At 35.3% G+C, this 58,695-nt stretch overlaps 4 protein-coding genes and 2 pseudogenes across 5 annotated transcripts; 5 read left to right on the top strand and 1 right to left on the bottom strand.

Annotated features, from left to right (window-relative positions):
• Positions 1-745: 745 nt before the first annotated feature.
• LOC116007522 (G patch domain-containing protein 8) lies at positions 746-5,323 on the top strand. 2 transcript variants are annotated; one of them, XM_031248231.1, is made up of 8 exons: positions 746-875; positions 1,412-1,505; positions 1,914-2,109; positions 3,104-3,258; positions 3,501-3,644; positions 3,753-3,856; positions 3,984-4,143; positions 5,001-5,323. In XM_031248231.1, the coding sequence occupies exons 2-8, from the start codon at positions 1,440-1,442 to the stop codon at positions 5,076-5,078; spliced, it is 903 nt and encodes a 300-aa protein (XP_031104091.1). In that variant the 5' UTR covers positions 746-875; positions 1,412-1,439; the 3' UTR covers positions 5,079-5,323. The 2 variants fall into 2 exon arrangements, with proteins under 2 accessions (XP_031104091.1, XP_031104090.1); XM_031248230.1 differs by having other exon boundaries at positions 753-875; positions 1,417-1,505.
• Positions 5,324-18,059: 12,736 nt separating this feature from the next.
• Positions 18,060-18,942, top strand: LOC116005728 (annotated as a pseudogene).
• A 1,634-nt stretch (positions 18,943-20,576) lies between these two features.
• Positions 20,577-21,459, top strand: LOC116005727 (annotated as a pseudogene).
• A 660-nt stretch (positions 21,460-22,119) lies between these two features.
• Positions 22,120-28,595, bottom strand: LOC116007011 (cyprosin-like). Its single transcript, XM_031247565.1, has 14 exons — positions 28,474-28,595; positions 27,182-27,542; positions 27,038-27,098; positions 26,686-26,780; positions 26,483-26,595; positions 26,216-26,384; positions 26,037-26,076; positions 25,286-25,350; positions 25,066-25,179; positions 24,904-24,968; positions 24,072-24,222; positions 23,879-23,998; positions 22,785-22,873; positions 22,120-22,371 (listed from the first exon to the last, which is right to left on the bottom strand). Exons 2-14 carry the CDS (start codon positions 27,527-27,529, stop codon positions 22,287-22,289), a joined length of 1,515 nt encoding a protein of 504 aa, XP_031103425.1. The 5' UTR covers positions 27,530-27,542; positions 28,474-28,595; the 3' UTR covers positions 22,120-22,286.
• Positions 28,596-35,529: 6,934 nt separating this feature from the next.
• On the top strand, positions 35,530-40,381 carry LOC116006361. The gene is made up of 3 exons (XM_031246699.1): positions 35,530-35,743; positions 37,027-37,205; positions 39,621-40,381. Exons 2-3 carry the CDS (start codon positions 37,058-37,060, stop codon positions 39,761-39,763), a joined length of 291 nt encoding a protein of 96 aa, XP_031102559.1. The 5' UTR covers positions 35,530-35,743; positions 37,027-37,057; the 3' UTR covers positions 39,764-40,381.
• Positions 40,382-46,729: 6,348 nt separating this feature from the next.
• LOC116005725 (protein FAR1-RELATED SEQUENCE 5-like) lies at positions 46,730-48,338 on the top strand. Its single transcript, XM_031245967.1, has 2 exons — positions 46,730-46,764; positions 46,898-48,338. Exons 1-2 carry the CDS (start codon positions 46,730-46,732, stop codon positions 48,336-48,338), a joined length of 1,476 nt encoding a protein of 491 aa, XP_031101827.1.
• The last annotated feature ends 10,357 nt before the right edge of the window (positions 48,339-58,695 follow it).

Here is a 58,695-nt window from a genome sequence, read left to right as displayed (position 1 = left end):
GGAGGCGGGGGTGGGGGTGGGGTAGTGAGTGGGTGGGATGGGGGTGGTGGTGGTGGTGGTGGCGGTGGCGGGTGATTGGTTGCTCTATTGCTGCAAAAGGAAAATGACTACCTAAAGAAAATGAGAAGTCATTTTCCAAAAAATCCCTCTATTTTCTATTGACCACACCCATATTTTCCATTGACTTCTATTTTCTCCATCTAGCTAAACACTGATGGATGTAAATTCAGCCAATTGCACCCTAAATTGAAAATTTTAAGGAAACAAACAAACGACGAAATACTTCCAAAAAGGAAAATGATGGATGTAAATTCAGCCAATTGTTATACCATGTACTAGGATTCATATTACATTGTAAACCCTGATATAAAAATTCTGTACCTTCCGTTACCACATTTTATACCTACAGTTAACAGTTTCTGTATATGTAAACAAATAACTTGATAATTACTGACACATAATATGATAACTACAGGTACAGAAACTGTCAACTGCTGGTACATAATCTGTCAACTACAGATACAAATTTAAAGATTAGTTTTGGATCATGTTCTACAATGCAACTATGCAAGGTAGACCCTGATTTATGGTATCATTTGCCAAATTCAGCTCTTGAGCCCGGGAAAACTTGACCCGAACCAAAATTGAAATTTAAGCCAAGCCCATACAAACATGGTCCAAAGTCCAAACCCACTATTTTTAGGTGAAATAAACTTGTGTACACCCAGGTAATATTATCATAACCTCCGTATTATTGAATCAATCAAAGATTTCCAGTCCCTTTCGCTTCTATCAGACCAACGCTGTGGCTTCGAGCTTCGGAGACCATTGTTGCCTGCTAATTTTCCTCAAAGCTCCATACTTTCTTCATCCTGGTAATTTCATCGCCATTCCTTTGCTTATAATAAGCATATTTTTGTATTTAAAACTTCTCTTTTGTTGTTGGCTTAAAAAAAAAATTCAATCCGCAATTGTTTAAACAGAAACCCTAATTGGAATCGTCTTTTCAACAGTTAGTTTGCTCGAAATAGCGTTTTCATTGTAGCTTCTGTGTCTCGATGTATATTTGGATTCTACAGAATCCGCGGAATACATGTCAACTGCTTCGTCCAAAATCTACCTCAAAAAATTGTCTACTTTATAACTGGATTTGATATAGCAACCTGCACCTGGGTGCACATTCAGGAATGAAGTGAAGATTTATGGAATTTCAAAAAAAAAAAAAAGAAAAAAAAAAAGAGAAAACCACTGCGAAATGATAAAAGAGATTTGGCTTGATGCGTGTGTATTTGACTGTTCAAAGGAAAATGTTTGGAGAAAATTAAATTTTGATCTGGGCTTTGTTTTACTTCCTTTTTTATTCCTTCTATCCGCAGGTTCCTTAATTGTTTGTTTTGCTCTTGGTTACTAGTTTAGGTGTTCTTTAGGTCAATAAGCAAATGGAAAATAGATGGTCTAATGGTCAACTAGGGATGCATCCTGACAACCAGCAGCATGACAATGAGGTAACTGTACACATTTCTCTTGGTTTCTCAAACTGTTTTTATTGATTTGGCTTCTTATTTTGAGAGATAACACTGTATTTCTGTTTGTTTTTCTGTATTTAACAAAATACTAGATAAATACGGAGTATAAAATTATTGTCTGTATGTTTTTTGGTGCTGGTGACAGTGACACTGTCTGCACTCTAAAGTGTGTCATGCTTGAACTCAACAGATATATTATGGTTCCTTTCAAAAAATATTATGGTTAGGCAACCTCATATATTAAACCTGTGCAGTGATCTGTGTATGTTTACGTTGCCTATACTGAGATCTGTTCTAGTTTTGACTTTACATTGCTCTACTCTTTGGCAATTTCCTCAAATATTGCCATTTTTTTCATGACATCAAACTCTACTTGTCTTCTCATAGGCAGATGAGGCTTCTATCCTTGAGGATCTCACAGAGGACTTTCGCCTACCAATTGGTCACAGACCAACAGAAAATGTCGATCTAGAAAATGTTGAGCAAGCATCATTAGACAAACAGTTAACATCATCCAATGTCGGATTCAGGCTTCTCCAGAAAATGGGGTGGAAAGGAAAGGGCCTTGGAAAAGATGAGCAAGGTATAATTGTTCACAGGATGATCTGGAAAGCATTAATATCTTTAAGCACCTATTTGATTCCCTCCTCTATCCTGGTATACCTTCTGTGTACCATTTAAGTGTTTCCTTTATTAGATGGCTTGGCCTGATCTGTTTTTGAGTACTCCATATTTCTTATTTTCATTTTCTGTCGAGTGTTTTTAGTACATGAAAACACTGTATACAAGAGCTCACAAATGCACACTCCCTCCCAACATGACATTGTTTCTGCAAGAATGAACTGTTTGCACTGAATTCTATCAATTCTGGAATGCTAACCATGCAATCTTTCCTCAGTGCAAGCTGAAAAATATGAAATTCAATTTTCTGCTAACTATTGGATCTATAATTGTTTTCCCCTCTTTCCTGACTTCTAGTTGTTTGTCAAAAATTGAAATATTGTTCCAACTTGAGATTTTGGAGTGAGATGCAGAAATTCCATTGAAAATTTGAAATAATTCCTACTGAATTCACACAAAACTTGTGTGTATTGATCTTCTTCTTCTTTTCTTTTTTTATTTTATTTTATTTTTTTATTTTTTTATTTTTTTTATTTTTGGTGGTCTCATTTTGGTATATCAGTGGGTATGGGATTTGACCTGGGCCGACTTCTTCTTCTTCTTCTTCTTTGTTTTTTTTTTTTTTTTTTTTTTTTTTTTTTTTTTTGTGGTCTCATTTTGGTATATCAGTGGGTATGGGATTTGACCTGGGCCGAATGTCTAGAAAAGGAAGTTTTGCCAACAATGTTAAAACTCAAAGCTCTGTTTTTGGATGCTATTGTTAATAACCTAACAATTAAACAAACTTTTACCAGAGGATAATATTTGTTTACAACTTAGCATTAGTTTCAAATTTCAAAATGCCGTTTGTGCATGGTTTTCTTGATTTCTTATCCACTTTGCATCTAGATGAGGAGAACCATATTTTGTAATGCTTTTGTCTCTTTCTTAATTCTTTACAATATGTTTGTTTCAAGGCATCATCGAGCCAATAAAGTCCGGGATACGAGATGCAAAATTAGGGCTTGGAAAGCAAGAGGAAGATGATTATTTTACATCAGAAGAAAACATCCAGCGAAAAAGGCTTGATATTGAGGTTGAGGAGACTGAAGAACTTGCAAAGAAACGGGAGGTATGGCTTTACATCTTTAAGGGTAATTATGTTGCATGGTAGAAAATCTGAGTTTGATACTTTACTTTTTCTGAAACATACATCTAATAACAGAAGGCAGCACATAGCATATATGTGTGTCTTTTGACGGGAATGGTATATCAAATATCGAACAACAAGTTTGGAAGGTCTTGAGAATTTCGTGCAGTTTTTATTACCTGGTGGCTTCTACTGCCTGCTTCGTGCACATTATGAAAATCCAGGTTTTAGCTGAACGAGAGCAGAAAATTCAAACTGAGGTGAAGGAAATACGGAAGGTTTTCTTTTGTGACCTATGCAACAAGCAATATAAATTGGCAATGGAATTTGAAGCTCACCTAAGCTCATATGATCATAACCACAGAAAGGTAGTTTTTTCATCTTATTCATGCTGCATAGATCTGGTTTACTGGATCAGCTTCTTGTGTGCCTTCCTCCTGTATAAAATCTAAATACAATTCATGTTTTATACACAGCGCTTCAAGGAAATGAGAGAAATGCACGGAAGTAGCAGTCGTGATGATAGACAAAAAAGAGAGCAACAACGTCAGGAGAGAGAGATGGCAAAGTTTGCACAAATGTACTCACTTTCCCACTTCTATTTTTAAATTTGCAGTGGTTTTAAAATTACTCTCATAACCTTTTTGGATAGCAAGTACCTTTAGTTATTTGTCTAGTGATGCTCGTTTCTGTGTGTCTTTAACTAGTGCTGGTGCCCATAAGAAGCAGCAGGAGCAGCAGAAGCAAGAAGAGTCTGGAACCATTCAGGCCTCCTCCCCTGCGGTAAGAACTGCAACCGCACTTGCTGATCAAGATCAGAGGAAGACATTGAAGTTTGGATTTTCAGCAAAAGGCGGGCAATCAAAGGTATTTAGTTTCTGGAATTCAGTATTGGAATCAAGTTATTGTTTTACTATTTCCTTTTGAGTTTACTTCTATTCTTATAGTAAAAATCTTCCTCTGGGATAAGTATAAAATATGTAAACATGATAAAGGGGAGTAGTGACAATGAAGAGGTGTGGGAGAGGAACAAGTGTTACAAGTAATAAATTATGGCTTGTGAAGTGTTATAATCTAAGATTGGGCCAAGGTCCCTCAATTGCCCTATAATTCACATGGGTCAAGCCACACTAAAACACTGAATCCAATCAATTAGGTAGTCTAACCCATGGCTTTATAAGCATGTATTCTCTTTTATTTTGTCAATGTGAGACTCTTTAACATTTTCCCTCACTTGAAATTGGATTGACAACCGGGTGAACACAAAATGGACCGAACTGGCTCTGATACCATGTTATAATCTAACATTGGGCCAAGGTCACACAACTAGGCTATAATATACGAGTCATACCACACTAAAAGACTGAATGGACCAAACAGGCTACCACACTAAAACACTAAACCACACAACTGGGTGAACACAAAATGGACCGAATAGACTTTGATACCATGTTATAATCTAAGATTGGGCCAAGGTCACTCAACTGGTTATAATACACGAGCCAAATCACACTAAAAGACTGAATCCAATTAATTAGCTAATCTAACCTATGGCCTTATAGATCCATATATTGTCTCTTATTTTATCAATGTGAGACTCTTAACATGAAGATAATCTGCAGTATTTCGAAGAATGATTGGAGAAATTAGTCCCTGATTTTTTTATGATTCATTGATAAAAAAAATCTCTGATTCCATAATCTTTTGCTTTTGATTTGGAGCAGAACATATTTGGCAACACAGTGAAGAAACCGAAAGTAGCTGTTGCATCAGCCTTCAGCAATGAAAGTGATGAGGAATAGGGATGTTGGTTGTGCCTCCATGAAAGTGAAGCATGAAATTTAGCAGTCGGTGAATTTTGCTGTACCATGGAGTGGCAAGGCACTGTGTCATTTGTAATCCAACCATATCAATCTAGTTTGATGACTCTAGTAGATATGTTAACCATTTCAATTGAGTGAAAATGTTTGTAGTTGTACTCATAATATGAAATTATACTTATAAAACTCTGCCTTTCTAATATTTTCCATTTTAATTCAAGGAAAAATGCTTTTTCGAGCTGAATAATATAATAAATTATTAGAAATTATAAATTGCTTAATAATAATAATAATGTATTGGTATAATAATAATAATAATTAGTTAAAATGAAGAAGGGTAATTTAGTATTCATAATCTAACTTTTCTTTCCACATTCCATAGAATTGTAAATCCTAAGGGGTTTTTGGGAGTTGTAATTCTTCCAAATGGAGGAATTCTGATACCATGACAAAATAATTTCATCCCATTAAATTAGGGGATTTTTCACTTCATGGAGTGGGTGAGGTGGGAAGGAATTGCAATTCCCTCTACCAAACATCCCATAAAAATTCAAGCCTGTATATATGGATAATCCGCATGTGATTTCAGTCATACACACAAACACACATCATGAGAAACGTCCTTATATAGAGGATAGTCGAACTTGAACTTCAAAGTTTTTGGAATCTATATAAGGTTACTTCATTATTGTCTTAGCTATACTACATTATTGTCATGTAACAGCTTTTATTTTGTCATTATTTTTATCATCAATAGTTTTTATCTTGTCATTTCTTTATATTTGGTCATATTTGTCTCAAGCTTTTAATCACTCCACATGCTTGTTGGAGAGGATATGATAGGTCCTTCTCCTTTACATGATGGACAATACTGTCAAAGCAGGCCGGCCCGTCCCATTAGGCCCATCCCACTGCGGGCCTAATTCTTGACGGACTTTTGCGGGCCAGCCCGTTAGGCCCGTGGGCTAGGATTCATATAACCCTAACCCGCCCCGCGCGGGTTGGCGGGCCCCACGGACTTTTTTTTAATACTTTCATGTTAAATCATGTAAAAAACTATACCGATGACAAGAATGACATATTATATATATATATAGATTTTGGTTCAAATGCAGCCGTGCTCTCCCGTGCGGCCGTGCGGTTACACACCACTCAATGTTACGAAATACACCACTCAATGTTAAGAAACACACCACAATGAAACACACCACAATGTTAAGAAACACACCACAGTGCATATTTGTGTGGTGTGTTTCTTAACATTGAGTGGTGTATTTCGTAACATTGAGTGGTGTGAACCGTACGGCCGCACCTGAACCTGACCCTATATATATAGGGTCATGTTCAGGTGTGGCCGTGTATATAGGGTCAGGTTCAGGTGCGGCCGTGCGGTTCACACCACTCAATGTTACGAAATACACCACTCAATGTTAAGAAACACACCACACAAATATGCACTGTGGTGTGTTTCTTAACATTGTGGTGTGTTTCATTGTGGTGTGTTTCTTAACGTTGAGTGGTGTATTTCATAACTGATAATCTGATATGGTAAGATACTGACACAAAGCTTTAACCGGAAAATACGATCTATTATTGCCTCAAGGATCCAAACCCGGTTACAAGTCAAGTACGGGCACAAAGGGCTCAACAGGTCGGCAGTGGGCTTCCCTACTATTCGAGCTCACTTCAAGTCTTAGTCAAGAATTGGCCAAAAGATCCTCTCTCTCCTCATAAATGCGCTATTTATAAGGGGGGAATGCGTGGTTGCCGAGCCTCCGACATGGCGGGAACGTGGCGCGCATGCGCCCGCCTCATCTCGCGCCCAAGCGGGAAGGAGTACGTGGCAGCCGTTGGCACGCCACGTTGTGGATGGGTTGAGGGTACTGTTCGGCCCGTGACGCCCGACCTCACCACGATCCTCCTGACCAGCCGGCCTCCCGACCAAGAGTCCACCGACCGGGTCTGGAATGTATCCGACTGGCCATATATATATATATATATATATATATATATATATAATTTCATATAATTATATAAATATTAAATAATTAAATAATCCCTAATTAACAACCCTAAACCTATCACAGTACTAAAAAGTAAAAACCTAAACCTATCACAATACTAAACTACTAATGATAATAACTGTATGAATCGTAATATATACTTATATAGTGTATTAAATTATATATTAGTACTGTGAGTGTGTGATATCTTTAGGGTTGTTAATTTCAGAGTATTTAATTATATATATATATATATATATATATATATATATATATATATATATATATAATTAATGAGTACTTGGTTCGCAGGTCGGCTCGCGGCCCCGTTAGGCCCGCATTTTTGCGGGTCTATTTTTTCATGACCCTAACCCGCCCCACCGCGGGGCGGGTGCAGGTCGGCCCGCGGGCTTTGGCCCACTTTGACAGTACTAGTGGACATATATCTTCTATGTAATTTTTAAGTTGGCAAAATTTTCTTTAGGCGGCCAAGTTCATTCTTATCTTCCATTGTAGGTTGCCTAAGCGGTATTCTTGTCAAGATTTATCATTAAGAACAAAAACGGACTACTCTAATCTAGGAAATTAGATTTTTGTCAAAAAAGACAACAAAACAACTAGTGGATTTGCGGTCATCAGGACAACCCTCTCAATCGGAGTATGAGAGTGCATGAATATTGTCTGATTATGACTTCATAAGACAACGACCATAATCTAGAGTAGCTTTGGCATACCTTAGGATACGTTTTAGGGCAATCCAGTGATCATTGGTTGGAGACTGCATAAATTGACAAAGCTTGTTGACAGCAAAAGAGAGATATGGACGAGTGATGGTAACATATTGGAATGCCCCAACTATGCTGCGATACTGTGTTGGATTATCATAGAGTAGAGAGGAGTCTGGTGCACTTAATTAGCTTGTTGTTGACTGGAATCAGTGTGGAAATTAGTTTGCAGTGTTCCATCCTGAATCTTTTGAGCATCTCTACCATATACTTCTGTTATGATAGAAGAAGCGCCCCCTTGCTATGTACTGTCTCAATCCCTAAAAAGAAGTTCGGTGGTCCCATATCACAAATTTTGAAAGTGTCAGCTAGTTTGCTCGTTACACAAGCCAAGAGAGTGTTGCTGCTGCTCATAATTAATATGTCATCAACATAGACAAGGAGATAGATGTGAGCATTAGCAGTAGAATAAATAAATAAAGATGCATCAGTCTTTGATGTTTTGAAACCAATTGAGAGCAGGCAATCCTAAAGACGTTTGAACCATGCACGTGGTGCCTGTTTCAAACCATAAAGAGACACATGCAGCTTGTAGACATGAGTGGGAAAGTTGTTGTCAATGTACCATTGTGGTTGCTTCATGTAGACGTTGTCAATCAGAGAACCATTGAGAAAAGCATTGTGAACATCATGTTGTCTGACAAACCAATCATTTGTTATAGCAAGAGATTAGAGAAGCCTTATAGTAGTTGGTTTGACAATTGGACTAAAAGTGTCAAATAATCTTCTCCTTCAACCTGATTGAATTCTTTTGCAACAAGTCTGGCTTTGTATCGTTCAATGGTACCATCAACTTTTATTTTGATTCGATAAATCGATTTGTATCCAATCACATTCATATCTCGTTCATGTGGAACCAGCTTTCAAGCGTTGTTGTGCAGTAATGCATTAAATTCTTCATCCATCACGTTCCTCCATTCAGGGTTTTTTCACAGCTTGGGAATGACACGCAGTTTCTGAGTCATTAACACAAGTGAAGTTTTGCATATGTAGTAACTCAATACAAATGTAAGTGCTAAGAACCAAACTGTAAAGACGCGTGATAAACTTATTTGACACAGTCGATGAACTAGCTCAAACCGTTGTGCAAAGGGATTTTAACACGCAAAAAATAAAATCAAGAAAAAGGTAAAGCATGCACAAGAACACAACAAGTTTGGAAACCTAGTTCAGAATAACCATTACTACATTTGGGGGGGGGGGGGACACCACAATACGGTTAGCCCAACTCTCCATTCATTAATCAATTAAGCGATATTACCAAACAATCAATAAGGAGCGAACACTTCAAACTTCTGGTGCTGATCCTCAGCCTTCGTACAATATTGAAGTTTCTTGAAGAGATGGTGCAAGATTTCCCAATCTTACAAGTCGAGGCTCCCCCTCAACTACTGCTCTCCTAAGTTACTATTGTGGTTGAAGGCCCGAATTCATCAAGCATCAATCAACTTGAGTTGAATCAGATTCATCAAGTTGCTTCGTTTAATCTCAAAGATGTGCCCTTGTAAGAGTACTAGATATGCAGAGTAATATCTTGGAAATCATCAATCTCATTTGCATGTAGACGGAGGGCATTTATAAGAATCCTTCCGGATTATGCTCTAACTGTATAACTATCTTCAACTTCATCTTGAACTAGTCTACTGATCTGGTTCATAGCTAGTCTTCAATCTTTGTCTTCAGGTACTGAACTCTATTCTATAGTACATACTCAATCTAACACAAATACAACTTTTAAAGGGTGACCTTCTGAACTAGATCTTGAACTACTGAATTGTTCCATAGTGCTGCACTTGAACCCATAGTCATTCAACATCTGTTTACTCCACAAAAATTGTGTGCAGCAACTTCCAGTTGCGATATATGAAAGAACAGTTTTTAGGGTGAGGTAAAATGAATGTGGTGGTAATGGTAAAACGAGGAAAAGTCCCCGAGTGTCGGTCTCGAAGGAGGAAAATTGGAAGATTGTTATGCTTTTAATCAAAGGAATGCGTAATGAGACATGTGAGGTTGTTGAAGAGTGTGAATGGCATTTAGGAAGTGTAAGTGTGAAAGGGATAACTAAAAGCAAAGTAACAAATAATAGGAAATAAGGGAATGAATTGTGCTATCTGCCTATCTATATTGCCTCATTTTGTGTCTCAAGTAGTGGTCTAGTGATTCAATTGTGTTGGCTATTCAAAAATGTGTTCTCTTAGTCCTCTTCCACCTTTGTGTATTAGGACTTCTTAGGCTTAGGAATACCATTTGGCAACCAAAAGCCCTAAAAGACATTTTAACAAACACCTAGGCTTCACACTTTCCTACTATTCCCAATCATGGAATTCAATAGGATCTAAGATTGCAAAAAGCTATAACCTAGCTCAAATCAATATCACGATAGAGTCAAGGTCTCAAACTCTCAATAGATTGGCCAAATCTACACAAGATCTAATCAAACCAACAATCAACACTACAAAAAAACGCGTTTTTAACGACGGAATCATTCCGTTGCTAATTTAACGACGGGATAGCGACAGATTTACTTATTTTTAAAAAACTGAAATTTAGCGACGGATTAGTGACGGAATTTTGCGACCGAAAAATTTTGTCGTTAATCCGTAGCTAATTTTAGCGGTAAAATTTTGCGCATAAACTTGCGACGGATTGGCGACGGCATAGCTACGGATTTTTATCAAAAAATTTGCGCTTATTTTTTAGACGCAAAATAAACCCGGGAATAGTAAGCGCGAATTTGTTTGACAAAATCTAGCGACGGAAATTTGAATCCGTAGCTAATTTAGTGACGGGTTTAAAATTCCGTCGCTAGATAATTAATGGAACGGGCAAATTTTTTTAAAAATAAAACTCTAGGATTCAAAATCCGTCGCTAGATAATTCAAGAGCAATTTTTGAAAAATCAAATATAGCGACGGAAATTTAAATCCGTCGCTAGATTTAGCGACGGATTAAAAATTCCTTCGCTAGCGTATTAAAAGATGAATCTAGAAAATTTTTTAATATAAATCTAGCGACGAATTCAAATTCACATTAAGAAATATGAACTCACACTAAGATTCACACAACTCAATCTCTAGATATAATTAGCTAAGCACAATCATAGATTCAAGATCATAAACCAATTCAATCTAAGAATAAGAAATAGAAATAAGATTCAAAATAAAAATCACCTAGTAAATGAAATTGTAATCTTCAATCCAAGCTTTTGATCTTCACTTCTTCATCCACAATGGAAATGTAAAACTAAATCTAAGAATGGAAATTTAGGAACCTCTAAACCTAAAAATTGGAAAGCTAAGAAAATCAAAACTCCCTAAAAAAACCTATCAAGCTTCCTTAAATAGTCTCCCCAAAATTGCCCTAAAATAATTTCCTACTCACTGTCTCGTCCACGAGCTCATCCACGCGTGGATGGCCTCGTGGATGGATACTGGAATTCATCCACATGGCCTTCACGCGTGGATGGAACTTCCTAGGCCCCCTGGGACTTCTTTTCTGCTCAGTTTTCTCGTTGCGCTCATCTCTCATGCCGAATGGCTCCCGGGACCTGTAAAACATCTTAAAAATACACCAAAGGTAGCTTTGCACGTAGTTATCTAATTAAAGAACAAAATATCGTAAATTAGTCACATAAGAATACTAAATTGCTACTAAACTACCCCGAAATAGACTTAAATAATCCGGCATCTTGGGAGCTTATCAAGTTTCCACACTTTACATCTTGCTTGCCCTCAAGCAAGACAATTCAACTCTAAGCATATAAGTTTCCAAGATACTAGCTCACTCAAGTTGGACTCCCGGTCAATCAAAAACGAATGTTAGGGCTATCGAAGGGGGAGAAATCTTTTGTGTTATCTACAAAGAATGTTGGCCAGATGCCATATATATATATATATATATATATATATATATATATATATATATATATATATATATATATATATATATATATATATATATATATATATATANTATATATATATATATATATATATATATATATATATATATATATATCGCACTCAGGTGCGAACAGTCGCCCAGGAAGGAGCTGAGAACGCTTCGCAGCCGTCCACGTGTCCAGATCAACAAATCAGATATAATTTTAAAAAAAAGACGCGGTGACATTTTTGTTAATAACTCGAACTTTGGTGCAAGTTATTGTGTTATAAGTGCACATAGTTTCACTTAAAAGTGCACATAGTTTCACTTACAAGTGCACCTATTTTTCACTTACAAGTGCACCTATTTTCACTTACAAGTGCGAATAATTTAAATTGTTAACGTTCATACACCTAAGTGCAACCTAAGTGTACCTAGTTATAACATTAAGTGCACTTAGTATTGATGTTCGGTGTATAATTTAATTGCATCTGTAATACATTTTACTTGCACTTATTTTCACTTACAAGTACAAGTAATTAACTTGTTAACATTCATGCACTTAGGTGCACCTAATTATAACGTTAGGTGCAACTACATCCGGGACAAATGGCGCGCTGAGAAGCGTTCTCAGTTCTCTCCTGGACGGGTGGTTCTCACCCCTAACCCACAACCTCTCCTGGTATTACCCAAAAAGCCTTACGCACTTAGGCCATCTCTAAAGGGGTCGGGCAAATCGCCAAATCACCAAAACAAATGGCGTAAAACTTCTCCAAGGGGCGCGGCATCGCGGCAAAAGTTTGGCGGAGGATGAACAGTACATCACCAAATTTGGTGATGTACTGTTCATCTTCCGCCATAGTTGGCTTGAAAGTTTTTTTCCATTTTGCCCTCTAACTTTGTTTTTAATTCCTTTTATATCCTTAGTTAGTTTTAATATATTTTTATATTTTGTTAAATTATTAAATATAAATTTTATATTATTAAAAATAAATTATATCATTTGAAAGATCTTATCAAGGCGATTAAAACAAGACTAATATTGAAATAGAATAATTAAAAATGAAACAACATAAAGTATAGATTTAACAAAATTAAATCTAAAAAATTACTTTATATTATTTGCATAATATTGTATTATAATTATATTTTATATTAAAATATTTAAAGATAATACAAAGTATTAATTTTTTAGAAAACAAATTATTTTAGTGAAGAAATAAAATTTGGTGAAATGGGTTGGAGATGGAAAAAGTTTGTGTAAGAATATGTTGAGAATATTCTTTTTGGTGTAAAATTTGGTGCAGAATTTGGTGTAAATGGTTGGGGATGGACCCAAGGTTTGGGATCCATGGGTGAGATCACAATTATGATCCCTAGGCGATTTTACTAAATCTATATCTATATATATATAATAACAGAAGTTCCTGGAAAGCTTTTCCCCCCAAAAACTGGGGGGCATTTTAGTCAAAACATAAATAATAAATTAATATAATTAAATGAAAAAAATATAATGGATAATTGGATATTAACGGTGGATAATGGCCGAAGGTTTCAAGATGAAAGCATGGGTGCTGGGGAATCAAAACATAATTAATAAGATTAACATATATATGGTCATTATACTCTACGATTTGACTTAGTCCAACAAACAACCACCCTAATTACCTAATTTTGCCTAATTAGAATACAGTCAAGGATTATATTTACTCATTTGTAATTAATAAATAATCAATCAATAATAATTATTAATCAATTATTATTATTATTTTCCAAATAAATCTCTTATGTAATAAATCTCATACCACTATATAAATCAATATGAATTCAACTTATTTTACATCATTCACTATATATTAGAACTACTATAGCCTCATAGCATAGCAAAAAAATTATATCTATAATGGCCCCTACTTTTGTTACACTCAATAAGATAAACGCCTACAACACTGAGTGGTCAATAATAGTACGATTGATTCGTATTTACGAAGTAAAGAACAACAGAGGTGCAACCTTAGAATCTGTGTTGGAAGATGTGGAGGTATATATATATATATAATTTCTTGAATCATAATCTATATTTTCTAATTCATATTCATATATATGGTCTATAAACCCCTCTACAAATTTGTTTTTATTATTATTATTATTATTATTATTATTATTATTATTTATAATTTATTATTTATTATTTATTATTTGGCTTTATCAATTGTTGTTTTAAGTTCGTTTTTTTTTTCTTTCTTTTTAAAATTTTGTATATCATTGTTTTTTTTAATACAAAGTTTTATGTTTTATTTGCATTGAAAAAATAGGTAAAATTTGTTTTTTTTTTTGGGTACATTCATTCACAATTCCTATTTTATTATTAATATATCAGGGTACCCGTATACACTTGACATTCAAGCAACTACATGTTGAAAAATTCAAGTGTATGCTTGATGAGGGATGTTTATACGGAATAAATAATTTCATTGTTTCCAACAATTCTATGGCATTCAAAACCACTCAACACAAATACATGCTCAGTTCCATGCGGGGCACAGAAGTGATTGAACATGCAGATACCAGTTTCCCAAACAATATTTATAAATTCAAGGAGTTTGGCCAACTTAAACCAGAAGATATAATTTATTCATAATTATTTGGTAATATTGTTTTGTATACAATAACTTCATCTTCTAGCATATGTTATCTAATTTAATTATTTACAGTTATTTATTTGTTAAAATAGATTTGATTGGCTTTATTGTATCTATGCAATCACCTTGCACTACATTAGTTTCTGGGAAACAAAAAAGATTCATGGAGATTGTTATTCAAGATCATGAGTAAGTAATGTTTAAAATATATTTTTATATATTACAATTTATTATTTTTTTATGTTACTATATTTGAAAATAAATATTATTTATTTAACAACTATATACAGGGAAAAAACTTTAAGATGTACTTTCTGGGACCAATATGTTGATTTATTGCTCCCGCTTGTGGACCACCCAGATTCGGAACCTGTTGTGTTGATAATTCAGATGTGTCGTGCAAAAATGTATAATGGTAAATACCTAATTTCATCATCACGTGTTATTCTTTGTAAATTTATTACATTATTTTTTATTAAAAATATAAAACATCCTATAATGTTAATCTTTGTTATCTTATTCATTAGGTGAGGTTTCAATCACAAATACATTTGGTGCCACTAAGCTTGTGATGAATAATAATTGTCAGCAAATTGGTGATTTCAAATTATTGTACGTATATTTTGAATTTGAAACATTAAATCGTACTAAATTTGAATATTTAATTTTATTTGAAACATTAAATCGTACTAAATTTGAATATTTAATTTTATTAATACTTTTTATATAATTTGAATTTGAATATTTAATTTTATTAATACTTTTTATATAATTTGAATAAGAATATTTAATTTTATTAATACTTTTTATATAATTTGAATAATATTAAATAAAATTATAAGGGGGTTTTATATAATTTGAATAATATTAAATAAAATTATAAGGGGGATTTATATAATTTGAATAATATTAAATAAAATTATAAGGGGGAATGTGACTCTTACACCAAAGGTTTCAATTAGTACATCAACAATATCATCATCTACAATAGCAGATGAGATCAACACTGAGACAATCCAGAATATTAGTCAGTTGTACGATGCTCCTGAGGTGTGTATATTTAATTTACTACAATTGTCAACACAAGTGTAAATTTAAAATCATAAATATTCTTTCTCAAATTACTATTTGATTTTTTGTAATTGTAAACATATAGGTTGGAAGCTTTTGGGTGTTAGCCAAAATTGTGGCTTTTCAAAATATTGGAGATTGGTGTTATTTATCCTGTAATAGGTGCTTAAAAAAATTTCAACCGTCATTGAATCGTTTTCATTGCTTGAAATGCAATAAATATTGGCCCGATGGTACCTTTAGATATAAAGTTACTATAAGAGTCTCTGATGCGACTGGGAATGCAGCCTTCCAACTATGGGATCGTGAATGCAATGATTTATTTGGAAAATCTGCATCTGAATTAAAAAAATCTTATGTGGAGGTTAGAACTAATTGTTATTGTATTATATTCAACTTCTCTTTTATTTTTTTAGAATTATACTAATTCAAATCCTTTATTGTATAGGATGAAATGGATTCGTTTCCCCCAGAAATGAATGTTGTAGTTCACCAAACCCTTCTGTTTAAGGTTCAAGTAAAACCAAAGCACCTATCAAATTTTTATGGATCTTGGACCGTAATGAAACTTTGTCGTGAACCAGGACTTATTTCAAAAGTTCGTGATAGTATGGTACTCGAGAGCCAGGTTGGAAATATCTCATATTTAATTTGTAATTAAATTTTAAATAATACAAAGTAAATAATATATATATATATATATATATATATATATATATATATATATATATATATATATATATACTTTCATTGTATAGGATTCAGATGCTTTTTCCACATTCCAACATGGTCAAGATAACAGTGTTGAGGTAATTTATCTTTGTTATATAATAAACTATTTTTATATTTATTCTTTTAGCTTTGAAAATATTAGACAACATAAATTATAGAAACATTTTTTTTATAGGAATTGTCTTCAGGTGGTGAGGTCACAACACCAATAAAAGATCTCAAAAAAGACGTTGATGTTGAAATAATTGGATCTGGATCTTCCAGTAACAGCATTAAACGTACCTTGAATGATTCATTTTCATCCAATGTTGGAAAGAAGTCAAAATCGATTGTGAAGATAGAAAAACCTTGAAATTGAACAAGGGTGGAGTTATTTGGTGAATTATTTATTACATTTGTTCAGAAAGTTTGAAAGTTATGTTGAATTAGTTTGCATTTATGTTGGTGTGAGTATTTTTTAATTTGTCATGTTTTTATAAATTGGATTTCTGTTATAAACCAGATTTTTGTGCTATTAAATGTTTCATTAAATATATTTATTTCCATATATTATATTTTTTTAATCTTTTTTTATGAGATTTTTTATTACTCTTAGATTATAAAAATATTAACTATCTATCTATCTATCTATCTATCTATATAAATATATAATTTCAAATGAACAGATACTACATTGTAACATTTGCAGTAGTACTCAAAAAAATTATATAATAACAAACTATGTGATTCAATTTACTCATAAAAAATGAAATGAAATTTAGTAATAGTATAATTAAGAAATCAAATTGTATTTAATTGTTAAAAAATAGGCTTATCAAAACAAACATTTGAACATAATCAAGCACCCTAACTACAATCTATTTTAAAAATTTATATAAAAATTTATATTAATTCCTTAAATTATATATTACGGATATTATTTCTGTCAACACCACAATGTAAAATAAAAACAAATATTGTTGAAAATAATTACAGATATGAGCAAAATCTTTATTTTATATGTACCAAATCAATAAAATAATTATAAATTTATTGAATTTATTATGGTGTAAATTTAAATCAAATATTCATTGATAATCATTCTAAATATGAGCAGAATCAAAATATATATTATTCATTAAACTAAAAGATTACATCACAGAAGTATAAATACAAAATTATTGTCTTTCAACTAAGTTTTAAGCTACATTATTCCATACTCTTTAAAAACTATACATTTAGACTATAATACTCATGAAACAGCTGCTGGAATCCACCTCAATAAAACAGTCACGGCTAAGTCCCAAAAATCGTACAGACGGTAATATATTCTTTCATTAAATTAATAATTAAAATTTTTTTTTGGTTAGCCAATGCTTGGGAGTTGACATACTTATTAGCTTATGAATTCTTTAATTTTTTCTTTTTATAAAGATAATGCATAAGAATTGATATACTTTTAAGCTTATGAATTACGAATACTATGTGGATTTTTATTATTGACTATTGTAAATAGTGTAGGGATTTGGTTTTGTCGTTTAGGTAGGGATTTGAGCTATGGGAAATTTATCTTTTATATATAATAATAATAATAATAATAATAATAATAATAATAATAATAAAAGGACAATGTGAAGAACAACACAATTGTAGTGTAAAAATATTATTTATTTTTTTTATAACAATATTTTTTTTGTGTTTTCATAAAAGAGTAGGCCATAAATCAATTTAATTTCATTTCAATTCTATTTTTTTACTTTTTTCTATTTACCAGTTATACCAAAAGGAACTAGGCAAGATATTGTGCATGCAACAATAAATGCATCTTACCTATGGAGGTATTGTAAAGTCCTACGCTTGACAAAGAATATGAGACTCAAAAACTCATCCTCAAATAATGATTATGCACAACTGAAACATTTTTCTGAATGGATTGCAAAAATTGGAGATGGCAAAATTGAGGGGCAAACAGATGAATGTGAATACATAGAGATACCTGGACAAATACTCTTACAGTATTCTACAGATCCCATTAAAGCAATTGTGGAAAGCACGTATCCATCATTCTCAAGTATAATTGATGATCCATCGTACTTACAAAAAAGGGCGATATTGGCACCAACACTTGACGTGGTACATTCTGTAAATGAATATATGAGTTCTTTAAACACGTCTGATGGAATTACATATTTGAGTTGTGATAGTACTTGCAAATCTGATTCTAATGTTGATATGTTAGCTGATGTTCACAGTCCAGAATTTTTAAATGGAATCAACTGTTCAGGTGTACCCAATCATGCATTGACATTGAAAGTTGGCACTCCAGTTATGCTATTAAGAAATATTGACCACTCAATTGGTTTATGTAATGGCACAAGAATGGTAATTACTAAACTTGGAAACCATGTTCTAGAAGCAAGGATATTGTCCGGAACCAGTGCAGGTGAGAAAGTATTCATACCGAGAATGTCACTTACTCCATCAGACTTGAGGTTGCCGTTTAAATTTCAAAGAAGACAATTTCCATTAATTGTCTCATATGCAATGACAATTAATAAGAGTCAAGGACAATCGCTTTCTCATGTAGGCCTATTCTTGAAAAAAACCTGTCTTTAGTCATGGACAATTATATGTTGCAGTTTCTAGGGTCACTACTCCAGAAGGGCTGAAAATATTGATTTGTGACAGTGAAAGCACCAGAAAAACTTCAACAGCAAACATTGTATACAAGGAAGTTTTTCAGAATTTGTAAATATTCGACTTCATTCTAAAATAATATTTTAACTTTATAATTGTTATTAAATTTAGTATCTTCTTTACTTTCAAAACAAAATTTACTACAGTAGTAATTAAAGTAATTATGTTTTAATTTCGAGATTTTTTTAATTCCAGACTATTGTATACTATTTTTTTTAAACTATTCAAACATATTTATTATACAAAAAAAAAAAACTATGGGAACAAAACTGTTTCAAATCAAGTAATTTAAAAAAACATTCAAATACAGTTTGATTCCAAGAATCTTTAATCATCTTAATGATTTTTAAAATTATTTACACTTTTTCCCATATTTATTTANTCCATATATTATATTTTTTTAATCTTTTTTTATGAGATTTTTTATTACTCTTAGATTATAAAAATATTAACTATCTATCTATCTATCTATCTATCTATATAAATATATAATTTCAAATGAACAGATACTACATTGTAACATTTGCAGTAGTACTCAAAAAAATTATATAATAACAAACTATGTGATTCAATTTACTCATAAAAAATGAAATGAAATTTAGTAATAGTATAATTAAGAAATCAAATTGTATTTAATTGTTAAAAAATAGGCTTATCAAAACAAACATTTGAACATAATCAAGCACCCTAACTACAATCTATTTTAAAAATTTATATAAAAATTTATATTAATTCCTTAAATTATATATTACGGATATTATTTCTGTCAACACCACAATGTAAAATAAAAACAAATATTGTTGAAAATAATTACAGATATGAGCAAAATCTTTATTTTATATGTACCAAATCAATAAAATAATTATAAATTTATTGAATTTATTATGGTGTAAATTTAAATCAAATATTCATTGATAATCATTCTAAATATGAGCAGAATCAAAATATATATTATTCATTAAACTAAAAGATTACATCACAGAAGTATAAATACAAAATTATTGTCTTTCAACTAAGTTTTAAGCTACATTATTCCATACTCTTTAAAAACTATACATTTAGACTATAATACTCATGAAACAGCTGCTGGAATCCACCTCAATAAAACAGTCACGGCTAAGTCCCAAAAATCGTACAGACGGTAATATATTCTTTCATTAAATTAATAATTAAAATTTTTTTTTGGTTAGCCAATGCTTGGGAGTTGACATACTTATTAGCTTATGAATTCTTTAATTTTTTCTTTTTATAAAGATAATGCATAAGAATTGATATACTTTTAAGCTTATGAATTACGAATACTATGTGGATTTTTATTATTGACTATTGTAAATAGTGTAGGGATTTGGTTTTGTCGTTTAGGTAGGGATTTGAGCTATGGGAAATTTATCTTTTATATATAATAATAATAATAATAATAATAATAATAATAATAATAATAAAAGGACAATGTGAAGAACAACACAATTGTAGTGTAAAAATATTATTTATTTTTTTTATAACAATATTTTTTTTGTGTTTTCATAAAAGAGTAGGCCATAAATCAATTTAATTTCATTTCAATTCTATTTTTTTACTTTTTTCTATTTACCAGTTATACCAAAAGGAACTAGGCAAGATATTGTGCATGCAACAATAAATGCATCTTACCTATGGAGGTATTGTAAAGTCCTACGCTTGACAAAGAATATGAGACTCAAAAACTCATCCTCAAATAATGATTATGCACAACTGAAACATTTTTCTGAATGGATTGCAAAAATTGGAGATGGCAAAATTGAGGGGCAAACAGATGAATGTGAATACATAGAGATACCTGGACAAATACTCTTACAGTATTCTACAGATCCCATTAAAGCAATTGTGGAAAGCACGTATCCATCATTCTCAAGTATAATTGATGATCCATCGTACTTACAAAAAAGGGCGATATTGGCACCAACACTTGACGTGGTACATTCTGTAAATGAATATATGAGTTCTTTAAACACGTCTGATGGAATTACATATTTGAGTTGTGATAGTACTTGCAAATCTGATTCTAATGTTGATATGTTAGCTGATGTTCACAGTCCAGAATTTTTAAATGGAATCAACTGTTCAGGTGTACCCAATCATGCATTGACATTGAAAGTTGGCACTCCAGTTATGCTATTAAGAAATATTGACCACTCAATTGGTTTATGTAATGGCACAAGAATGGTAATTACTAAACTTGGAAACCATGTTCTAGAAGCAAGGATATTGTCCGGAACCAGTGCAGGTGAGAAAGTATTCATACCGAGAATGTCACTTACTCCATCAGACTTGAGGTTGCCGTTTAAATTTCAAAGAAGACAATTTCCATTAATTGTCTCATATGCAATGACAATTAATAAGAGTCAAGGACAATCGCTTTCTCATGTAGGCCTATTCTTGAAAAAAACCTGTCTTTAGTCATGGACAATTATATGTTGCAGTTTCTAGGGTCACTACTCCAGAAGGGCTGAAAATATTGATTTGTGACAGTGAAAGCACCAGAAAAACTTCAACAGCAAACATTGTATACAAGGAAGTTTTTCAGAATTTGTAAATATTCGACTTCATTCTAAAATAATATTTTAACTTTATAATTGTTATTAAATTTAGTATCTTCTTTACTTTCAAAACAAAATTTACTACAGTAGTAATTAAAGTAATTATGTTTTAATTTCGAGATTTTTTTAATTCCAGACTATTGTATACTATTTTTTTTAAACTATTCAAACATATTTATTATACAAAAAAAAAAAACTATGGGAACAAAACTGTTTCAAATCAAGTAATTTAAAAAAACATTCAAATACAGTTTGATTCCAAGAATCTTTAATCATCTTAATGATTTTTAAAATTATTTACACTTTTTCCCATATCATCTTAATGATTTTTAAAATTATTTACACTTTTTCCCATATTTATTTAGATAGTTTTAAAATTATTTACACTTTTTCCCATATTTATTTAGATAGTAATAAAATTATTTACACTTTTTCCCATATTTATTTAGATAGTAATAACATTAAATATCGAGAAATATATTATTCATACTTTTACACTTATCTTATTATTGAACAAATATACACTAAAAATATGATAATTATTTATTGTTTATAATTTAACCTCTAATTTATTATTAAAATATCTAATAAAAAAATTTCATCCGTGCATCGCACGGGTAAAATACTAGTTTAACCTATATATATGCAGAGTCGCAGAGATGTAACGTAGAAAATGCATTACATAGAGGGCTGTGTAATACACTACACAACCTTGATTAAGTTCACATCCACAGTGCAATACATACCCAAGTCTTGTAGACTCATATCTAAATGCATTATAGACAACAGATAGCTACAGAAAGCAGATACATATAAAACGGTATCATGCTGCTTCAGCAAAGCCCACCTGGAGATTTCCATAGTCAAATACTGTGTGATATGCCCCCATGAACACATCTCCAAGAATCCTGCAACCATAGAATGCAAACAAAATTATACACTGCACCACACTATAATTGTATGTGCACATGATGCTTCTTCCACAGTGTTCCACATCATAAGCTTTTCTGTTGATAAAGGTCTTGTTTGGTAAATGGTTGTTAGCTGATTGGGTTGGCTGTTTGGGTTAGAAGGTATGATTTGTTAATAATATTGGCTGATTGTAGAAAGTTATTTGATTAGCTATTACCTGATGGCTGTCTGGTATAATTTCTTTTCTCAAAAAGCTAATTGAAAAGGCTGCTTTGAGTTGCCTTTTGAATTTTAGCATTTTGAAGTAACAAAAAGCTTATTATTTACCAACTAATAGTGGTCAAATAAACCAAAATTGACTGATAGGCTGATTATTTACCAAACAGGGCCAAAAGCAAAGAACGCTTACCAGAGAGGGCCTTGAGGTGGCGGCACATCCAAAGCAAGAAAACCACTAACACAGACCGCAGCTATCCCTTCTCCAGTCTTGAGAATATACTGCATATATGAGGAAATATTCCAGGTCACAGATTTGATGCAGGGAGACCAAGGAATAGAGTAACCCAGCAGCATATTTCTCTCTTTATTATCATTTTGGATTTATGTTGGGCGGAAGTCACCGAAGGGCTAAGTCCAACACTAGGTGACTAAGGGATTGTTAGGTGGACGATTGAAGGGCCAAATCCAGCATCCTGCCTCTCGAAAATGTGGTAGTATAAGGAAATAAAGTTGCGTCTTCGCTACTAGCTATAGCTTTTGATGTAGTGGTATTAGAGCAACCTCAACAATGTAAGTTTTTTTTTTTTGCCGGTTTTGCAATGCCAAATAAGAAATAGAAGAGAAAAGAGGAAAACTTGAGGAAAAAAGAAAAGGTTCAAAAAAATTATGACAAAAAGAAGTTTATTCACGCGCAGAGCGCCCAACTGGGAGTGGCAGGTGCACCTGCAGCACTCGCTAGACTTTTAATCTGCTTTAATGGACCCCACAAAAGTTTTGCATTTGCAGGAACAAAAACCAGCAACACCCCCCCCCTCTCCTCTATCGAAAAACCCCATCCAAATTTTTTCATATGAAAAAACTTTATAAAAAACTCCTATTGGGGGATGATCTTAGAGCCGGTTAGGCGGAAGCCTGAAAGGCCAAGTAAGCTGGCAGGTGCGCTATAGCTTTTGCGTAGTGGTAAGCACTTGATCGTAACAATTTATAAGTTTGATAGGGTAATAGCTAAAGATATTTATTTGAAATGATGATGCATTTACTTTATTTTCTTAGTAATGCCTTCTTTATTCTGCCAAATACATAGCCAGATGCCTTTTATGAAATGGCTCATAGCCTGTGCTTGCCAGTATCACATCCAAGACTACTGATATCCTAGAATAACTAATTGTACTACTGTTTGTACTATTGAACCGAGGCATATTAATTGTTGTTTCTCTGTGAGTTGAAGCGTTCGAGAATGCAAAATTAAACGAATGAATTAGGTAAAAGAACATGCATGCATACCTGTTCCGGGGTGAGGACAAAGTCTTTATCCCCAATGACGAATGTAACATTAGGCATGCTTGAAATGCTATTGCAATCGATCACAGATTCCCCATCTGGGCTTGGTAGTTTCTCACAGAGCTGTGAAACTCAAAACATTAGATTTTAATATGTGCTGCTGCTCCTGGTGGCAGAAAATTTCATACATATTCACCTGATCCACATATTCAAAAACTTTCTCCTTTATTCCCTTCTGTTTTAGCTGGTTCTGCAACCAAATAACAGCCATCTCACAAGTAGTGCACAATGGGTTTGAAGTGAGATTTCCCTCCGCTTCCTTCTCGACCACCGTTTTGATGATAGAACTGCAAGGAAATAGTAGTCTCATGCATCATTGAACATATGTGGGATAAGAATCTGTCATTTGTATTTGTTGGCCCAAAATATATTGTTGTCTAAAAATTATTGGCAAAAGCACCGTCTGGACACAAAGAATACGAAAATTCAAAGGAAAGAAGAATGAATCCCAAACAAAGTGAGTTTCATACTCCCAATACTCCAAGGATCAAGAGTTTAAAGCATTATAAAAGGATCCTTTTCCCAAAGCATAGGAAGAGCAGCACGCACAAAATTCGTCACATTGTATTGGGTACTCGGTGTATTAGGGAAAAGTATAGAACCTTATACCGTTCTAGTGCACATACGAGAGTGCAATAGGTAGGTTTCAATAGATAGATAGGAAGATCGAGTCTATTGTGTAAAAGTGACTCCAACCGTTGTACTTTGAATTGTGCTCATAGTGAATTAGGCTTTTCTCCTAACACGACAACTACCCCATAGAATAGGGAATTCCTAAACTGCGTTAAAAGTCTCTATGTTACAACTATTGTTTTAACATTACTGATTGACGATCCTCTAAAATTTTCAATATTCTATATTTTATACACAGTTACACACACATCATCAAAAAAAAATTTTGAACAACACATATCATCAAATTAGTACCACACACTTCAAGAACTCTGCAAGGAGCAAGAAATCCTAACCTTTCATGCCAAGCTCCATTAAGGAAGCATAAGCCTAGTTCTGAACAAACTTGGTCTGCTCTCAGCTGCAGACCATAAAAAATTTCGATTTCAGTTACGAGCACGAAGTTTGAAACAGGTAAATCATCGTTAAAAGGAAAATGTTCCAATAAGGAAAAGTACCCCTGATACTAGCAGATCCCATATCATCTCTCCATACTCGGAGACTACTTCTTTACACTCGGCACTGACTACCCCTTCTGCCCCAATGGCATAGTTGATTTCAGTCACAACAGCCTAAAGATGTCATTAAGCAGTTTCAATATTAGCTAGACGCAAACAAAGTACTTGACATTTTGTGTTTCCCCAAATGTCAACAAGAAATGAAGAACGTTGAACATACAGTTGGACCGGTAAGCAAAGATGTTCCGGAATCCACAATAGCAGCACAACCACCTTCGCAATAGCCTAAAATAGAAAAGATAATCACCAATGTAAAAACACAAGAAACAATAAACACAAGAAACAATTTGGAGTGTGTTTGGTTCAAAAATTGGAATCGTAATGGTAATGAGAGTCAAATATTTCGTCATGGTAATGGGTTTAAGTAGGAGTCACTTTGTTTGATACTAAATAAGAATTGGAATCAAAATAAATAAAAAATTAATTAATTAAAATAAAAATAAATAAATATATAAAAATATATAATACATATTGACAATGACCTTTTTATTTAATTCCAGTGTTTAAAAGTAGAGGAGTAAAAGGGTAATGGGTTATATAAATACCAAAAGATTTGAATCTAGGATAATAAAAGTACACAAACGCACATGGTAATGAGTATCAAAACTTGTGCAAAAGTTCCCAACCAAACACCACCACCATAGATATTCTTGAGAGGGGACATGGTTAACCCTCACCCTTCAACTCCCAATAATAATAATAATAATAATAATAATAACCAAAACCAGTAGTTCCCTAAATTTCAGAAATGTTTTAATCATAAGCTGGATTGTGTAGAACATAGGCAATATTACACAAACTATAAAAATAAAAATAAAAATTTAGGGACTATGTTAACATGAGCAATGAGAAAAAGCTGTAAGTATTTATGAAATTCAAGAAACCAAGAAATGGAGAATGCTGCTTCTCACCAGTTGAGCTGTTACCAATTAGAAAATCTCCCAAGTCAATCTGGAAGAAGATTAAGGAGAATGAATGAAGAATAATACAATATGAACAGATCGTGTTCTACCTGTCCCCACTTAGAAGAACACAAATGGAAAATAGCAAAAAGAAAACCGAAAAGAAGATAACAAAAGCATTCGTGTACCTGCCAATAGCCCTTCTGTGTGACAGGGACATAGGTATGTTCTCCCTTGAAGTGTTTTGGATCAACACCACCAAAAACAAGTTCACCTCCGACTTCCGCTTTTGGATCACGGTTAAGCCAGAAAGAGAACACTGGCTCATCTACAAGGCCTTGTTCGACCATGTTGTACCTACACACCCATAATCGGTTCAGAGGTGAACATTTGTCAAGTTAAGAAGAAAAGAAAGTTCATGTACTTCCAAGCTCCGAACATATTCAAGGCATTACCAGACAGGCACGACATTTTCAACAGAAATTTCCTGGAATCCCAGCCCAAGTATCCCATCAAACTTGGCAATTATAAACGTAAGACTGGGTTCTCTTGTAGTCTCGATAAAGACCTAGAAAGGGAGGGAGGGAGCCATTAGGGGTCTATGGGAAGAGAAGAGACGAGCCATCCAATGCATAAACCGAAGTAAACAAAAATCCACCTGATCTTTGACAAGAAGGTCACCAAGTTGAACATCATCTTGACTGAGAAAGCCAGAAATGGATCCAGATCCATACGTGATTGAACAAGACTTCCCTGAATAGCAATAGGAAACAAAAGCTAAAATTAAAAGGAAGACCTGATCATTGTTATAATTCAGTCAACTGGCTTTGATACCATGTTATAATACAAACCACACTAAAAGACTGAATCTAATCAATTAGCTAGTCTAACCCATAGCCTTATAAACCCATATATTTTCAATGTGGGACTCTTAACAATCACAAAACCAACTATAAGCTATCTAGCTCAAAAGCATAAAAAGGAACATTTCTCCACAAATAAATTGTTACCTATCTGGGTATATGTACTGGACTTGCTTGACTTGTACTTTGAATGGAAATAGCAAGCAATCTGCAAAGTAACTTAAAGATAATAAAAAAGAGAGTTGAGGGGCTATAAAAGGGGAAAGAGAACTACACGCGAGCAGGGCTTACAGATAAGTAGCATTTTGATGATGGAACCCAGAGATTAGAACTGCCAGTGTCAAATATAACGGTGAAGTTCTGCGGGGGCGAACCGATACTAATCTCACCATAATACTGGGCATCCAAATAGTTATTCAGAGAGACAATGCCTTCATCTGAGTCACCTAGCTTCTTGTTCACTCCCTTCCCATATTTGCCTCCCAATCTAGCTCCTTTTGCTGCTTTTATGCTTTCAAGATCCAAAGGTCTCTTCTTCAAACCAACTCTCAGTAAATTATTATCAGAGTAAGCAGCTGGAAGAGCAGTACACACAACAGCCCACAAAAGGAAAGCAGCACACAGATACTTCCTTCCCATGTTCCACAGTTTCCTGTAAACAACAAAACAAGTATTAAACATCTTAGCTCTCCCGGTAGAAAACCAACTAATTTCAATAATTCTGGAAATGACTCCAATTCTTCCATTATCCGAGTGGGAAATTGTTGGGCAGAGACCCGTACAAGGCCAAGTCCAGCACCTGACTCTCGAAATGTGTGGCAGTATAAGGAAATAAAGTTGCGCCTTCGCTACTAGCTATAGCTTTTGGCTTAGTGATAGGCGCTTCATCCTAACAGAAATCACCTATCTATGCCTACTTCAATTATTTGACAGGGAAATTGACACTAGATGTTCATTTGATGTTGATTAGCATTAGATGGACACTTGGCTCTAAGAATAGGCACTTCTCATTTCACTACCACTTGCTACCAGAATATAATTTTCTTACAGGATAACATTTAGCTATATGAACCGCTCGAGAACTTTCGGATTCATCAAATTAAAGCTATGAAAGAAATGTATGCATTTCACTTTAATATTAACAATTATACTTTAATAACCTTAAAGAAACACCATTTTGTTGACTCCTTCAGCTATATCTTAACAAGATGCAACGTCGTACATACTACTTTTCGTTTCTATGGAGAAATTGGTAGAACACAAAGAAAAACCCATCAGTTTATCTACCCAGAAAATTAGTGTCAAGAATCAAAGTTTCAAACTTTCAACTCTCACGGTACCGAAATAGTGCATAGCATCATAGCAAGGGCACATAGTCATCTAGAACAAACGACTCTGTTCAACTAATCTTTTTTTCTCAGTACAAGAAGACAGTCAACGACGAAATAGCAGCGCAAACTTCTCAAGAACCTATGATCACTAACAAGTTATGAAACCCATATGATTATCCATTCATCGGCATGGATTTAGCAGATAAAATAGCAAGATCGTCAAGAGTAGTGAGTTGAGAAATGAGAACAAACCTTGACCTTGCACAAATGATGAAGATGGCGCAGATGGGTCAACAGAGAAAAGAGGAGCACAAATAGGAGAGTCTTGAGAAGTGTGTAGATATAGTTATATATATAGATAGATAGAGTAGAGTATAGGTAAGTGTCAGGGCACACTATACAAGTGTGAAGATGGCATGGTAGGATATGGAGAAGCTGGGGACCACGTGCCATTCGGCGCGTCTACGTAGTATTGAATGTAAGGGCAGGCTGGTAGGTGGAGAGATCAAGAGAATGGTGCTGCATGCAACATCCTGCCTAACTTCTGCAGTCGTGCAATCGGCTTTTTTATTACCCGTCAATGTCCGATTTGTTAAAGCATAAGATTTGATTTGAGGGTATTTTGCCCTTAAAAAATCTTACTCTTATCTTTTACTATCTTTTTTCTCTCAAAAGATTGAATCCTCAATTTCATAGGCCTGACAAGGTATTGGTAACTCAACTGAACACAAAAGTTAGACATTTGCTTACTGCACACAAGAAGCTCCCCTCACTTTAAAAGGTTATTCTGGTCTCTTCTCCCAAACTACACTCATGTGACAGTTGAGCTTCCCATGCTAGCAACTTTTACTATCTCTCACAAATTGTTGATATAGACACTTTTCTTAGAACCTACAAGATGAAAGGGTAGTTCTACATGTACTCCTTATTCCTACTCTCATTTTTTACTCTCTATGATTTGGCATGCATTGATTGCTCAAATTAATAGGGGCTATGATGTTTATCCATCCTTTTTTCCTTCCTCCAATCCAATTTGAACACAAGTAGTGGAAGTAAAAGTTGGGAGTATGTTTTTGGGAGTCCATGAAGTATTTTTCAAGATGAAAACATCATATCTTTGATTGTCACATCATGGAGTAAAAGTGGAGGTGAAGAATTTGGGAATATATGTAGTAGAACCTCTTTTTTTAATAAACAAGTTTAGGTGGAGAGGGAATGGATTCTCACTTTTTTTTTTACCTCATATTACATGTTATACTTTGATTGATTAATAAAAGGAGATTGATCATGATTTTTTCTTCTTTTTTTTTTTCTAATAAAAATTAAGTATTTTGTAGGAGTTATACTCCATGCAATAAATATTCTATTTCTGGCGGGAAGTCAGGCAAGGCGCTTTTAAACCCTCCTGATCGCTCTTTAATCGGTTGCACCTCATTCCCATCCTCCCTACGTCTTCATCTTCAACTAGAGTAGAGTTAAGTCAAAAGGTATGGTATAGCAGCCTTTCCGAGCGAGCCTCTGGGATCTCCTGTAAACCCCCATGATGTATGACAAATAAAAACAGATTCTTACTATCTATAAAAAAATAGGTGAGTGTCAAGTGTACAATTCATAATCTACTTTTAAAGCTTGTGGAGTTGAGAAGCAAAATATACGAGATCACAAACGTAGATTGCTCGCGGCTCAATATGAATTGAGACGAAAGCTTTATAAAGCCTTTTGTAAAGATCCCTATCTTCATAGTGATATGCGAGACAAACATCGCTTGCCTGATGGCTTTTTAAGAGGTGAGGAACAGAATTTCTGGTCATAAAAATAGAAACGCATGAATTGCGCAAGAAGTTCTTTCGGTTAAAACGCTGTGCGACTCGGAGGATGGAATACACCTACCATTTTTCTAAAAAAAAAAATCCAACTCATTGATAAGTTTGGGTTTTTGTAAAATATTTTATAATGGAACAAAAAAAAACATTGGGGTTTACCTGCACATAACGTTTTTTTTTATTTTTTATTTTTTTGTTAATCTCTCTATCCCATTATATTTTATCTTAACAATTCATTAGTCAAACTAATTCTTTCTTCTTTGTTTATTTTCTTTAATGTTTTTTACTTATTTTTAAATTTATTTTTTTAATAGTACTTTTAGTATAGTTTCTAAATATATAAATTTTATATACTAATACTAAACTTAATATTATGAAAAATTAGATTAAAAATAATTTTAATTAAGCCTCGTTAAAAATAAATTTGAAGTATTATTTTTTGTTTGTTTGTTTTGTGTGTGTATGTTTCTCTCCCCTCCTACTCGATCACATTTGATACCAAAAGAAAAAAAAAAAGTTCAAATTTAGGTTTTAATCATAGTTATTGCTTTATTCAAAAAAAAAAAGCACAGTTATTGCTCTTTCCATACAACTTTGAATCAATTTATTTATAATTTAATTTTTAGGACCTCTATAATATTAATATTGAATGCATTCGATATAATTATTGTTTATACTAGGTAATGATGACTTTTTATCTCAAACTTACTACAAAGTTGTGTAATAATGTGATTTTATGTATTTTGATAATCTCTACTGACTGGTCTACTTTCTGACTTAAACAACTTGTTGTTAATATCACAAGAACCCTAACCAATTGATCTGTCATATATAGCAATAGTAAATAGTAAAGTGCGGAAATATAACTGGCAAAAACTAAATAACACAGATATTGATTACCCAGTTCGATACAACGTATATCTACATCTGTGGGACGACCATCAATGCGCCCAATTCACTATCTCCAACACCAATCGTACAGAAGGTAAGAGATGAAGCAATCTCATCCAATGTGATCCACACATGGTCAGTACCCAACTGTAGAGGTTATAGCAGATTGTCGAAGTTAGAGATATGTGCAATCAGAAGTCCAAGATATCCCATCTTGGAAAGCCGTTCTGTTGCTGTTCGATTTGCTGACTCACTTTACACTGCACCACAGCTGCATGGTCTTCATGTCCACAGATTAAGCATCAATGTTTTCTTATCAAGTTTTTCTTCGTAAAGCTTCAGACCATATGTCTTGAGAAGATGATGAATTAGAGTATATCTTGTAAAGTATGTGAGAGAATGTCCATGATTCAAGTCTAGAATTCTTCGTAGTAGAGTTGTTGTTAATCTTGGATCATCTCCCTTATATATACTACTCTGACTGAATAGGTAGACCAGTAATCCTAATTGAATATCCACGTAAAAGATTATTGTTTTACCGTTAGATGTATCACAGAGAGTAAGGCTTTAGCGTAGTGTCTGCTTGGCCAGATCTTCACTTTAAACTCTAACAGACACAAAACTAAAACCTATCTAATTTTGTCATAATAATTTCAGCCAATTACAAGTTGGGGTTTAGACTTAAAACACTAACAAACTCCCCATTTGACTATTATTTGGCAAAACAACTCCATAAATACGAAAACATAGTTTAACCAAAAATAAACCAAGTAAAATAAGCAGTTACTAAAATAAAGGATAATAAGTCTTATCCAAAGGGCATTTGTTCAAACAAAATATAGACCCAAGAGACCACATGCTCATAAACCAGTGTACAAAGAACTAATCAAGACCAATAACTATTTTTACTCCCCCTAAATCCCAAGTACTCCCCCTTTTTTTTGCAAATTAATAGTCAAAGCATTTATTTAAACCACAGGAATATTTCCTCCACTCTTGGTTATTGGAGCATCAACATCAGCTTCAAATAGGCTCATTCATAGTAGGACAGTAGCAAGCTCAGTTCGAGCCACTTCAAGTTGATGGTTCACAATTTGATTAACAGTTTCAAGTTCAGCCAATTGTATCTTCAGCTTCTTAGAACGCCTTAAATCTCTAACAAAGGGAGTAAGATTTTCTTCATTCACATAGGGCATAGAATAATAAGAAGACGGATTGACTGATTTAACATCTCTGCTATCGAGGTAACTGTTTTTGTTCCGTTCAATAATCTCATCTACCTTGGCCCTCTTCTTGGCGTCGCTTGCCAAAGAGCTCCTGCCTGGAGCGAGGAGTGAAGCATGTTAATTGTCGTCCGATCATCTATCAGCTCAACTTCGCCTAATGTGCTCTTCCATTTTTCTAAGAACTCGGCCAGCGACTCCCCATCATGCTGCTTAGCCTTCTCTAAATAGGTAAAGTGCTTCCAAACTGCCTTTGACGTGGCGAATCGTTGTACAAATTTTTGCGCCAACTAAGCAAAGTTGCTAATTGATCCAGACTCCAACAACTTAAACCCTTCTTGATAAGGCGGAATAGAATTCCTAGCACATTACGGCATCTAATACTCCCATCATGAGCATATTGTCGTAATAAGAATTGATGTGCTCCTCGGGGTCTGTATTCTAGTTGTGTAATGTTGTTCCATGATTTCTCGGGATGCGTAAATCAATTGGGTAATGTTGTTCCATGATTTCAGTTGTGAATGGTGTTCTAAGCAGTCGCTTCCATTTATTAAACTCTTGCTTGTCTTGGTCTAATATCCCCTTCGGGAGCTCAATGAATCCCCTTTTCGAATCCCTGCAGGACGATCCACAAACATATGTCCATCGTCCCACACCACTAGTCAGTCTCTTGTCGGCGGTCTAATGTGATCAAAGATACTTCTTCTAGGGTTGAACTCAGCCTTGGACCGCTCAACTAACCCTATCCGAGATTGAACTGATCGGCTCGGTGGAATGGGGTGTTATGGTTAGGGATGGCAACGGGACGGGGGCGGGGGCGGGGAGTATATTCCTCGTCCTTGTCTCCAAACACCGAACCCATCACCATACACGTCCCCATCCCCGTCCACGCGATTCTTATTCAAAATCTTAAATTAGTGTGTGTGTGTGTATTTATTTATTTATATTTATATTTATTTATTAATTAATTATAATAATTATTTGGAGACGGGGCGGGGAGGGGTATTCCCGTCCCCATCCTCGACGGGGAATTACATACATTCCCCGTCCTCATCCCCGTTCCCCAAAAATTTTCCCCAACCCCATCCTCATCGAGGCGGGGATCGAGGATCCTCGTCAAGGGCGAGGCAAATTGTCGTCCCTAGTTCAGGTTCCCTGGCCTCTACTCCTCTTATTGATCGGCGAGTTGGGATGGGCAGTTCGAGCTCCCTAACCCCGAGTCCAGTAGTTTGAGCGGCTGCTGGGATAATAGGAGTTAGCACGAACATGAGTTGCAGGTACATGACGGGAACTAGTTGAAAGGGATAAGTTTGGGGGTAAAGGAATGTTGAATTCAACCACTATTGATACGGGTATGGTAACGGCCCAGGCGTCGCTGATGGAAATATCGGTCCTTGTTAAATTACATTAATCGGGTCCGACGGAAGAGCTCCCTTGGATGGGGTCTAGTTAAGATCCATTCGTGAATTGAGATGAGATCGGAGGTCGGAGCTAGCGGCTTTCGCCTTAGGGTCATTAAGGCAATCCAAGTACGGATACATTATTGTTGGAGATTGGTAAAGCAAAGTGGTCAGCTTGTCTTGTACCGATCCCCATAGATGGCGCCAAAATGAAGTAGTAAATATGTGTTTACTATTGTGATGTATTGAAAGTTGGGTCAGACCAGGTCTCGGTTTGTCTACAGTATGCTTGTCGGTTAGGTTCGAGGGCTCGAGAGGATGCGATAGTTGGTCTAAGGTTCCCGAGCGTAGGCTTAGCTGCTAGAAATAGTCAAAAGTCCCCTCTCTCCGTAATAAATGTGGTATAATAGTCAAGAGGAAAGGGACAAATTCTGGCTTTACAGCATGAAAGGCACGTGCAGCCTATGCATAGGCCTCGACCACGGCCGAAGGGTGGGCCTACACGTGCCCTAACATCCTTGAAGGGAGGAAACTCGCTGCTATACTAGGCTCATTAGGTTGAAACTGATCAGAGGGGGTCAAGCACTTGAGGTTAGCTGGGGAACTCGCATTTAAGCCAACTAAGGTAACTCGATGCACAGAATGGTCAGGAACAAAGAGAAGAAGAGGTCGGTCCATGTCGAGTCGAACTTGCCCCGGGTAGTGCGTCCGTTACCGACCATCCTACAAGCACAGTTATTGGGATATAATCCCCATTATAGATCATCGATCTAGAAGACCTAATAAATAATAATAATAATAATAATAATAATAATAAAGCAAATAAAAAAATAAAGGGATAATTTTCATAAATATTACAAACTTTTAAAATTTGTAATATTTTAAAGTATCGTGTTTAATTGATCAAGAAATCAAGACTTGGGACAAGGAAATCTCGGAGGATATCTTTTTTCCTAGAGATGCTGATCTAATCCTTAAGGTCCTAGTGAGTCCAAACTATGTTGATTCTTAGTATTGGGTTGATGATACTCGGGGGTGCTATTCAGTTAGGAGTGGTTATAGGCAGTTTGTGAGGAGTTTTAATCTGCTCGCAGTTTGCTTCAATAATTGGAACAGGTTATGGAATCTAAAAGTCCCCCCGAAGTAGAAGATATCTCTCTGGTGTGCTATTACGAATACTATGCCCACTACCACCAATCTGCTTTTTAAAAGAGTGGATGTTGACCCGTGTTTTCCTTATATGATGAAGATGTGTTACATGCTCTTGTTTTGTGTGATTTAGCCAAGCAAGTGTGGTGTGCTTCACAGATTGCTATTCCTTGTGCTATTGGCTTGAGTTTTGCAGGTTGGTGTGAGCGGTTGTTTAATTCTTTGCCTCAAGATGATTTTGTTCATGCAACAGAAATTCTATATGCTCTATGGTTGGCAAGGAATAATGATGTTTGGAAGGGGATGGTTACCCGACCGCATATTGTCCTTCACACGGCTTTTACGATGCTGCAAGGTTGACGTCAAATGTACAGACCAACCAACCCTCGCTTGCTGGTCTATGTCGTTGTTATGTTGGTGCCGCATGGGAGAGTAACACTGGAACAGGCGCGATGGGAGCAATTCTCCTCTCTTCGGATGGTGAGTTTGTTGCAGCTACTAATGGACCTATCTCGTTTTGTGACTCACCAACCATGGCTGAGACGTTAGCTTTTAGAGAAGCTCTTTCTTGGCTCAAGGAAAGGGGGAAGTAGTCGCGTCGATTGTGAGGTTACGCGTAGTATTATCTTTACCACGAAGCCGATTTATTCTTACATTGATTTTGCGACCATGGACTGCAAAAATTTGATGTATTCTTTTTAGTTTTGTTCGCTTTTTTTTGAAGTTCTTGATTTAATATATTCTCTTTTTTCCTTCCAACAAAAGTAAAAATAAAAATAGCCACCTCATTTTTTTTTTTGTTATTTCTACATTCTGCTTCAGTCCTTCAGGCGTTGTGCACTTCTACGCTGTGCCTTCTGCCCCTCCACACCATACCTTCACCTTCTCGACTTCTAGTTGACTCCTTCACTCGTTCAGCAAGCAGGCAACGCCAACACTCCCGCAGCGACTGCTGGCCGTTGTCAGCACTCAGCAGACAGCGATTCGTCGTCGGTGGCCGGTTCCCGTCGTCCACTCGTCCGGAAAGCGGCAGTAGGTCCGAAATCCTATTTCTAAATCCCCTAATTCTAATAATATAAAACCCTAAATCCGTAATTCTTAAATCCCCTAATTCTAATAATATTCTATCATTTATATGAAGCATTGACTGCATTGTTGATTTGTTGCTGCAACTAGTCTATTTTGATGCTTTGAGGAGTAGTATATATTATATATAAACCACGAAACAGAAAATAAATAGAGAATGGAAAAAGGGTTACCATTTGGTCTATCTCATTTTTCTGTTGAATGCATTCCGTAGCACACTAGCACTAGCTTCTTATTCAGAGCAGTTATGTCTATATAATTATACTCTGTTAAATCTATTTTTAGTTCCAGCTTATCCACTGTTTCTGATGTTGTCTACAGTAGTTTAGTTTGCCATCTAATAAACTGGTTTTTCATTGATAAAGATTTGTAATTTGTACTCGTAACCAACGTTCTAGAGAGTTGTGATTTGATTGAAAAAAATGCTATGGGAGTATGGGATTGTATTATGAGATTTGTAAAATTAATGTGAGAGATTTATTCATAATAGGTTAATTGTTTAATTGTGATTAAGAATTGTGAATTGTGAACATTGCATTTTTTAATGAAACAATCTTAGAGCGATCTCATAATATGAGAGAATGTAGAGGAGTTTTATCACAGTTTGCCATGAATATGAAATTATGAATATTGTATTTTGTATTCGAATCGTTTTATCTAGCTAATGGTATTTCATATTTTGTCTTAAATTTTTTTTTTTATCATGTTTTGAATTGTTATAATTTTGCCCCCACTCAAATGTAGTCCTAGCTCTGGCACTACAACAAACCTTTCTTCCAATCCAGAAATCCCATTAATCACCTCATTCACTCATTGAAAACCTAATTAGTTTTCTTGCATTCATGGCCTAAACTTTGGAGCATGATATCTTGGTTTATTTCAAATTGTCATTCACCTCAAACCTGTTTGATGAAATGCTTGTGTCATGCTAGGAATTTGAATCACTGCATTTTTTTCCTCTGTATGCACAACTTAATCTTTTCATTAACTCTCTTCGTCTTTTTTTCTTCTTTTTGTTTAATATCTTGATCTATCATTCTTGTTTCTTTGTGCATTTTCTAACTCAAGTATCCCATAACAACTGAAACAATAATGTGTATAATTGCCCTTAGGAGTTAGGACTGATACTCTTGTTACCGTATTGGGTTTTTTTATTAATCTTCATTCAAGGTTTTACTTTGGGATATGCAGTATTTGATGCATGAGGTAATTTAGTTCTGATTGGTCTTGTAGAATATTTGAGAGACTAAAATTAAGGTGCACCATGGCATTGAGGCAATTGTGTGGATTTTCTGATGGGGAGGTGATGAGATCAGATTGTAAGCCTTGTTCCAGATTGATGAGACAGACTGCTGCAATATTCTCAGTTGGAGGAGCATTAGGCTTTTGGGTGCTGTGCCGCTTGCACTACGGTCTGTTTTTGACTCATTTATTTTCCCATGAAATCCAACTGTTTTATTTTTAGTTACTGATGTAATTATTACAACATTTACGTTTATTTTCTGGAATCTCCTTTCAGTGTCTCATCTTCTTATTTTGGATCATAAAGATATGGGTTTATCAGTTTGACCTTTAAATGCAAAACTTGGAAGAGAAAGAAAACATGCCTTAAAATAATATATTTTTCTATGATTTCTTTACTTTTGTCTAAAAGGACTGAATGAGTAGAAATCCTCTAACATTCTTGCATCTTGTGTCATAAAATAAGCCTTTTGTACTTGTAAATTTGTAATATATATATATATATATATATATATATTCTACGGTGGCCTTCATTATTACCTAGCTAACAAGCTGTAATTTTTTCCTTTGGATAAACTAATAGTCCAGCTGCATTTATTTGTCATTATTAGACTACTGACTTAATGTATAGATGTAAATGATGAAGGGTATATGGATCAATTGTTAACTGAAATATTTTGCATTTTGTTTATCCTTTTCTCACTCACTTTAAAGTTTTTGTACCCATCCCTTCCTTTCCTAACTTTGATATATTGTATCCTATAGTAGAAGATGCATCAACCAGTTCCTTGTTAGCTGTTAATTTTAACCAAATAGATCACATTAATAGCAACATCATATTCTCAGATTCTTGGCTTTAATTGTAGCAATGAGTAGTACATAAATATTAATTTCCTGATAGTAGTCTTGTAAAAATTGGCCTAGATGACCCTAGGCTGATGGGATTTCCTTGGTAGGTGGGTGTTACGCGGCCGGCGGACTAGTCGGCCTCGGCAGCCAAATTGGCCGATTTTTTTTTTTTTTTTTAATGTTAACGGTTTGTTTCGCTCAAAACGACGTAGTTTTGAGTGAAACAAACCAAATTAACAAAACCTAAGTTCAGAAGCAGCAACAAGCGAGAAAGGAAAGGAAGTCAGCCCAAATTTGCACAACCGGACCTCAGTCCCTAGCCGTCAAAGCACCAGAGCCAGTCATTCGATTGCCAGATTCGCCGGTAGCAGAAACCCAAAGAGACTTCGAAGTTTGAACAATGTTTGGAGCTTCCGCAGAAAAACAGAGTCGCCAATAGCTAGTAGCAGAGCTTGTTGTCACCACTTTGCCACTTCCGCGTCACCACTTTGCCACTTCCGCAGCTCGTTGTTGCTGTCACCCGCTCTGGTGCTCCGCGACGCATAGTCCATCCTCTCCAGTCTCCATAGCTCCACTTCTGAACCTTGCCAAGACCCAGGGGGAGAGACTAGAGACCATGGTTGCATTAGGCGCTAGTTAGGCGGTATACTAGCGCCTAGTGCCTAACCGGTCGAGGCGGCGCCTAGGCGGCGACGTATAAAAACAAAAAAAAATAATGCATGTATGTGGGTGTATGTCATATGTTATATTTATATTATATATATATATATATATATATATATATATCTTACTTCTCTTATTTATATAAATAAATAAATTTAAATATATATAAATATAATAAAAAATTTAACAAGGCCGACTCGCCCGAGTTAACTCGACTAACTCTGCCGAGTTGGGCGAGTTAACTTGGCCAAGTCGGCCGAGTTAGGCGCTAGGCGGCTGGCCACCTAGGCGGATGCCTAGGGAGCAATTCGCCACGGTCTAGGGGCGCCTAGAGCCTAGGCGGTGGCTAGGCGGCCTTAGGTGGGGATTTTTGCAACAGTGCTAGAGACTAGAGAATGATTGTCTTAGTGAGTTAGTGCTTAATGCTTTAAGCCTTTAAATAATTAAATCCATTAATAAATAATAATTAATATTATATATGTTGCCAATGTTGGCAGTGTTTATGGGCTCCAAGTGTCCATTTATAAAGAAAATAAAAAATTCCCTAGGCATCCGCCTAGATGGCACATAGGCACTAGGCACTCATCAGACGCCCGATGAGCTCCTAGCGCCTTCTTCTACACTGCCTGATAGATATAAACTTTATTTACAAAAAACCTTCCAGTGTGGCTAATCACATCTTGTTTCCAGTCTCCCCCACCCTTGTGGGCATGAAGGTGCCTACACATACACTTTCAGTTTCTCTTTTTTATTCTTATCAGAAGATGAATATATTTATTAACATAGGTTTTCAGTTGAAGTGCTGCTAAAGCGAGATATGATGCAATGGAGTGTCAGACTGTCATGTGTGAAAATTATCTTGAAGCCTTCTCACTTCACCTCCCCAGTCCCCAAACCAAGAAAAGAAAACACATTAGTGTTCATACTTCCCCAATATATCCTATGAGAAAATGAGTTTTTGTGGTACCTTATGCTTCTTTGCTGCTTTTGCGTACTTGCTTGGGATTCATTTCACCATTATAATGCATAATTATATCCTTGAATTGTAGTTCATAGTGTTCATGGTAATGCAGGCCCTAGAATCACAAATCCAAGAAGTCTTAGGTGGGGAGCTTGTGGAGCAGTCTCTACAAGCTCTACCACCGCATTGCTGGTTCGCCTGTTTAGTCCAGAATGTGAACCTCAAAATATAGCTGCTTATGACAAAAAAGGATAGTGCTGCCTATTCACAAGCTTTGGGGTGGAGTTATGGAGCTTGTATTGCTGCCTTTTGAATAATATGAGATAGATAATGACTTTGTTACTCACTGCTGATAATGTATTTGTTCATTCACAACTTCAATGTTAAGAATGTGTATTTCCCAAAAATGTTAGGCCTATGCTGCAGTGCTTCATCTTATATTGTTTGGAAAATTCTAGCATCAAAATATGTATAGTTATTCTTGTGAAATATGTGCTGGGTCATGGCTGCAGGGAAGCAAGTGATGGCCATATACCAGTCAGGAGGTGAGTTTAAAACTGATAAGGATGCTCTACTCTTGTATAAAGGTGGAGATGCATGCTCAATATTGCTCATGCTATGGAAATTGGCGACCAAATGGATTATTTCAAGAAGGAGGAAGCCGAGATGTTTAACTGCAGCATTGCTACCTAGTCTATTAAACATTTCCTCCCCAGAAACAAGAAGACTATCAGACTATCATCATGGTCTCTGATGACATGGACTCTCAATTAAGGGATGCTTCTCAGATTGCTGTAACTGTAAGGCCTTTCTCAATGATCGGTTTTTGAGGTTTTTGAGGAGATTTTGCAGGTGTGATTAGAAAATAGAAAATGAGAGTGGAGGAAAAAAAATTAAAGAAAAAAAAAAGTATTTACGTGAGGTGCAACTTTTGTAGGACAGTGGGCCCCACATTAGTCTGTCAAAATTTCCATATTTGAAGGAGAAAAATATCTTCAAAAATTCACCCCACATTTGTTAAAAATTTAATATTTAGTTTTTAATTTTTTATTATTCCAAAAACCCACCCAATATCACTAATGTAGAATGCCTTAGCCAGGATGTTGTTTTCCATATTTTTTTTTTAACTTTTCCATGCATCATGCGTTTGTATGATGAGTTATTGAGTTGATAAGCATCTACATTCCTACGTATTCTTACTTTAAAAGGAAACTGCCATTCAGTTCTGGTAGGTTTTTAGACTCATCAATTTGCTCTAGAGAAATAAAATAATGTATGAAAAAACAGGTAAAATGAAGCGCACACTATTCATTTCTCACTCTCTTCTCATGCTTTGGCTAGACGTTTGCATTTGCTTTTCACTTGCTATGCCATTATTAGCTGTTGGGCAGTTGATTTAGGCATCACCTTGATATATTTTGTATTTTTGCTTCAGAAATTTAATTCCTTATTAAGTTTTTTTTTTTTAGTTTTTAAACTTTTTGGTTTCGGTATTTTAAAGTTTTTTTTTTATATACGTGCGTGTGTATATATGTAACACTTCCAAAAACGGCCTATTTTTTTTTCTTCTTATTTTCGCCAATTAATTAAGTGAATCTTAAGACAAAATTTAAAACACAAAAGCTTTTCAAAATTTTATTGAGGACATTACCGCCACACTTAGACAACCACAATACCTAAGTGCTAAGGCTAACTTAAATAAAACCAAAATAAAAGAGAATTACAATCCTCAACATAGTATTATAGTAACATTGTTTTTAAGTCCACAACTCATGACAAAACTAAGTCTCAAGCTTAATCTGTGGATCATCCTAGCGCACTCTCCACAGCAATATTCATTAGTTAATTCCTGCTTTTCAAAGAGAGCAAATAGAGCAAAATAACAAAAACAACAAAGAAAGAGGTTTAGCAAAACATGGTTAGGGACTGCCTGCCCTTAAAGAAAATAATTTTTTTTAGAAAATAAGAATTTACTTTACTTTACACCTTCTTTCAAAACTCGATGCTCTGCACTTTTGATTCAGAAAAACAATTTATAGATATTCATATCAAAAGGTATATGGAAGTTTTCATAATATCATCACTTATAAAATTTTCTTAAAAACTTTATTTTGTGACACACTTGCATACCACAAAATACATATGGAAGCACATCAATCACACATAAATGGGACAGAGTCCTTTATTCTTAGGCCCTAGTGAACTGTGCTTCCCACACATCTGAACACTCCACACTTTCCCATTTCTAATGGAAACCAGACTCTAACTTTAAGTGTGTGCACCCCCGAATGAGGATTACAAGCCTCAACGGAAAGTTACCAGCCCTAGTAGCCAGGATAACGTTTCTACTAACTACCCAGTAAATTAGGTTTCATAGACCCGCCTCAACAGGACACACCATAGTGCCCTAGTACCCGAGGATTGTTCCTTGTGGGCACTCCTCAACATATAGTAATTTCCAATCACATATTCACAATTTTCACAATTTCACATAGCTTCCACAAGTTTGAAAATCTTTTATATGTAATAAAATATAGCCCTTGGGCTCTCAAAATCATTTGTCCAAAAACAATTTATCAAAAATCTCAAACTTGGGTTCTTAATATAGAGTATACCTCAAAATATTTCCATAAGTTTTGAAACCATAACTTAGCATAAAAGCTTGTTCATAAATTTCATAGAAAAATAATATTTGTAAAATTAATCTTTACTTGGATTTTAAATCAAATCTCTCAAAAATGAGGTTTCTTCCAAAATACAATTAGGCTAATTCTTGCCCTTGAAAATCTTAATAGAACTCATTTCGAGAGTCTAAAATCTACATTTTGGTTAATTTATTCCATTTGTAACTAACATGCATACTACATAATAAGGAGGAGTCCTATGTACACACAACATAAATAAAATGTAGATTTTTAAGGAATATACATATACATACGTACGGCACATGCGTCCATTATACTAATATCATCTTCTTTTTTTTTTTCTTTTTTTTTTTAACTGCATACATGTGTACATCATACTCAACCAGAATAATAATAGTAAATAATAAAATAACTATAGTAATAATAATAAACATTTATGTAACTTATGTACCTATAATTATATAATTAACATATATATATATATATATATATATATATATATATATATATATATATATATATATATATATATATACACACACACACGCGTACAATAACATACACATGTATAAATACAAGGTTAATATATATTCTTAATATTATACCAGAGTAAATTTCACTTTTGGTCCTCTGACTATAGCACCTCTATTAATTTCAACACTTGACTTTTAAAAGTAACGAATTGATCCTTTAACTATGCTTTTTTTAACGAATTTGGTCATTCCGGCCAAATCACTGGTCAAATGTGGCCGGAAAGTAGTAATTCATTTTAATTTGGGGGTATTTTGGTCTTTTCACTAGCCTTTGTTCTTCTTCTCCACTTAGTCGCCGGAAATGCCTCCTCCGTCTCCCCAAAATCATCGCCGGACATTCAAACCCCTGAACCAATCTTTATTAATATTACTATTATTATTTTTAGCAAAAATCATCATCATCCTCATCTTCACCAAATCTCATCATCATCGTCTTCATCCAAAATCAATTCGATCGCCGGTCTCCCTGCTACCTCCAGACGGAGGAGTACCGGCGGAGACCCATTGCCGCTGCCGCCAATCCCACCTGAAGGTCAGAAACAAAGTAGATCGAAGCCGTGTGCCGCCGTTCAGATCGAAGTCGCGTGTCGCTGTCACAAGAAGGAAGTTCAGTCCGCCGCCGTCGTCCGTCATCAACCCGCCTCCGTCGCCACCAGCCCAGCTGCTGTCGCCGTCGTCAACAACGAAGAAGGTGGAATGAAGCAAACGAAGAAGCTACTTCGCTTCAGTACATATATAATACTCCGTATATGTTTGATAAATTAAAGCTGAATTTAATTTGGAAACTAATAACAATGAAGGAGGATTTGGAAACTAGCTTCCAGTACATATATAATACTCTGTATATGTTTGATAAATTAAAGTTGAATTTAATTTCAAAACTAATAACAGTGAAGGAGGATTTGGAAACTAATAACAGTGAAGTCTCCGGCGACTAAGTGGAGAAGAAGAACAAAGGCTAGTGAAAAGACCAAAATACCCCCAAATTAAAATGAATTACTACTTTTCGGCCACATTTGACCGGTGATTTGGTCGGAAGGACCAAATTCGTTAAAAAAAGCATAGTTAAAGGATCAATTCGTTACTTTTAAAAGTCAAGTGTTGAAATTAATAGAGGTGCTATAGTCAGAGGACCAAAAGTGAAATTTACTCTATTATACCATAACAATAATGATATAAATACATACACAAACTCTAATCTACATATATACTTGTACATTGTTATATATGTACACATACATTAATATATATCACTGTTGCAAAAATCCCCGCCTAGGCCGCATAGGCACTCGCCTAGGCGCTAGGCGCTCCTAGACCGAGGCGAATTTCTCCCTAGGCGTCCGCCTAGGTGGCCGGCCGCCTAGGAGGCCGCCTAGCGCCTAACTCGGCCGACTAAGCCGAATTTGGCCGAGTTAACTCGCCCAACTCGGCAGAGTTAGCCGAGTTAACTCGAGCGATTAGGCCTTGTTAATTTTATTACTATATTTATATATATTTAAATTTATTTATTTATATAAGTAAGAGAAGTAAGAGAGATATATATAATATATATAATAAAATATATCACATACACCCACACACATGAATTAATTTATTGTTTTTATAGGTCGCTGCTTAGAACCGCCTAGTTACTGCCTAGGCGCCGTCCAGACTGCTTAGGCGCTAGGCGCTAGTCTACCGCCTGACTAGCGCCTAGCGCCTACTGCAACCATGATATATATATATATATATATATATATATACATACATATATATATATATGCCCTTATTCACATGAGGACTATATAGTATAGAGGACTATTAGGACCCATCATAACCATCCATAGAATTTTAATAAATGGTTGAGATGTAATGTGAGGGATCACATGGATTAGATCAGATTATAAGGTGAAGGTTAATTTGGACCATTACTAATTTACTAGTGGCTGTAATTAGGGAATGGAAATAATTGCCTTTCAATTGACTCCACGATCCATTATTAGTTATGGCAACAAATCATATGTAATGGCATTACCACCTCATTAGTTCTGACCGTGTGAAGGCAGCACAAGTGGTTGTAAAGAGAAAAACATGGAGGCAATTAAGTTGTTTGAAGATGACAATAATATGGATGTAGAAGGCAACGTGATGGCAGAGGAAAACATTGTTACGGCACCAAACGACGGTAAGTTACGAACCTCCCATCGATTTCGATTATTTTTTAAAGGAATACGACTTCTGATAATTGTGTGCCAATCGTGTGTGGGGTGTGTGCCACGGTGTACGAATTATTGAAGGGGGAAAACCTCCATAATGGTATATTTAGTTGAGTTAATTCTGGTGGAGAAGAGTGTTAGCAGTATAGAATTTATGTTATGACTATTGGAGATTTATGTACTTGGGTGTTGCATAAGATGAATGTAGTGTGAACCATTTGGGAGGGTTTTGGTAGGGCTAAAAAATGCGAGTACAAATTCATAAGTTTATGGACTAAGGTGTGTGCATTTGATAATAGTAATTTGTGCCCATGATGTAAGTATTGTGTAAAATCAATGAGATTATGCTAGGGAAATATGGCAGTAGGTTAAATTTGATTTGGAAGAGTAGTTTTGATCAGCTCCATATAGATGAATATTAATAAATACATTATCGTTTATTAAGAGCACAACATATTGGTGGTATATTCATTAATATGGGAGTGAGGTGTATTTATTGAGTAGGGTGTGTGCATTTCTTTTGATAATTATGTGCCAATAAGTAAGTTTTTGTGTGCATGACGAGGGCTTATGATTAGTGCGTGAAAAATGGCGTGTTGTGTTGAATTCATAGTGGTTAATGATTTGGAATAATACTTTTGATCATCTCCATATAGATGTATATTAAGAAATAAAGTACGGTTTATAAATAGCATATCATAATGGTGGAAAATTTAGTAATGTGGGAGTGAGGTGTATGTATTGACTAGGATGTGTGCATTTGTGTTTATAATTATGTGCCAATAGGTCAGTTTTTGTGTGCAGGACGAGCGATTATGGTGGCGTGAAAATGGCGTGTTGTGTTGTATTTGATGTGGTTATTGAGTTGGGCTCGTAGTTGTTTTCGATTACATATACATTTATGTCTTAGAAATTATTGTCTGAAGTATTGATATGAAGTTTGGATTTATTGTTCTTGTTTACATTATTTAATAATGTGCAGTTATGATCCATGTAGAATGAGTGGGAAAGGCTAATTATTGATATAGTGTAAGGCTGATAATTTTAAATGTACAACCTGTTGCAGTGGAAGGGAATATTGAGTCATCCGGTGTGCATAGTTGGCAAGGAGATACTAATTATTTTATTCCGGAGTGTTGTGAAAAGAAAAAACCTGTCATCCGGCAACAGTTCACATCAATGGAAGAAGGTGTGGCGTTTTATAAACTTTACGCAGTTGAAGCCGGATTTGATGTACGATGCAGCACAGTGAGGAAGAACAAAGAAGGATATATAGAAGTTAGGTATTTACTTTGCTCACGGAAAGGGCACACAACAAGCACAAATGACGGGACTAATTGTAACGATGAGGACACCACACCAAACACAAAAACACGACGACGCGTGTCGAACATGGTGGGTTGTAATGCTAGGTGTGTCATTAGGCGAAGAAAGGATAGGGTGTACGCAGTTACTATTTTTGAAGAAAAACACAACCACCCTCTGTGCTCAGAGTCTGGTAGAATGTTCCTGAAGATAAACCGTTCGTTAGATGTTGGACACCAAGAATTCATATCAGCGTGTGCGAAAGCTAACATAGGAACCTCTAAAGCATTTGAACTGTACGCAGAATTAACGGGAGGTTTTGATAAAGTGGGTGCGACTTGTGTGGATTTTAGAAATTGCAAGAGAGACGCCAATGCATATCTACATGAAGTTGACGCACAAGCAGTGGTAGACAAGTATAGGAAAAAACAATTACTATTTCCAACCTATACCTTTGAATACGAAACAGATGATGAACAGCAACTACGAGGGCTATTCTAGGCCGACCCAATAGCCAAGGAGAACTTCCAAAGATTTGGAGATATGGTATCTTTCGATGCTACATACAGCACGAACAGGTGACTGAAAGGATATCATGCAAATATTTATTTATGTGATACACTATTAATATGTAAAGTATATTGTGTGCATAGAAGGGAATTATTGAATGCGTATTAAAAAAAACTTTGAAATTCCAATTGAAAATTGCAGGTACAATATGGTATTCGTGCCATTTACAGGGATTGATAACAACAAGAAGTGCGTCACATTTGGAGCAGGACTCATCTCAAAGGAAAACAAAGAATCATATGCGTGGCTGTTGAATGCATTCAAGCGGTGTATGGGGCACAATCCTGCATGCGTAATAACAGACCAAGACCCAGCAATGAAGGAAGTAATATCCCAGATTTTCCCGGATACACGCCACCGTTTTTGTATGTGGCACATCATGACGAAAGTAAATGAAAAGGTGGGAGTGAAACTAGCCAAGGATGAAATATTCCGGAGAAAATTAAATGCAGTGGTGTTGGATGAAACGTTGGGTCGTGAAGAGTTTGAGGTCAAGTGGCACGAAATAATGACAGAATATAAGCTACAAAAAGACAAATGGTTGACACAATTGTTTGATGTGAGATCGAATTGGATAGAGGCGTACTTCAGTGACGTTTTTTTGGGTGGGCTAATGCGAACAACATCACGATCCGAGGCAGAGAACAGCGTATTTGGGGCATGTATCAATGAGCACGGAACATTGCTAGAGTTTTTCACACAATTTGAAAGTGCGATTGAATTGCAGCGTCACAAGCAAGCAATATTAGATGCAGAGTGTGAATCGTCACTCCCACCCACAAAGACACCATTGCTGATTGAGAAGCACGCAACCTCTGTGTACACAATTACCATGTTTTATGATGTGCAGACGGAGATATTCGAAGGTTGTTTTGCATGCAAAATCACAAACAAGGAACAAACAGATGAGAAGTATGTGTATACGGTCAAGGAAGGGCACATGAAGATTTTCATAGTGAAATACGTAAGAGAACATATGGAAGTAAAGTGTTTATGTGGGAAGTTCAACAGGGTTGGGATTTTGTGTAGGCACGCTTTTGTAGTGCTAAAGGACAATGACGCTGAGATGATTCCAACAAAGTACGTACTTGACAGGTGGAAAAAAAATTCATGTATACAGGAAACAAGCAGTACAGGCAAAGGAGGAAGTGGCAGATGCAGTAGAGAAGAAGAAAATAGCAAACTAGCATCAAAACTGTGTACAGAGTTCTATAACTACTTGGCACTTTCGAAGGAGAACACAGTAAAGATGCAAGAAATGCTGACCTTTATGATGGAAAACAAAGAAAAAATGGTGACTAGGAATGCAAAGGCACAGGACAAAAGCAAGAGTAGTGAGCTATTGGAAACATTTTATGGGGCACAGACAAGCAGTATCATAACAGTCAAGCCACCACAACTGTCAAAAAACAAAGGAAGCGGTAAGCGATTGAAGAGTGCACGTGAAAAAGCGGTAGAAAAAAAGAAGCAAGACGGACGAAAATGCCATTACTGTGGTCAAAAACCAGCACGTCACGACTCTCGTAACTGCCTATTGAACCCAAATTCAAAAGAAAATCTGAAGAACAAGGAGAAAGCATAGAATGTGACTTATGACTTGCGGTGGTAGATGAAAATTACTATATCTAATAATTACTGAACGAATAATTATATTTATTGTTAAGACTGATGTTGTTATTTGCACTGATGGATTGGCAAAACTTCTTCCGGCAATTAGTAAAATTGAAGTTATAAATGTTGTGCAATTTTTTACAAAAGTACAGGGGTCATGAGATTATTAATTGTTCAACTAGTTCTGTGGTTGGTCAGCTAAGATGGAGTGACTAACTGTAAAATCATAGTATGGGTTGGGCTATTTGTAAGTACTCACATTAAATGGTGTGGCAGTGACATATACACCATATGCCACATAACAATCTGTGAAAGAATATTGGGTGTCGTGGTGTATGAAACACATAGAATTATGTGATTCATAATACCAGCAGTGTGGTTGCCAAACACCTTAATAATGTATGCCTTTATTAATTTTGAACTTAAAAATGGTGAGCAGTTTTTACTTAATTATGCTTGTCAGAACAGAATTAATTGGTTAACTAGTTTTGTGCCTAAGTACATAATATTATTATGAGTTAGGATATGTGTGCATATGTTTAGAATGTAGTGTGCCAATGGCGAGTATACTTTCTGGGTGCTCGACACATTGGTATCGTGTGCAGTTATCATGAGTAAGATGTGCGAAGAGCAATTACTCGTGTGCCAATAACAGTTACGCAATTATCATATCCTAAGTAATAATATAGCAACTTGTGTGACGAAACATTTCGTATCCATAGTGCGTACGACATATCATAAAATAGACTGTATCCAAAACAAAAATAGTTGCATGCCAAAAGTATTACCACAGTGTTTCAAACAGAAAAAGAAAACATGTTTGCAATCCCATATGTAATGACCAGAAGAACAGAATAATAAAATGGCGTAGCGCGATCAAGTGCCAGCAGAAGACCTTGAATGAAAGGCGAGTGCACGCGCAACGTTGCTGGTACGGTGTGTGTTAACATCTGAGGTGCAAATCTCCTTAATATAATGCAAAAGTAGGCGATTAAGCTCTGACCTATCACCCTTTTTCAAACCACACACCCAGCTATTTACACCTTCCCCACAATAACTCTCCATGTGCCTATGAGGTAGACCCCACAATCGATTTTGTTCTTGTGATCCCGCCACTTCATCTGCATCCTTTTAGTTGCGAAATTCATGCACTGACCAGCCTTGAAAGGCTCACCCTCTCTTTTAAAGTATTCATGCAACAACAGTTTCTAAACAATAGGTAGAAATTACAATGTCAAAACGTTAAACAATTAAAGACAAAAAGTATTATATGCAAGTGTAAACAACCACATACCACATTGTCTGGAGTATCACCATATTTGTTCGCAGTTGACTCAGTTGAGGGAGAGTTGTCAATAATTTCGAGACGTCCAGTCTCAAAGTTAGCGCACAACAAGTAGTAATGTTCTTTCTCAAGGATAGGGAAGAACAACTGAAACATAATGGGATTGTCCAAAAATGAAAATGGGAAAAAGTAATGACAATTGGATATTAATAACAAGTAATAAATAGTCGTAGTCACATTTTAACACACACATGGGCACGCAAAAGAAGCAGTAATTGGCACACAAGAATAATGTTCTTACAAGATTAACAAAACTCCACTGCTTGTAAGGTCCAATCGCAAAATCAAGGCCCAAAGCGTCCCTAAAAAGAGACAGTTTGTGGGCGTCTATGTCGTGTATCTTTAAACCAACAGCAGTGTTAATCTATGACAGAAACAAAAAGTATAAAACAACCGTTAACATCAATGACTGGTTTATAAAACATGTTTAAATAAATAAACGCACCGTGGTTAAAGGGGAGGTGAAAACCCTAGCTGGTGTAGCAGGTGACTTAGTCCGCTCATGATGATTTAGAATACATGACCAGGCATTAATCACAGAAATAGTAACCTCCATCCCAATACCCAAAGACCGAAGATCGTCCCGACAAACAGTCCGACCATTATAAGAGAATAAAAACTCTTGCCTACAATGAACATGTAAATGTTGTAATTAAACCTGAACAAAATGTTGGACATTAGTAAAACCTTTTATATGAAATGAGTACTTACAAAGTGTCACTCCCAGCCTGAAGCACCCACTTTACGAAATGCGCATAGTCAAGTAAAGTATGAGATGTGTGAACATGATCCGAACCGACAGCAACGGGCCGAATGGAATCTAGAACAGGACGAACAGGCCTAACTGCCTTCAATGGAGCACCACAATCAGGAGAAGGAGTGTCACGGTGCACAACCTGTCACACGACGAGAATATTAGGCACACAACGAAGCAGCGAATTCAAAAGAATGAAAAAACCTACCTCAACAGGTGTTACAAAGTGTTGAGCTTCGGCATTGACATTAACTACACGGCCAGAAACGTTCACAGGGTCTACAGATTGTGCATGCTAAAAAAAAAAAATTAATAGCAACAACCACGGGAGAATGAACACCAAACGTAAAAAACATTTATGCAGAACCCCAAAAGAGGGCACACAAAGACCTTATATGAAACACAGAGTACTAGCTACTACGTATAACAATGGACCAACAAAGCACAATAACAAAGAATATGCCTTGTTATTAATAAAGCTTACCCGCTCCATGGGAACATCAACTCCTACATTATGGACAATATGGGATTCATCCACCACACGACCAGACACATGAACATGGTCTACAGATTGAGCATGCTAAAATGAAGACAAAAAAAGTTAGTCGCCTCCAATACGGAGGCATAAAGACAAAGTAAATCAAACATTTATTCAGTACAGCTGACAATGGCACACAAAAACCTGTTACCAGGCACATGATACTAAATCATATGGATAACAGTGAAACACAAGATCAAAAGAGTTAAAATATTAAACGTTGGAGTTCAACAGAAAATACCCGGTCACTGGCGCAACCATGTGACGTATGGCCTTCGTTAATGTCCCTTGCAATATTAGCCACATCAGCCCACCCATCTCCACCCATATCTTGCGAAATGCCTAGGCTAAATGAAGGAATGTCCCCCAAAGCAGGCCTCTCCATTATAGCACGCTCGACCTCAGCTAACGCACAGATGTTATCCGGGTTATTCCAGAACTCATCATCATACTGTGTGAATGTCGGCTGAGATGATTGACCATCAATCGTAACAGGAATGGAAGAGTTCTGCTTCAACCCGGTAAGTATCTGATTAACGTCTAAAAGCTGACGAAAATTGACATCCCCGCTTGCAACAACATTAGCCTCATTCACCAATTGAACAACACACCGGATGCATCTCGCAAGCTCACCAGTCTTCTCAGCCAGACGCTCTAGTATTGGCTAAATGCAACAAACAACAACACGTAATGCCATAATTCTAAAAATTAAATACGAAATACTAAATAAATATTCCAATAATACAGGAGCACATAATGGTAAGTGCAGCAATAAAACCTTTTGTTAACGAACAGGAGCAGAAGACGGCCCAGCCGAATCACAACCGGGCACTGCAGCGGACGGGCGAACAAAAGGAAGCTCAATCTCCCCGGTTCCAAACCCACCTAGCCGAATTTCTGCGATCTCACGAGCACGAAGCACCTCCCAAGTCAACCCACGAAAAGCGGGTATATCCCGGGGCACAGCACGTAGTGGTGGTCGAACCCGATCACAATACAAAACCTAACAAATGACCACCGATGGCCGAAAAATAGAAATGTGTTGAAGTTAACGAATACAAACAAACACTAGCACACAAAAATCAAGACTAGGCAAAAAAAAAACTTACAATTAAGAAGAGCATAGGGCCCATAAACCGTGAGTCGTTGCTTGTGCGCCACAGAGCATGAGAAGAGACAAGCTCCTCGATCAAGAACCGACACCAGTTCAAATGAGGCACAGCATCGACATCGTCCACATGATGAAACACACTCTGATTGCAATACCCGTTACTCATGCAAGAAATAAGTGTTGAAATCAACAGAACCATAAACTGTCGCTTAAACCACAGCCCCCCATCAAGATCTTGCTGAATAAAATCTGACACCTCAGCCGGTGTAACATCATAACGATCTTTCCCAAAATCAGCACGCCACTTATTTAGCAACTTACTCTTCACATATTTATTCCGACGAGAAACAACAACATCACCACGTGGGAACCCAAAGATGGACTGCACTTCCGCCTCCCCCACCGGTAAAACCTTGCCCTCACCCAACTGAATACACATCCTCTCAGCATCAAACTTTGACAACAACCACCTACCCAACCGAAGTGGCAACTTATTAATCTTGAGCTCGAGAATAGCACCAAAACCCAACTCTTTAATGTCCTTCTTCTGTTGCGCAGTGAGATCCTCCAAAGCCTTAGCCATAATAGAAGTCCGCAGCCTAACTGAGGCACGAGGAAACCTTTCTCGTTCCTCCGTAGTTAACACATTATTCGGGCGTTGACGTGGTGGTTCCTGACTATTCCTCTGTAACGATGGAACAGGGGCTTCAACAAAATCGTCATCATCATCATGGGATATTGACGAAGACGCCACCACCGGTGCAACCCTAGCCCTTTTAGCTGCGGCGAATAAACCATACAGACATAAAAATAACAATACTTGTTCTCTTGTATGCATTTCAATCATAATACTAAAAAACACAAAATAAGGCACACACCCAATATTAAATAGGCACACATCAAACAGAAACCGGCCTTTCAAAATTATTATTTAAATACACCATATGAAGCACACATTCTATATCAAAAAGGCACACATCGAAACTGAAACTAGCATACATAGTACACATAAGTAGTATGTAACAAAATCACACATTATATGTCAAAGAGGCACACATCCAAACTGAAACTGGCATACATAATATAAATAAGTACTATGTAACAAAATGAATAAAATACACAACCAATTAATATGACACACCATACCTGTTCTCTTCTATGCCTGTGAATATTATTATTTAAACACACCACATGAAGCACACATTATATATCAAAAGAGGCACACATCTAAACTGAAACCAGCATACATAATATAAATAAGTACTACGCAACAAAATGAATAAAATACACAAGCAATCAAAAACTAAAGGAAAAATAACAAAACATGGGATGAAGCACACATATTATATGAAAGAGACACACATCTGAACTGAAACTGGCATACACAATATAAATAAGAACTATGTAAGTAAAACATGTTAGTCCGTGTATGCACTTGCACAGAATAAAGTACACCCTGGCATCTATTTGCATACAATTTGGAATACAAATTGTGTAGGTGTGCTAGTGGGATGGTTTAAATTTTTGATTAAATATTCCCTTACATACTAATTATACATAGTAACCTACATACTGCCAATCATAATACAAGAAACGTTTGGAGGATACATATACATTGAATGTCCCATTACACAGTAAGTATACATACTAGTAAAAAAAAACAAAGCACAAGTCAGAATATATTAGTACAAAAAAAAAAATCACCGGACAAATAATTGCTGTGGCACACAAATAATTACACATAGGCATCTAAATACATACCACTTGGCACCGAAGTAAATGACCAAAAAAAAATGTATTAAACTGAGATTTTTTTTTTTTGAAAAAAGGAAAACACATAATGTGCAAAGAAAAAAACCCAATGAAAAAAATCACATTTGAAATCACAGTTCCATTAAAATCACATTTCCAATTACAACCACACATTACTAACAGGAGTTTGAGTGTTTGTAAATCAAACAGTAAAAAAACAAATAACAATAAACATCACATAACGTGCCACCAATAAACTGAAATAAGGCACAAACTACACAAAACAATGGCACATAATTAAAAGCACTTGTTCAGTACACATTCTTAAATGAACCGCACAGCATTAACATGGGTTTTTCGAAATGCAAACGAAAGAAACAACAAATTCACACTACGTCATTAACAGTTTATTCGAATACAAATTCCAAATAAGAATAACAATAAAAAAAAACCATTAGTCAGAATATGTTATTTAAAAAAAAAAAAGAAAAAGAAAACAAAACTCCTACAATTTTACACATAGTCATCTAAATCCATACCACTTGGCACCAAAGTAAATGAAAACAATATATATATTCACTTGTGATTGTTTTTTTTTTTGTTTTTATTTTATTTGTTGTTCTAATTGAAAGAATAAAACGGAAACTAAAAAAAATCAATAATAACATACGTACATATGATTGGAAGAAAAAAAAATGTACTGTGCACCCCGGTACAACAACTGAAACAACCGCCCCGCTCCCCCTCACTGCAACTCTACCCTCCCATCCGCAACCCACCACCTGCCGGACTAAAAACGCAGCAACAGCAATGAGTGTCGCCGGTCACAAGCAACAAACCCTATCAGTCGAAAAAAATTAAAAAAAAAAAACAGAACTGAAAAACGGCAACCTACCTCGCCCAGCAGCCCTAGCAGACCTCTCCAAACGAAGACGAGAACCATTGCTCCCTGCCATAGCCGCGCCGGAGAAACAAGAAGCTCTACCGCAAAGAGAACCTTCAGCCTTACGTCGCTCAAACCGCCAACTCAACCAATGAAAAAAATGCCAAAAACGAAACGTGTATTCTCCTTATTGGAATCTGAAAAATCGGCTGCACCCAAAATAAAACACGCAAAAGACAAAACTACCCTCCCCATATATTCTGTGCGAAACACCTCCTAAATTAATCAAATACTTACTTAAAAAACACTTAAATCTAACCATTAATCTTATAAGATCAACGGCTAATTACAGTCCTATTAATCCTATATAATCTAATGGTCCTAACCTGAACACAATCCTATATATATATATATATATATATATATATATATATATATATATATATATATATATATATATATTTTACAATGCTATAGTTGCTATACCCTATACAATAATATTATTTAAAAATCTTATATATGTAGTTGTACTACTACTACGGCGGTTGCGGCTAATAATAATAAATAATAATAATAATAATACTAGGGAAAATTGCATCTTTGGTCCCTGAGCTTTAACTAAGTTCCGACTCAGTCCCTGAGTTATGGGCGTATCCAAGTTTAGTCCCTCAGTTATGAATGAAGTGGCGCATTTGGTCCTTGGCCGTTAAAACTAACGGAAAAATTAAAAAATAGTTAAAATTTGAGGGGTAAAATAGGAAATTCACATTTTATTCTTCTTCTTATATCAAAATTACTTTTATAACATTATTTTTTCACTTCTTAGCCTCTTATTTTCAATATTTTTCAATTCTAAAAGCATTTCAATAATTTTAGTATGACTTGTTAGGAGCCTGACTCTCGTATAACAAACTTAAGACCTAGTACAAACAAAGAAACACTTGATCATTGTGTTTAGGCATATTAAAACACTATCCTAATGATTTTTTATTTTCTTTACTAAGCAACAAAGGTAATCAAACTAGAACTTTTGAGATACAAAACTCTGTTTTCTTAAAACCAGAGTAATGAAAGAGGAACCTAAGAATCAGTTATGAAAATTTTAAAAACTTTTGTAACTTCAAAAGACGACAATTGACTAAACTATTGCATACAAAATATTTTTTACATACTAAAAATCTAAGTTATTCTTTTTGGTGAAATTCTCATAAGAGACTAAGAAGTGAAAAATAATGTTATAAAAGTGATTTTGATATAAGATGTAACCCCTCGTATTTTCCGATAAGTTTGAGGTTCGGAAAATAGGTCTTTAAGTTATGACATTTAAGAGAAGACGGTTTGATGCTCGAAATAATTTTTTTTTTAAGGATTAGTTATCGATAGGCTGCGAACTACGCACTGGTCACGAACCGAGAAAATTTTAAGGATATAGATTCAGTTCGAATTTTCTAGAATTGGGATTATTAAATATCATGCGATTAAGCCTGAATTTCTAGTTAGTTCAAGAAAAATTTCAAATGGACTGTAAGGGATAAATTGTTACGGATTCTGTACCTAAATTTAGCGGGATACCGAAAAATTCCCAAAATTGGTGATTTGCGACGGGAATATTTTTACGATAATTTTGGTATTAGAATTTTCCCAAATTAAGTTATAATCCTCCGAACATTCATCTGGATTAAGCATAAACTGACCAATTAGATTTGATATCTTCATAAGGGATCCATGGGGTGATGACATGTGGCAAATCCAATCCTAGACTAAGATTTGGCCATTTAATGTAACATTAATGAGGTATGGAGGCTTTGTACTTGATTGCTTGGTCTTCAAGAACAATATCAAACAAGATCATCTCATCTCTCTCCTACTCTCCATTTCATTTTCGTGTAACACACTAGGAAGAAGAAGAAAATTATTTTAGCTTAGTCTTCCATTGTGATCCAAGAACACTTAGGCATTTCTTCAACTCCAAGAGCTCTACTATAGGTAAGAACTTCGGTTTTGTTCGGTTCGATTCCTTCTAAGACTTAAGCTTTAACTTAAGTGTTAATATAAGTGCATGAAAAATATTGTTATTATGGTGATGATTTAGGGACTTTGGATTCAAGGAAAGATCTAACGCTTCTACGGTTTTAGAAATCTTCTATTGAGGTAAGGAATTCCCTTAAGTTGGAATTAGTCACTTGAATTTGGATAATTGATTTTNCGTTTAGGTATAGGAAAGATACCTAAGCGTGGCGGTAACACCCAGTTTTCTGCTGGTTAGACGCTTCCGCAATGTATTGTAATATTAGGATTTTGTAATAAATCCCAGATGTGAAAATTGGGGTGTTACATAAGAAGGATAATAAAATGTGAATTTCATTTTTACCCCTCAAATTTTAACTATTTTTTAATTTTTCCGTTAGTTTTAACGGCCAGGGACCAAATGCGCCACTTCGTTCATAACTGAGGGACTAAACTCGGATACGGCTATAACTCAGGGACTGAGTCGGAACTTGCTTAAAGCTCAGGGACCAAAGATGCAATTTTCCCATAATACTAATAATAATAATATTATTATTATAGGGGTATTTATGTCTTTTAAAAAGATATTCTATTTCTATTCCCTAAATCAACCAAAATACTAACTTTCTTGCCCCCACTGAGGCTCGAACCCACCACCTCCCATATAAAAGAAAGGGTTTGATGCCGCTGGACTACAAGGTCCTTGGCAATCAACCAAACAATATAATACAATTCATATTCTAATTCTTGATGTAAGTGCAAATATGAAAATTCATTTGCTTCTATCAAAACAAAAGTCAGATTAGTAATTTAGTATATAATTGAATATGTAATAAGTATTTTTGATACACCAAAATGTCGTAAAAAATATTATAGTACCATAAAACTAAATTCTCAGTACTGGAAAACTTTTGGTGGTGATTATGCGAGGCATTTTACTCTCAATCTCTCATCGATCCAAATGATAACCATGGAATCATCTTCCTCTACTTCCTTCTCTATTTCTCAGATTCTCTTACCTTTAAGCTTTTCAACGTAGAGTTTTTCGACCAATCCGACTATGGCCAGCCCGACAACTCTCAACCTGAATCTGATCACTCAAAAACACCATTCTTTCATCTTCCTCATTTTCTTGTATGAAACACCAATGGAGAAATATCCTAGATCTCTTGCGTAGCAAATGTTAAGAATGTTTATACCGTTTAAGGAAACTTCTCATATGTTACTAAATATTGTGCATTTTGTTCTTGTGTGGATTCCTACGTTTAAATTCTTGAACTGAATCCCTATTGGCTTCCTTGTTTTGTCGAGTTTTAATATTATGATGTTTTTTATGGTGGGATCGGAATCATAAATGTATGACATTGGAAGATTCTTCGACAAGAGGTGAAAATGGCTGAAGTTGACTCCTTTTCTCTATAGTGTTTGGCTTCTCACCCATACTAATTTGAATCATGGTATTTGAATATAATTTGAAATAGTTGAATGTTAGACATATATGCCCTAGGAACCAACATTTATTGTTTTGGACATTGATTTTTAATTAAATAAATATTTTTATTTATTTTATTTTCGCTTAATTAATATTTGATATTATTCCGTACAATCTTATTAATTCTTCATTCTTAAGAGTTAAGAATATGAGTGATGAAGAATTAATAAATGAAGTATTATAAAAATGTTCCTAGTTATAGGATTTCTCATGCCATTTTGTATGAGATACGGAGAATGGACATGTGGATGATTGTTAGGAAACAAGTCATTAATCAATGACCGACAACAATGTACCGCATGGTGTTTACCTACGTGTCATCAGTATGTTGTATGTTACAAGTATGCAATAGTCTTTTGGCTTGAGACGACATGGTTGTCTTGTACATATGGTGGACTTGGGGGGGGGGGGGCGGGGCCCAAAAAGTAAAATGGGAAGTTTTTCCC

The sequence above is a fragment of the Ipomoea triloba genome, chromosome 15, assembly GCF_003576645.1.
Source record: "Ipomoea triloba cultivar NCNSP0323 chromosome 15, ASM357664v1".
NCBI classification, from domain to species: Eukaryota; Viridiplantae; Streptophyta; class Magnoliopsida; order Solanales; family Convolvulaceae; genus Ipomoea; species Ipomoea triloba.
This window is presented reverse-complemented; position numbering and strand designations above follow the sequence as displayed.

What these genes read in the sequence shown, in the direction of transcription:
- LOC116007011 (XM_031247565.1), bottom strand. Translation starts at nt 27,529, where the DNA reads ATGGGAAGGAAGTATCTGTGTGCTGCTTTCCTTTTGTGGGCTGTTGTG. An exon ending in CATCAAAATGCTACTTATCT is followed by an intron (nt 27,099 to 27,181) that starts GTAAGCCCTGCT and finishes GTTACTTTGCAG; the next exon opens with ATTGCTTGCTATTTCCATTC. An exon ending in ACCTTCTTGTCAAAGATCAG is followed by an intron (nt 26,596 to 26,685) that starts GTGGATTTTTGT and finishes CTCCCTTTCTAG; the next exon opens with GTCTTTATCGAGACTACAAG.
- LOC116006361 (XM_031246699.1), top strand. Translation starts at nt 37,058, where the DNA reads ATGGCATTGAGGCAATTGTGTGGATTTTCTGATGGGGAGGTGATGAGA. An exon ending in GCTGTGCCGCTTGCACTACG is followed by an intron (nt 37,206 to 39,620) that starts GTCTGTTTTTGA and finishes ATGGTAATGCAG; the next exon opens with GCCCTAGAATCACAAATCCA.
- LOC116007522 (XM_031248231.1), top strand. Translation starts at nt 1,440, where the DNA reads ATGGAAAATAGATGGTCTAATGGTCAACTAGGGATGCATCCTGACAAC. An exon ending in CCTTGGAAAAGATGAGCAAG is followed by an intron (nt 2,110 to 3,103) that starts GTATAATTGTTC and finishes GTTTGTTTCAAG; the next exon opens with GCATCATCGAGCCAATAAAG. An exon ending in ATGATCATAACCACAGAAAG is followed by an intron (nt 3,645 to 3,752) that starts GTAGTTTTTTCA and finishes TTTTATACACAG; the next exon opens with CGCTTCAAGGAAATGAGAGA.
- LOC116005725 (XM_031245967.1), top strand. Translation starts at nt 46,730, where the DNA reads ATGGTATCTTTCGATGCTACATACAGCACGAACAG. An exon ending in GCTACATACAGCACGAACAG is followed by an intron (nt 46,765 to 46,897) that starts GTGACTGAAAGG and finishes TGAAAATTGCAG; the next exon opens with GTACAATATGGTATTCGTGC.